This window comes from Capra hircus, chromosome 29 (genome assembly GCF_001704415.2).
Source record: "Capra hircus breed San Clemente chromosome 29, ASM170441v1, whole genome shotgun sequence".
Lineage (NCBI taxonomy): Eukaryota > Metazoa > Chordata > Mammalia > Artiodactyla > Bovidae > Capra > Capra hircus.
In genome coordinates, this window is record NC_030836.1 from 46,414,010 (window position 1) to 46,480,908 (window position 66,899).

Genomic DNA, 66,899 nt, shown 5'->3' on the forward strand with positions numbered 1-66,899 from the left:
TAAGTCATGTCCGGCTCTTTGTGACCCCATGGACTGCAGCAGGCCAGGCTTCCCTTTCCTTCAATATCTCCAGGAGCTTCCTTCAATATCTCAAACTCATGTCCATTGAGTCAATGATGCCATCCAACCATCTCATTCTCTGTCACCCGCTTCTCCTTCTGCTCTCAATCTTTCCCAGCATCAGGGCCTTTTCCCGTGAGTCAGCTCTTCACATCGGGTGGCCAAAGCTTCAGCTTCAGCGTATTTTGAAGCTTCAGCTTCAGCATCAGTCCTTCTAGTGAATATTCAAGGTTGATTTCCTTTAGGATTAACTAGTTTGATCTCCTTGAAGTCCAAGGGACTCTCAAGAGTCTTCTCCAGCACCACAGTTGGGAAGCATCAATTCTTCAATACTCAGCCTTCTTTATGGTCCAATTCTCACATTCATACATGACTACTGGAAAGACCATAGCTTTGACTATAAGGACCTTGTCAGCAAAATGATGTCTCTGCTTTTAAATACACTGTCAAGGTTTGTCATAGCTTTTCTTCCAAGCAGCAAGTATCTTAAATTTCATGGCTGCAGTCACTATCCACAGTGATTTTGGAGCCCAGGAAAGTAAAATCTGCCACTGTTTCCATTGTTTCCCCATCTATTTGCCATGAAGTGATCGGACTGGATGCCATGATCTTCGTTTTTTGAATGTTGAGCTTTAAACCAGCTTTCTCACTCTTTTCTTTCACCTTCATCAAGAGGCTCTTTAGTTCCTCCTCACTTTCTGCCATTAGAGTGGTGTCATCTGTGTATCTGAGGTTGTTGACATTTCTGCTGGCAATCCTGATTCCAGCTTGAGCTTCATCTGGCCCAGCATCTCTCATGATGTGCTCTGCATATAAGTTACATAAGCAGGGGGACAATATAGAGCCTTGCTGTATATTGTAGTAGTGCTTGTAGTGGTGCGCTGGTGCTCTTGAATATATTCACAGGAATTCCCTAGCGGCCTAGCGGTTAGGATTCTAGGTTTTTGTTGCCACGGCCTGGGTTCAAATCCAGTTTGGAGAACTGAGATCCTGAAAGCCATGTGGCAAAAAAGCAAAAACACAACAACAAAAAACTATGTTCACATTGCTGTATAACCAATCTCCAGGATCTTTTCATCTTGCAAAACTAAACCATACCATTAAACAAGTCCTTATTCCTTCCCTCCCCCCACTCAACTACCATTTAACTTTGTCTCCGTGAATCTGACTAGGCACCTCATATAAATGGAATAATGTATTAATAATATTTGTCTTTTTGTGAATGGCACTCATTTAGCACACTGAGGCATTTTTATATATTCTGCTGCTGCTGCTGTCACTTCAGTCATGTCCGACTCTGTGTGACCCCACAGACGGCAGCCCACTCGGCTCCTCCATTTGCCATTGCCTTCTCCAATGCATGAAAGTTATATATACTTGTGGATTCATTTAGGATTTTTCATATCTATGTATGTGTGGATGCATGCATAGTCATGTCAGACTCTTTGCCACCCCAAGAACTGTAGCCCTCCAGACTCCTCTGTCCATGGCATTTCCCAGGCAAGAATACTGGAGACGGTTGTAATTTCCTACTCCTGGGGAGCTTCCCGACCCAGGGATCAAATCTGACTCACTTGTGTCTCCTGTATTGGCAGGCAGATTCTTTACCCCTGCACCAACTGGGAATCCTTCATAACTATATTTATTAGTAAAATTGATGTAGACTTGTCTTGCCTTACGGTTTAAGTATCTTTTTCAGAATCAAGATTAAACTAGTCTCATAAAATATGTTGGTTGACTTTCCCTCTTTTTCCATTTTCTGGAACAATCTGTGTAAGAGTACAGACAACTCGTTGCTTCAGAATTTGGCAGAACTTGCCTGTAAAACTTCCCGTGTGAGTAAAAAACGAAAGCTAAAAACAAAACGTTTCCCTTTTGCTGCAGAGGTTCCACCTCTCTCAGGGGACTTCTCGGGGGAAATGAACCAACATAAATATCTGAAGCCCTCAGCACGTGGGGCAAAGGGGACAGACAGTAATTCTTCCCAGTTATGAAGATGGAGTGCGGACAGTGCACAGGCCTGAAGACATCCCTTTATTCAGTTACCTAAACCTTGGGCTGCAAGGAGATCCAACCAGTGCACCCTAAAGGAAATCAGTACTGAATAGCCTTTGGAAGGACTGATGCTGAAGCTGAAACCCCAACACTTTGGCTACCTGATGCAAAGAGCTGACACATTGGCAAAGACCCTGATGTGGGAAAGATTGAAGGCTAGAGGAGAAGAGGATGACAGAGGATGAGATGGTTGGATGGCATCACTGACTCCATGACATGTTTGAGTCAATTCTTGGAGTTCGTGATGGACAGGCAAGCCTGACGCGGTGCAGTCCATGGGGGTCGCAGAGTCGGACATGACTGAGCCAGTGAACTGAACTGAACTGAACTGAACCCTCCACAGTGGGAGAAGACGCTTAGAACTATTCTTCACAACTAGTTTCCAGAGGCGGAGAGAAATGTTTTAGCCCCTGAAGTGCCTCATTTCTATCATTCCTGTATTCCTGAATATTCGCTGGGCATCTACTGGGCTGTCAGTCTCTTGGGGAGCTTAGAGTTTCCACGGGAATACAGAAACCCTCCTTCCCCTCCTTCTTACACTCAGATTGACTGATTAATGAGAAAAATTCAGGATGGAAAACTCACGAGTATTGCGCTAGGCAAGCTAAAAGAAAAAACAAAAAGGGATACACACAAATAGTAGTTTTAGGAGGTGGCCTTACGGATGCCGACCTTCCCTCCCCCCACTTCTGTAGTGCTATCGTGCTACTTTTACAACTTTAAATAGCATGGCACACGGCCACTTGGGAGGGCCCAAACCAAATCGGTTCAAGGACACAGTTCCTAGGGACGCCCCCGGCCCCGCCCCGGCCCACCCCACCTCTCTGGTCCCGCCCCTGGCCAGTCTCAGGCCCCGCCCCTGGCCTGACCCGCGCGCTCAGCCGCGGAGCAGAGAACCAATCACAGCCCGTTTCTATGTTCGGGCTCTTTTCGGCGTCTGCCCTTAGCCAAAATGGCGCCAGCTCGGAAGTTGCCGAAGTTCTAGAAGTTGCCGAAGCAGGTCCGGAAGCTGCCGAGCGAGTCCGGAAGTTGCCGAAAGAGAGCAGCGGGGAAGGAGGATGGCGGATATCATCGCAAGACTCCGGGAAGACGGGATCCAAAAGCGTGTGATACAGGAGGGCCGAGGAGCGCTCCCTGACTTTCAGGATGGAACCAAGGTTCGTGTCGACCCGCTTCCCCTTAATCCGTCGGTGGCGCGGTGCGCATGCGAGGCGGGAGGAGGCCTTAGGCGATAGATTGCGCATGCCCAGACAGCAGTGGTCGGTGCCCCTACTGCTCACATGCCGAGCTCGACGCTGATTGGCCTGGATTTAAGTAGAGGGTGAATTCGGATGCGTGAGCTCCGCCCCCTGCCTTGGCCGAGTGGCTACATAGGTCAGGGAGGCCGTCAGTCATCAGTAAACAGTTTGCGGGAGGTGAGGGGGTTGACCCCATTGCTTGCCCAGACCCAGCGCTGGAGAGGACCCCAGATGAGAAAGCTGGGCTCTGGGAGGAGCCCCTGGATTGCAAGGTTCAAGGTCTTCTATGGATGGTAGGGCCTTGTGAAAACGTAGACCAGCTCCCATTGCTTAGATGGGAAAACTGAGGCCCTGGGACGCACAAACCCAGAGAACAGGTCAGGAGGTCGGGTCTACCACACGAGAACCCTTTTGACAGCTTTCCTACTGCTCTTCGTGGCATTGGGTCGGGACAGATAAGGGCTAAGAAATAAAGAGCCTCCCATCTTCCTCCTTTGCACATCCAGGCCCCTAGCTCCAGCCTCTTCCACCCCTCCCCACCCTAATAATGTACGTCTCCAGGCTTACCTCCTGCGCATGCAGTTCCTTCTTCTGGAGGGCCTTTTCCAGTTGCCACTTGTTTGTAGAGTAAGGGCTTCCTGGGGGCAGCCCCTGTGCCCAGCAGAGCAGTCACACAGGACGTGCATATTGAGCAAATGAGTAAAGATCCTGGCCCTGAAAATGAAGCGACTAGAACAGCAGAACATGTGAGACATGCTGGGGACACCCAAAGTAAGAGCTACTGTGCTGACAAGAGCTGTGCAGAGATGGCGAGGGTGAAGCTCCTAGCCTGGCTCGCAGGAGGGCCCTGAGGCAGGGCTGTGTACCCCTAGTGACCAGTGATACATAAGAGGGATGCTTCTGGAGATGAGGGAAGGGATGTGGATGGAGTTCCCCACGGGCTGGGGCGGGGGTAGGGGGTGGTGGTGGCCTTGAAGGTTTTGGCAAGGGAGATCTTGGATGGAACAGACACCAGTTGGAGAAAACACCAAAAATAGTAATGATCTGTGAACAATGACACTGAAAGAATAGGGACAAATAAATGAAACCAAACTAAACAATCACCGGCATTGATTGAGGGTTCACAAGAGCATGGTGCTCAATGCTTCACAGGTTTATTTGCTTTCATTCTCATGTGGTAAGGTGAGTACTGTTGCTAACTCCATTTTACTGATGCGGAAACAAGAGTTCAGAGGGCTGGCTAGGGGTGGGAAAGAATGTGGGTTCCTCTAACCATATCCTGTGGAGGGTTCAGTCTCGAGGCTTCTCTTCACTCACCCTGAGATGATCTCATCCAGGCTTGTGTCTTTTAAGAAACTCTCCACGCATGCCTGGACCACTCCCAAATGTCTGTGTCTAGCCTTCCCTCCCCCTTAAAGTTGATATCCAGTTCCCTACTCACCGTTTCCACCTGGACGTCTCATTGGCAACTTAACCTGCTCCCCTCGACCCTCTCATCTCAGGGTAGGGCCCCTCCAGCCTTTTGGTTGCTCAGGCCAAAAACCTCCCAGTCTCCATGCCTCTTCTCATACACCACCACCCCCCCCCAAGAAGATCCTCAAGATACACTCAGGATCTGACCATTTCTACCACTCCCACCGTGGTCCAGGCCACCTTCGTCTCTCCCCTGGGTTATTCCAGTAACGTCTTAACTCGCCTCCTGCTTCTGTCTTCCCGGCTCTCCCACCTGTCTCATCCCTGCAGCAGCAGAACCAGCATCAGATAATGTCCCTCCTCTGCTTGGAGCCAACCGGTGGCTTCCATTTGAGAGTGAAAAAACAAAGTCCTCACCACGGGCTTTAGGCTCTGTGGGGTCCCTCCCTGCTGCCCTGATGACCCCGTGAGGTACCACGCCATCCCCTGGTTCAGTCTGCTGCTGCTGCTGTACTGGCCTGCCGCTTTGTGAACACACCACGCACTGCCCCTCTGCAAGGCCTTTGCACCTGCTGTTCTTTGGCCAAGAAATTTCCCACCCCTTCCTACCTCAGCATCTGTCTGGCTTGTTTCTCCTTCAAGTCTTTGCTTTCTCTCTCTCTCTGTGTTTTTGGAGGGGGGCAGGGCCACACAGTGCTGCTTGCATGATCCTAGTTCCCTGACCAGGGATTGAACCTGAGTCCCAGTAGTGAAACTGTCAGCTCCTAACCACTGAACTGCCAGGGAGTTCCTTCAGTGACTCCGGCTCCCTGGACTCGCTGTGCCTTACCCTGCTGCGTTTAGATGTCTGATCCATAGCACTTCGCTCCACCTCACAGAGCGTGTTTTGTTTGAGGCCCATCTCTTTCCTGTAGAAGTTCCCTGTGAGCTCCACGGGGGCAGGGGCTTTTGTCTGTTTTGTCAACTGCCAGGCCTAGCACAGAGCTCAGGCATGTAGTTGTTGTTCAGTGGCTAAGTCATGTCCGACTCGTTGCGACCCCATGGACTGCAGCACGCCTGGCTTCCCTGTCCTTTACCATCTCCTGGAGCTTGTGCAAACTCATGTCCATTGAATCGGTGATGCCATCCAACCATCTCGTCCTCTGTCAATATTTGTTGAAAGAATGACTAAAGCTAGACCCCTTGGGCTCTTGTCCCAGCCCATCCACCCACTCGTCATGTGACTTGGACCCCTTCCCTCCTGGGGGTGCAGTAAAGGTCAGGTGGTGACCCCTGGGTGAGCCCTGTCCCTGTGCCACCTGCAGGCTGTGAGCTGGCCTTGTCCTTGTGGTTGTGGGAAGGCCGTGCCCTTGTCTGATCCCATTTGCGGCCCGCAGGCCACGTTCCATTACCGCACTCTGCGCAGTGACGAGGAGGGTGCCGTGCTGGACGACAGCCGGGTGCGCGGCAAGCCCATGGAGCTCATCATTGGCAAGAAGTTCAAGCTGCCCGTGTGGGAGACCATCGTGCGCACCATGCGGGAGGGCGAGATCGCCCAGTTCTGCTGCGATGTCAAGGTACCCCATGGCCCACGCCTGCCTGCATCTGTCTGGCCACACCCGATTCCCCATCCTCTGCCCTGGCCAGGCCACCACCGACTCCCTCCAGGGCACTGCACCGCCAGGACACTGGCCTCCTGGCCCCTAGTCTGCCTTTTCCTCTCCTTTAGCCAGACTGCAGCCAGGAACTGGCTCTCAAGTGCAATAACCGCTACAGCTCCTTGCTTCAATCCCCTCTGCTCCTGGTCACTGTCGAGCTGAAGCACAAGCCATAGATGCTCACGTGGCCCCTGCAGGGTCTCCCTCCCACTCACCTCCCTGTGTTCCTATCTCCTCCTTAGCCAACATCCTGCTTCCTACTTCAAACTAATTCCTGGGTCACCACCCCCATGAAGCCTTCCCTAGCTACTGGTGCTGGACTTGAACCCCTCCTCTGGGTTCTCCACCTCTCATACTCTGCATGGCCAGGATATGGTCCTTTGTCTGCATTTAGGCTACTTCAGGGCAGGGATTAGGCCTGTTAACCTTGAAAGTGCCTAGTGTGGGCCAGCCCAGAGCCAGGACTCAGAACATATCTGCTGACTGGATGAACATTAGCTGAGCAGTCAGCCCCGAGTGACAGGGTCAGTGAGAAGAGCTGGTTAGGCATGAGGATGGTCTGGCTTCCGCCATCCCAGCAAGTGTCCCTAGTGAAAGGTCAAAAGCTAGGTCCCTGGGGTTCCCTGGTGATCAGTGGTTAATACTCTGCACTTCCAATGCAGGGGGCATGGGTTGGATCCCCGGTCGGGGAACTATGATCCTACATGTCACGTGGCCAAAAAGTAAAAAAAATTAAAGTAGGCCAACAGTAAAAAAAAATAAAAATAAAAAAGCTAGGTCTCCAATGCCTGAGGGTCCCCCGTGAGGATTTTGAAGTTGCTGCCCTAATCCCAACTCAGAGATGGGCCCCGAAAGGGGTGGGGGTGGGGCCAGAGAGAAGAGATGCTGGGAACAGAGTATGGAAGGGCCCCCGGAATGATGAGGAGCCCAGCTTGTGGGCTGCAAGCCTGGGAGGAAGACAGGTAAGAGGTAAGAATTCCCCTGGGTTTGTCAGGTCTTGGGAGACAGGTTGGCAGTGGGAGTGTGTGTTTGTGTGTTGGCGGGTGGGAAGCGTGGGCGTTTGACCTGAAAGTGATGGAAGGCTGGGAGGCCGGAGGAGTCGGGAAGGAAAAGTCCTCCTGGGCCTCAGTGCCCTTTCTCAGATGGTGATGGGGCAAGGAGCGGGGCCTCTTGAGCCCATGACCAGCCAGCACGTGCTGACAGAGCCCCCCTGCCCACTCACCCTCTGCAGCACGTGGTGCTGTACCCACTGGTGGCCAAGAGTCTACGCAACATCGCAGCCGGCAAGGACCCCCTGGAGGGCCAGCGGCACTGCTGTGGCATCGCCCAGATGCACGAGCACAACTCCCTGGGCCACGCCGACCTGGACGCCCTGCAGCAGAACCCCCAGCCTCTCATCTTTGACATCGAGATGCTGAAGGTGAGGGACCACCAGGCCAACCCCCTACTGCCCAGCTTCAGAGCGGGTGCTGGCTCTGCCCGCCTGCCCAGAGCTGGTGGCCTCCCTGACTGTTCAGGGGCTGGGGTGGGACAGGCATAAGGACACCTGGCAGTGCCCTCCCTCCTGGGGCCCCTCCCTGCTCCCTCAGGTCTCTGCCAAGACAGGGCTTTTTGCCATCTTGCTCACTGCTCTGTTTCTGGACCCCAGCACAGTGCTGGGCACGCAGGAGATGCTGCACACGTTTGCTGAATGGTCAGTGGATGAAAAAGTGACTGCTTCTGGTACCCGGTGTCCCAGGCCCAGCCAGCCCAGGGGCTGACCCCGGGCCCTGACCTGGCCTATGCCCCGGCAGGTGGAGAACCCTGGCACGTACCAGCAGGACCCGTGGGCAATGACGGATGAGGAGAAGGCAAAGGCAGTGCCAGTTATCCACCAGGAGGGCAACCGGTTATACCGTGAGGGCCACGTGAAGGAGGCCGCTGCCAAGTACTACGATGCCATCGCCTGCCTCAAGAACCTTCAGATGAAGGTGCTGCCTGGAGGCTGCAGTGGGTGAGGGGAGGGGTCAGGAGGGCCCCAGGGGGCCCAGGTTTCAGCGTCTTTTGCCCCCTCCCTGCCTCCGTGCCCCCAGGAACAGCCTGGGTCCCCCGACTGGATCCAGCTAGATCAGCAGATCACCCCACTGCTGCTCAACTACTGTCAGTGCAAGCTGGTGGCCGAAGAGTATTACGAAGTGCTGGATCACTGCTCCTCCATCCTCAATAAGTATGATGGTGAGCACTGGGTGCTGGGTCGCCAGGGCAGGGCAGCAGCCTCCTCCATCACCTCTGGGCCTTCAATATCACCCCCATTCTGAACTCCCATAGGAGCCTGACCCAGTAGCTCCCACCCAGTGGGGCCGTGGGCTGTGCTGTGCCAGTGAGATAGGAATGGGGCTTGGGGGCGGGGTTGGCATCCTCAGGGCAGGAGGGCTCCGTCCACGCCGGGCCCCTGGTGCCAGCAGTTAAGGTAGGGTGCTGGCTGGCGCCCCTTTCTCATGCCCTTGTGTGCTTGCCGCCCACTGGTACCCCCTGCAGACAATGTCAAGGCCTACTTCAAGCGCGGCAAGGCCCACGCGGCAGTGTGGAATGCCCAGGAGGCCCAGGCTGACTTCGCCAAGGTGTTGCAGCTGGACCCAGCCCTGGCGCCTGTGGTGAGCCGTGAGCTGCGGGCCCTGGAGGCACGGATCCGCCAGAAGGACGAGGAGGACAAGGCCCGCTTCCGGGGCATCTTCTCCCACTGATGGGGCCCCGCTGGCCCGGCTGCCCCGCCCGCTGCTGCCGCTGCCTACGCTGCCACCCCACCCACCCCTCCACCCCCCACTATATAATGCTTCTCTGTATATAAAGGCCTTATTTATCTGTCTCTCTCTGGGCCTGCTGAGCTGATCCACTGGGAAAGCTGGGGTCATTGCACCTCATTTCCTGGTACTTGGGTGGTTTGGGTAGGCAAACAATTGGGTTCTAATCCCAGCTCCCCGTTTGTCAGCTCTGAGACCTCTTTGGGCCTCCGTGTGCCTGACAGAGAAGCGAAGATGGTCTCTGTCACAAGGGGAGTGTTTCTTGCCGGCCAGGGCCGAGGTGCCTGGGAGCCTTCAGTCTTAAGGGGGAGATGAAGCAACTGCAAGCCAGGAGGCTTAGTGCCCGGGTGAGGTGGGCTCCCAGCGCAGCCCTCCCCATCGCCCCCCCCCCCCAACCCCCAATCTCATGGTCTCAGCTCAGGCAGGCAGTGGTTCCAGTGAGAAGCCAAGTCTGGGTCCCTGGGAACTGAAAGGCTGGCTCAGGTGGAGAGGGGGAGGAGGGTGGGGGAGGCTGGTTCTCCAGGTCCCAATCTTGGCCCTGCCCTCTGACTTGCTGCCTGACCCTGGGCACATCCCAGCTCCTCTTTGCCCTTCAGCATCTCTGCTGAACTAGAAACCGTGAGCTGGGCTGCCCTGTGATGCCATGCCGGTGGGCAGTCAGGCGGGATGCAGGCGGTGTTTATTTCCGTGGAGTTACACACGCTGGAAAAGCCTCTGGACCTTTGCTGCTCCCTCCTCCAGCCCCCAGGGCTGGGTCCCCCAGCATGAAAGGGAACTAACCCTGAGGGCAAACGGATGCAGGCGTGGGCCCAGCCTTCCACAGGCGGCCCCTGGGGCTCCACAAGCGTATGAATAAATAACCCAAGCCCAGCCACAGTTGGGGCCTCACTCTTCGCTGTCCAGCTTGAGGCTGATGCTCCGCGCCTTGCCGCGCGCCAGGGTGGTGGGTGGAGTCCCTGGGCCCTCCCGTTCCACCTGGCTGGGGCCCCTCGAGCGGAGCAGCTGGCTCTGCTTCCGGAGAAAGTCCACAGGGGCAGCCCCACCATAGCTGCTCTTGGCCAGGGCGGCCCTTGAGGGTCCCGCGGTGGCATGAGGGTGGGAGCCGGCCTCCAGCTGGCCCAGGTGGGCCACGTAGCCATCAGACAGGAACTGCGGGCAGAGGTGGGCTGGGTGAGGGGATGGCTGGTCTCAGGCTCACACACTGCCCTCACCTGCCCTTCCCAGGCTCTGGGCAGTGCTGGCTGCAGTACCAGGCTGGCACAGCCTGACCAAACCCCGCCAGGGAGCCTGCCCCTCTCTGGGCCTGTCCTGAGTTTCCTCATCTGTACAATGGGGTTTTGGAAGGAAGTAACAGCAGCTAACATTTAGCAGGCACTTGCTCTGTGCCCAGCCCAGTGCTCAGCTGACATGCAGTAAATCACCGGCTCTTCCTGACAGCCGCGGAGATCTGCGGGGGTTTATCCTTTCCATTTTACAGATAGGAAAGTGAGGCTCAGAAAGGTCAAGGCTTGTGCCCAGAACCATGCCAGCGTGGAACGAGCACCCAAGGTCTTGCTCATACTCCAGCTTGAGTTACCCATTCTGGCCTGTCCGGCAGCTTCCAGCTGCTCGTGACCTCCCCAATTCTAGGAGAAGCCCAAGTTCCCCGAAGCCGGCCAGCCTGTTCACAGCCTCCCTCCTAGGTTCTTCTTAACACGCGAGTGGTCCTCAGGGCCCAGCCTCAGGCTCCCATGCTCCAGCTGGCTCGCAGCCCCACCTTCACTCGGCCCTCACCTGACACTGCGCCTGCAGCTTCCGCACGGCGCGGCCCACGATGTAGGTCTGGCTGGGGGGCAGGCCCAGCGCCGCATACACGGCCACGTCTTTGGGGGACCCGTAGCCGGCCACGAAGTTCAGTTCCACCTGTGGCCGGAGAGGCCAATCAGCAGCCCCCCCGGGGTGGGGGAGGCGGGAGACAGAGGGTGGGGTCTGGTGGGCGATCTGCACCGAAGGGTTAGGGGCGGGGCCGCTTAGTCTCCATCACCAGGTCTGGCTGGGGGGTGGGACCAGCCGGATCTCCCTAGCTGGCTCCAAGGACTGTAGAGACCCTTGCGGGGACGTGCAGTCTGTTAGGCTAGGAGCCGGGGCCATGTAGGTGGTAACAAACGGGCCTCCTCCCGGGGCAATCGCGGGGTTCGGGGGCTCTCCCCAGCCACCACACCTCCTGCACCAGGCTCTGGAGGAACATCGCCTTCTGGCGCAGCGGGTCGTGAGTGAGGCCATCGCAGAAGGAGACGACGCCGTGGGGGAAGTTATGCTGCGACAGCCAGGCTACCACGCGGTGCTTCTGCATATCAGGACGGCCCGTCACGTACACGATCAGGTAGCCCGCGTCCTGCCAGTGCCTGCAGGGAGCAGCGGCGGTCAGCCCCGAGAGCCAGGGGTGGGGACCAGTCCTCACAGCGAGCCGGGAAAGGGAAGCGGCAGCCGCTCCTACCTGACCACGTCCACGGCGCCGGCGCGCACCTTGGGGTCGCTGCCCATGATGGACACACTGGCGGTGAAGGAGCCGTCGATACTGAAGACCACGGCCTCAGTGCCGCGGGCCACCACCGTTAGGCAGCATTCGGCGTAGGTGTGGTCGCCCCTACGGCCGGGGCGGGGGTGGGGGTGTTGCTGTGTGAGCGGCGTGGGGGCGGGGCCCACGGGAGCCCCGCCCCGCAGAGGCCGGGCCCGCCCCGCGCTCACCTTACCACCATGCGCACGGGGTAAACGCCGACGCCCAGCGCACGCTCTAGGGGCACCGGGAAGGTGAGACGGCCCGAGCTGTTGGTGACCTCGGTGCCAAAGTGGATCCACTTGCCCGACAGCGGCTGCGTCATGATGTAGATGTCCACCTAGCAGGGAGAGAGGGCCAGAGGGTCCCCCTGAGCGGAGCGGAGGAACGGGGGAGCCCTGAGCGTTGTGGAGCTGCGCGGAAGAGGGCTGAGGCGGGGGAAGGAGGACGGGGTTGGGGGCTCAACCTGGCAGGACCCGGAGCTGTCCAGGGAACAGGAGGCGGGACCGGGGAGCTCCCGCTTGCGGCCAGGTCAGCCCGAGGAGCGGGCTGGTCTACCTGGGACTGAGGCCTCTGTGTCCTAACCTTCTCTCCCGTGAGCGTGACCACATCCAAGGGTCCGTACATGAAGCGCCCGTTCAGCACCTGGGGGCGGCCCTCGCACACCACCGTGTCGCTCGCCCGGTGGTTGGAGGTGACGTTCTGGCGGGAGGAGACAGTGTGAGCCCGCGGCCAGGAGATGACAGGGAAGCGGGAAGAGCTGGTGAGGGGGACCCGCGCCCAGACGTGTGTGCGAGCTGCCTGGAGGAGGCGGGCCAGCTCGCTCCGAGAGAGGGGCGAGGCCCGAGGAGTGGGCGCTTCTGCTGACCCCGATCAGAGGTCCTGGGGGTCCTCTGTGCGGACAGTGGATCCAAGGGGCGGAGGCAATATAGACCCGGTGCCGAGGCTGAGAGGGGCGAGGCGAGCGAGCGCCAATCCGAGACCTGACTTGGCGGAGGGGGCGGGGAAGAGGGAGGGGAGGAGACTTGGTGGTACCCGGGGGCGGGGCTGAGGCAGGAGGAGGTGGGACCTGGGAGGGGCTTAGGGGAGGGGATCCCAGGGAGACTTGAGGTCGCTAGGGGCAGGGCACGCACCCGAATCTTGACTTGGGTGCGTTTGCGCTGCCACTTCTCCCTGGGGAAGGCTGGGCTGTAGATGGACGGCTCCTCGCACTCGGTCAGGTGTGGCCGCTCCTTCTCGATCACCTGCGCGGGATGGGCCCCAGCGAGGCCACATGAAGCGGGGGTGGGGGGGGGGTGTGGGGGGGTGGAGAAGGGTCCCTGGGGCTGCCTCTCCCCCAGCTCCGGCTCCTCCTTATCCTGGGCCTCTTCCACCCCCTACCCCCATCCCCACCCCGCCGCATCCCTGGGCCCACCTGTCGCAGGATGAAGGCCACCACGTCGGCCGATTCCCAGTAGCTGGCGTGGAAGAGGTGGGGCAGCGTGACGGTGGGGAAGGCGGTGAGCGCCTCCGGGCAGTACAGCGAGTAGTCAATCCGCTTGGTCCCCCACCAGCGCTCTAGGACTGCTCGACCGCGGTGGGCAGTGAGTCAGGGGTGGCCTCTCACCCCAGGCCCAACTGTCTGGCCTCTAGGGCTCTTCCCTCCCTCTCTTCCACCAGCCCTGCTCTTTGGAGTCCAGAGTTGGGTGCTGGGCCCTCTCCTTCCAGAGCAAAGGCTCTGGGGCAAGGGTGTTTCTGCGGGGCTTCAGCGGTGGAACAAGTATCTGCACCACCACTACCGCCCCCCACCCCCAGGTGGGGCAGCTGGCCAGACTTACTCTTAACCACCTCACTAGTGGTGCTGGGGGCAGTTGGCTGGGCTGGTGGCTCACCGCCCAACTCACTGCCTTTCCAGAAAGCACCACTGGCAGACGTGGGTGTTGAGGGCACCAACATCTCCAGCTCCTCCAGAAAGAGGCCTGAGTGGGTCTGCAGAGTATCGGCTGTGGGTGGAGGGCAGCCTCAGTGGTGGGCTGGGCCAGGCCATCCTCCTGTCTTCCCACTGGGGTTCCAGGACTGCTCCGCCCCACACCTCCCCCATCTCTGCTGCCAGCCTTCCCTATTCAGGTCTTGGCTGAGGCTGAACTGCCCTAACATGTGGGTGGACACGAAGGATGGGGGCATTCTCCCCTGTTAGCAGCATTCCTGCCAGAATGCCTGCCACCATCACCCCAATCCAGGCCCGCTTGTCTCATGGGGCCAGATGGGTACTCACTTGCATGCATGTGTACACAACCCACACCAGGACGTGAACTCAAGTGTCCCTGGAGACACAGTGCATCCCTAGACACAGATACAGCACCCCTTCACCCCCCGTCCCAGTGGTGAGTTGCTGCTTTCTATGTCACTGCCTCCCTTCTTTAGCCCAGTCACCACCACTGCCCCCAGCTTCTGGGCAGAGGGTCTTGGGGATCCAGACTGCCCAAGGGGCCAGGCGACGGCTCCTGGTCCTGGGAGTGGTGACCTGAGAGAGTACCAATGATGCAGGAACTGCCTCTTGGTTGGGGGAGGGGGGTCTATCTCCATCCCTCACTGTTGGGGCCCTTCTCCTCCTCTTCCCTGTATTTTGGTTGGGTGCATACCCAGCAGCAGAGACGAGCCATCTCCCAGAGGGAACTTCTGGTAGCGGGGCACCGCCAGGGGAGCGATGGCCTGGAACTTGGGGGCCAGCAGGGGCTCAAGGCGGGAGGCGCAGGGGTCGGCCGCGTGGAAGAGGTTGTAGATCTGCTCACAGGCTGGCCGCATCTGGGCCACTGGTACCCAGAAGATAAAGGAGAGAGGGGGTTCAGCTGGGCATCCTGGGAGGTAGGGGTGGTGTGGAGCAGCTCCCTGACCGGCTGGGTGACCCTGAAACAGCGCTTCCCAGACTGTACTCCCTGGGAGGTCCCCGGGGTCCCGCTTAAAAGTGAGACAGCTCTCTTGGCTAACAAGGGATCAGAGCCTTCGATTTGCTGATGCTCGGGATGAAGCGTTCCCTAGGCCTGTTGGACCCTGGGCATCTGGGCGTACGAGTTCCTCCTGGTGCATGCTGGGAAACGTGGCCTTGGCAAGTCCCTTCTTTCTGGGCCTCAGGTTCCCCTTCTCTAGCCAAGAAACTTAATTTTTTCAGTGGGGAATGGCATAAATGCTCGAATTTCCGGTGAGAGGGAGAGGTTGGAGGAGCTAAGGGGAGGGGCAGATGGAGGAGGAGGCATGCCCCGACTTGCACCCCAAGGGCTCACCCTCCAACGTGGGCATCACAGTTTTGCGCAGAGCCAGCACCAGGCCGAGCGGGGAGCCAAAGAGGAAGAAGCCGGAGACCTTGAAGTCAAGGCGGGCGGCACAGGGGGCACCGTCAGGAGCCTCAGAGGTGGCAGTGGGTGGGCAGGAGGCTGTGCTCGCCCGCCGGGGCTCCCCGGAGGAGGTGGCTGGGGGTGCTGCCTGCAGGCTGCGTGCAGAGGTGGCCGTCAGTGCTGCTGCCTCCGCAGCCCAGCACAAGCCCAGTTTGGGGTTGATGGGGTGGGAATGTCACCTGTTTTGAGAGCCCTCGGGCTCGGGACCAGCCATGTCACTGGGGGTGCGCTGGGTGGGCAGGGTAGAGGTTTCTGGGCTGGCCCGGCCCAGCCCCTCAGGCCCCTCTGCCAGGGGATCCCGCGTTGGGCCCGCCTCAGGGGAGAGCAGCTCATTGTTCTAGAAGAAGCAGGAGACAGAAACATCCTTAGGACTGGAGACAATCGATTTCTACTTATTTGGAAGTGAGGAAGGAGGAATGGGGGTTGGGCAGGGACTTAGAGCCAGCCAGCAGAGCCCCAGAGGGGATGGACAGAGGCAGCAGGGAACAGGCTGGAGAGAGGTCAGATTCCTGGGGCCGAGAACTAGAGCAGGGGAGTCTCCCCGCCCCTCCTCCGGTGGAGGCGGGTCCAGCCACACTGACCATACTTCCACGGCGGCTGCTGCTCCGGCTCCCGGTGCCCACGCTGGCACTGTGGCAGAGTGCATCAAAGCCCAGGATTCCGCCGACACCGTCTCCGATCAGCACCACCTGGGGGAGAGGGCAGCGCGGTCAGGAGGGGCTGGAGCAGGGGCAGGAGGGTGGGGGAGGCTCGGCCGCCAAGTTCCCCCCAGACAACCCCTAACCCCTGACCTGCCCGCAGAAGCCGGCACCCTCAGAGGAGCGCAGGAAGGCCGCATAGGCCTGGTTGGTGCGGGCGATGACTGTGGCCACGGCGCCCTGGTATCGGGATGATGAGGTGGCCAGCAGCGGCAAGGCGGCCAGGGGAATGTGGTCCTGGGAGCGGGACAGGCCGTCACCATCATGGCTGTAGGGGCTCAGGCTGCAGGAGGAGGGGCGGAATGGATGGGTGGGCACCTCCAGGCCCGCCCCTGTCCCCTCTAAGTCCCCCTGACCTATTGGCAAGTCCCAGCACCACAGGGGCTTTGTGGGGACCACCAGTATCCCAGAGGGCTCTGTGATGGAGCCATAGACTAGAAACAGGCCAGCTGGGCGGGTGACTGGCCTAGGTGTCTAGCTTCCTGGCCTCTTCCCTCTCCGCCCCCCCACCCCCACCCCATGGGGGCCTCTCTGGTTCCAGGAGCCTCCAGGTGGCTGTCCACACCTCGGGGACCCTGTGTGTCCACCCCCCCCCACTTCCACCCCCCAGATCAGTACTTGGAGACGAGGGCATAGGCAGCAGCGCAGATGGGTGGGCAGGGAACCAGGCGCAGCGCCACATGGCCCAGGGCCTCGGGAAAGTGGACGCGGGTGACGGCCTCGAAGGCTAGGCTCAGCGTCTGCACATCTGCCCGCTTGGAGTCGGCATCTCCCGGGCCCGAGTCTAGGATGCTGCCACTGTGCAGGACGAGGAAGAGGGCGTGGACCGCGCACGTCTCTGCCCCCAGCTCCCCGGCACTGTCTCCATCTGGGCCCTGCAGGGGGCACAGTGCGACGCCAGCGACATCAGACTGGTGGCTGGTGGGTGGCCAGGCAGAACTGAGGCACAGGGTGGCTGGCAATACTCACTTCCGAGTCCCTGGGTGCCCGGGCCCCGTCCCCTGGGTCTTTGGTGCCCTCGGTTCCAGGGTCTATGGGAGGGGGAGAGCCAGGAAGAGAGACTGAGGGCTCTGTGGGGATGCCCTCACCTGGCAGTCCAGATGCCCCCACTCGCTGTCTGCCTGGGCACTCCCCCCTGCCCCCATCTCCCTCGGACCTGCCCCTCTCACCCAACTCCCCCAGGTCATTTCACACTTCTAGACCTTTGCACAGGCCAGCCAGTCCCTGCTGTTCCCAGAGACGCCTCTCCCCACAATGCCCGTTTGCCTGGAAGATTCCTTCTAATCCTGCCCTGTCCCATGTGCCTGTTTAAGTTGAAGTGAATTAAATTACTGTGCAAAATTCAGGTTCCCAGTCACACTCACCACATTTCAAGAACTTGAGAGTCACATGTGGCTAGTGACGAGTACCTTTCCATCATCTCAGAAAGTTCTTTTGGACAGAGCTGGTCTAATCCTTCAAAATCTGGTTTAGACCTCACCTCCTGCATGAAGACTTCCCGGCCTCCAAATGAATTCCTCCATTCTTCGTTCTATGTCTGTTTACATTCCAACCATCCATCCATCCATCCATCCACCCATTATCCACTCATCATTCATCTGTGTATTTAAAGAGCACCCTTTCTGGGTTGCCATTCATCTTAGGACCCCATTACATTTAGGAATGAGTAGTTCTCTGAGTCCCCACCACTTAGGGGGTGCGGGTGGCCGGTGAAGGGATAGGGGACACTTACCTGGTGTCCCCTCAGCCTCCATGGGGGAGGCAAAGGCGTCGATGAAGTCATTGGAGTTCCACTTGGTCATCTCCTTGGGGAAGACTTCGTCACTGTCCGAGAAGCCTTCTGAAGGGACCAGGGACTGTGTCATGGGGGGGTAGGCACTGCTCAGGGCCCCCCCGCCCCCGGCAGGGCTGGGGTGCTGACCGTGGGCATCAAAAAACTCCTCCTCGGAGCTGTTCTCAGAGTCCCGGGCGATGTTCTGCATGCGCCACTCAGACAAAGTCTGGGGAGACACGCCCCCTGCAGGGCCACACGGGCCTCAGCCTGGGCGTCCAGCCAAGGGCCACACTCCCCGACACCCCACCACCGGTTCCCAGGCCCCAGCCTCACCCCCATGCTGGGACGAATAGGAGGAACGGGAGGATGAAGACCACTGCTTGCTGAAGCTGGCATCGGGCGAGGCATCGGGGCCCGGGGGAGGCTCGGGCCCATCGGGGGTGCCGGCGTGGCTGGCCCCGGCGCGGACCTCAGAGCCGGGCTTCCCCGGGGGCTGGGCCTCGGGGCCCTCGCTGCCTGTGTTGCACTTGGCCATGCGCTGTGCCAGCATGCGGGCAGTCTCCTCCTCCAGTGCCCGGATGTCAGCCATGCTCAGCTCTGTCCACTCGTCCTGCCAGCACCAGGCCTGTCGGTGGGCCCGCAGCATCACCCGGCGCAGACCTGTAGGTGCCCAGACATCAAAGCTGTGCCCTCCCCACCCCCAGTTTCCCTGCCCTGCATATCAAGCCCTTGAATTCCCTTGAATTAGGGTAATGGCTCCCTTGGGCACACCACCCACCCAGAGCCACAAAGTAGGGAAGGCTGAGTGCGGTCCAGGAGATGGCAGTGGGAAGTGGGGCATTTTTCTTTCTGTCCTACCCACAGCCTCTTTTATCCCTCCAGACACCCCAACTCTTAGCTCCGAGCTCACCCCGACACCTCAGGAAGCTGGGAGCAATGTTTGTTCTTGCTCTTTCAGCTGGCTTCCTGCTGACTTCATCAGAGGAGTCAACAATTAAGGCGTTAACAGTTAATGAAATTGTTGATGGTTAATGAAGGTGTTAATAGTTAATGGAAGTGTTGGCACTTAATGAAGCAAAAACACGATACCCATTCTGGGATATTTTCATCTTAAGCAGAGGAATAAAGTTAGAAACCTCAGTATGTAGGAAACAAAGTAATAATGATTGAATTATAAACTTCTAGAAGGAAATGCATTAGAATCTTAATAATGGTTATATGTGGGTGATTTTCATTTTCTTTTTTTGGCTGTATCACATGGTGAAAGTGAAAGTGAAAGTTAGTCACTCAGTCGTGTCCGACTTTTTGTGACCCCGTGGACTGTAGCCCATCAGGCTCCTCTGTCCATGGAATTCTCCAGGCAGGAATTCTGGAGTAGGTTGCCATTTCCTTCTTCAATGGTATGTGGGATCTTAGTTCCCTGATCAGGGATCAAACCCACGCCTCCTGCATAGGAAGTGCAGAGTCTTAACCACTGGACCTCCAGGGAGGTCCCCAATCTTCTTATTTGTGCTTTTTGGACTTTTTCCAAATTTAGGATAAAGAGCCTGTATTACTACTCTCTGAGCTAAATTTCCTCGTCTGGAATCATAATAGTCTTTACCTTGAGGGGTGTGGGGGATGTGAAAGATATCTTGTATGGGAAGTGATTAGCAGAGGATTTGGCTCTTGTGATCAATATCAGCTTTTGCTATCAGGCCCAACCTTTTCCTCATTTCCAAAAGGGACAATTAAGGAAGCAGCTCCCTGGGGAGAGGAGATTCCATGAGAGCTGTGGCGGAGTGGATCCCAGGCCCCTGAGGGCCCCCATCCTTCTTCCTTCGGGGAGCCCAGCGTCAGACCTGGGAGGTGGGGCAGGGCTAAGCCACAGGAGTATGACCTAGGGCTTGCTGGAGACCAGAGCAGGAGGATGGAACTCAGAGCTGGGGTGGGAGGGACTCTGACAGAACCCAGCTTCGGCCTGCACTCCACAGCGTGTTGCCAGTTACAGCTGGTGACCCTCCTGAGAGTCTCTAAGCCTCGCTTGACCCACAGAACATTGGCGTCTTAGAATTTTAATGGACGAGCAGCTGCATCTCTGAGTGAACTGGCATGAACCTCAGAGATCATGTTGCCAGCTTCTTGCCCTTCTGACTCTTCCCTGTACCTCAAGGCAGGCTTCCCCAACCCCAGCTAGGCTGCGATGCTCCCCTCTGCCCCAGCACCCACCCTATCAAATGGAAAGGATGGCTTTATGTTTCTGTGTCCCCGGCAGACTGGGAGCATCCCTGGCTCAAACATGTGGCCTAGTGCATGCTAAGTGGAACCTCCCAGGACAGGGTGCTCACCAACATCGTGGATGAACTGCTCGATCTTGGCCTGCATGCCCCAGTAGCGGAACTCGACCTTGCACAGCTTGTAGGCGCACATGAGGGGCCCGGTCTGGGCTGCTGTGCGCGCCCAGTCATCACCCAGCGGTCCTCGGCCTGTCTTGGCCGAGCGGTACAGCCGGGGGTCCTCTTCTGCTTTGTACTCGCCTGGGGCCACAGCATCCCGCACGATATCGATGGTATCTGGGGGGTTCCGGCAGCCCTGAGCAACAGCAGCCCCCTCCAGCCCCTGCTACTCCTCCCCCACCTTGGGATTGGGAGGGCAGCTTTTCACGCACAGAAAGCCGAGGCCAGGAACTGAGCCTGGGACTTGTCAGAGGCCACCTGTCCAGGTGGCAGGTGGCCTGAGAGGGGCTTTGGGGTCATTACTGGCTGTAGGTCTCACCCAAGATGCGCTGTCTCCGCTCAGCCCCACTCAGGTTGAAGACATTGGGCTGCTGCCCCCCATCGGGTAGGTAATAGGTCTCAATTTCAATGGAGAATTTCTCCACAAAGGGGCAGGTGTACCTGGGCAGAGGGCAGGGGTAAGGGTCACTGCTGGGCCCACCAGGGCCCTTCCCCTCCTGGCCCCTGACCTGCCCCACCCACTCACCGGGTTCGGGTGTAGGGATAAGCATTCCAGGATTCCTCCTCCACCTGAAGGGCGGCCTTGGGCAGCAGTGCCCGGAACCAGCCTGGGATGTGGGAGCCCACGTGGTATACCTTGTGCGTGTACTGTCCACTGCCACCCGGCCCATCCGTGTAGGGCCGGTTGGCCAGGATCTCCACGCCACTGCCCTCGCCACTCGACTCCTCTCGGCTCTTTTTCTGCAGCCCAGGGCAAGAGGAGGATAGGCACCTCAGTCCTAACTCCATTCCTGGGACGGGCTCCCCAGTTAGGCCTCATCCCCAGCGCACCTCTGAGGCCTGAGTCCCAGCCTTTCTAGCTCTCTGAAATTCCACCTGCTCCCCTATAGCTACTGGGGTCAGGATTATAGCCTCTGACCAGTCCCCTCTGGGGTTCTGCAAGCCGGGACTTGTTCAGTCATTCAAGTATTTGCTGTCTGCTCTATTCCAGGCACTGTCCGGGCTTATATTCATTGGGATCTGGTGATGTACAGAGTAAAGACCCCTGCCTGCCCTTGTGGAACTGTACGCTCCAGCGGAAGGAGACACAGTAGACAGAAAACAGAAAAAAAGCATCTTAGAGGGTCCTAAGTGCTGTGGTAAAAAGAAAGCATAGACTAGGGTTAGGTGGATAGAGTTGGGGGTTGCAGTATTGATAGGATGGTCAGGAAAGGCCTCACTGAAAAGATAACATGACCATGATTTAAAGATGACTTGGGGGGAAAAGGAGGGTGCGGGGCAGATATGGGGTGGGGGGGTGTGTTTCAAGCAGAGAGAGAGCCCGTGTAAGCTCCTGAGGGGGACAAGCTGCATGCCCTGCCAGCAAGGGGCCAGGGTGGGCAGGCTGGAAGAATCAGGAGAGTAAAAGGGATACCCGCCTTTCTAGGACCCCAATACCAGCTCCTGCCACACCCCTCCTAGTTGGAGAGCACTCAGATCCTGTCCTTATGTAGCTCAGGAGTTTGAACATGGCCCACCCAACCCTCTGAGGCCAGATCCCAGCCCTCTTGCCTGTTCAGATTCTGGTCCCACATTTCAGGGGACGCCTCTGAAATGGGCACCGGCCTCCTCCCGTCCCTGGGCACCTGCCTTGGCTCAAGCTTGTCATCCCAAGCCTGACTCCCTGCATGCTTCCTCTCAGCCCAGATCTCACCCTCTGGGGTCCCTGCCTGCTCCTCTGACAGCCTCCGCCCCTGAGCCTCAGCCCATCTCCCTGACCTTTGGGGGTGGCCAGGTTCCTTCACCCTCTGGGAAACCTCTCCTAGTCTTTCTCTACCCCCTGGGACCCCTCCTCACTTTCTGCCCCCCACTCTTGTCTCCTCATGCGCTTCTCTCCCTACCCCCTGAGGATTACGGATTCTAAGGAGGATTAAAGGAGATCAGATAGGGGCTGAGCGTTCAGCAGGGGCTGGGCACTCAGGGAGGCACCACCAGGCCCTTCCGTCCCTCTTCGCACGGTCCTTAATCACCCCACCCCTCCCCCACATCCGACTGGGGACGCGTTCTCTTCTGCTCTGGCCTGAGCCCTCCTAAGCCTCGGGGCTGGACTGGCAGGGGATTGAGCTGAGCCCGGCCCCTTATCCCAGGTGTGGCCTGCGCGCTCCTGCGGACACCCAACATGAAGCATGTTCCCATCCCCTCCTCGGCCTCCTACTTGCCACCGCCCTCACCTGGATCATGTAGAGCTGGGCCACCTGGTATTCGTCCAGGCTCATGGGCAGCAGGATGTGGTATTCCTTGATGAGCATCCTGAAAGCGCTCGGCCGGCCGCGCGCGGCCTCCGCGGCTCCTGGCGCAGGGCACCGCGCGGCCGTCAGTGCGGGGCGGCGGCGCGCGGCCCCGAGCCCTGCGCGCGGGCCGAGGGGCTCAGGCGCAGGGACCCCATGCCCGGGCTCGCCACAGGGCAGGCAGCGGCGAGCCCAGCTCTGCAGCCAGCGCCGCGGGGGGCCGGGAGCCGCCGAGAGGCTGAGCGCTGACCTCTTTTCCTCGCAGCCCCCGCCCCCCGCCCGCCCATCGCCATGGCAACCGCGCGCTGACGCGGGCCCCCAGGAGCCGCGGGAGGTGGCCGGCGGGCTGGCGGGCCAGCCTCGCCTCTCCGGCCGCGGCGGCGTCCTAAGCCCCTCGGAACAGCATCCTTTGGGGACCCGCCCCTGGGAACCCCGGGGCCCCTCCTTCCGGGCCGCCTTCCACCACCGGCCCCTCGGGGCCCGCCCCCTGCATCCCTTTCCCCGAGTCGGTCCGTGTCCCCACTCCTGGACGTCCACTTAGAACCTTGTCCCCCGCGTGTCTCTCCGCGGAGCAGCCCCGGGCGCCCCCCTCCCCCTGCACCCGAAACTACCTTCAAAGACTAGATAACACTTTCGCCCCGAGACCTGTCTTCCCCACCCTGGCGGGCAGCCAAGTCCCCAACTCCCCCTTCCCCGCATCGTTCCTGGACCCCCGGCACTCGTCTATGCAGCTGCCTCATCCTCCTTCTCCAGGGCTGACCACTCTTCAGGCTCAGGCTAGAAGTACCCTACGGGCCCCCGCCCGGCAAGCTGCTCCGTCCACCTGCGCCCCGACTTCGCTGCCGCCGTACCCCCACCTCGCACCCACTGAGCAAGCGAGAGGCCCCGTTGCCCCCACTTCCCTCTGCTCCCCGGCGTCCCCGTCGCCCGCCGTGCTCTCGATCGGCCCGCCCGCCAACGTCCCGGCTCACCTCTAGTCTAGGGTGGACGCCCCTCACTCGGTACGGGCGGGGGCCGACGGGCCGCGGGTCGGAGCCCCAAGCGACTCCAGCCCCGGCCGCGGATTCCAGCAGTGGCCGGACCCTCTGGAGGCGCAGCGCGGGCCCATGGCCCCGACCTTCCTCCCGGTCTGCCCGCCGGCACCCCTCCGGTCCCTCCCCGCCGCCCGCCGCGTCACTGCGGCCGCCCCGCCCCCTTCCTGGGCGCGCGGCCTACCCACCCCGGCGGGGTCCGGGCAGCCCCGCCCGCGGTGGCGGAGGGCGGCCTCAACCTTCCTTCCTTCCCCACGGCGGCGGGGGAAGAGGCCCTTCTCCAAATGCTGGCGCTGCGTAGTCCGGCCGTGTTCTTTGGGATCCCCAGACACCCTGGGATCCTTCCTCCACCCTGGCCCGGCCCTCCAGTGTGCTATGGAAATATGACAAGAGTCCCAGCCCCAACTTCCCGGGCCCTGGGAATCCGGGGCCCAGGGTGGGGGAAACGCCTTCCCGTCCCAAGTCTAGCCAGCGGCTGGTCTCTGACATCACTGGCCTAGCCGGTGGGGTTCCGGTGTCCCAGACCGCCAGGTCATTCAGAGGGCTGCAGTCACTTTCACTTCCAGTCTTGAGGCTCCTCCCGGAACAGGGCCCCAGAGCTTTCCCCACCTGTGTCTTCCGGGTTCACAGGTCTGGCCAATAGCGCCCAGACCGTGGGCAAAGGCTGCCAGGGCCTAGGGCTGGGCTCTTGGGACCGCACCCAGTTGGCTAGAGGGCACTGGGACGGTGCAAGGCGGCACCGCGCAGGGTCTCACCCGTCCCGGGGGTGGGGAAGCAGCTCGGCTCCTTTTCCTTCCTCTTAGGACTCAGAGATAGGGTGTATTCCGAGCCCCAGGGCTGATTCCAAGCTTAGGATGTTAGGGTGTTAAGGCATGCGAGGGTGGGGCTTAAGTGAACTGGCATTTCCACCCTCCAGGCACCTTTAGTCCAGAGAAAGAACCCTCTAGGTTCAGGCTGGAGACAGAGCCCTCCAGCTGTGGAAGCAGCCCAGGCTTTGTGCTGCCCCCTGGTGGCATCTTGTGAAGGAGGGCAGGGCACTCAGCTATTGGAGTTCAACTCTTTCCACAAACAGCTGGCAGGCCGAGGGCCAGGGAAGGGCAGGGTCCCACTCAAGGTCAATGGGCTGTGGAGGCAAGGCAAAGCTAGGCTTGGTGGGCCTCCCTCCCACTCACTGTACCCAACCATCTCACTCCGAGTCTCCTCTTTCCCTTTCTTCGTGGCCCGCCCAGGCTTAGCAGAGGCACCAGGCTCAGAGAAACTATGAACTGTGTGGGCTTCTCTGGTGGGCCAGTGGTTAAGATGCCATGCTTCCAGTGCAGGGGCACGGGTCCGCAGTGCACGGATAAAAATAAATAAAATAAAATAAAAAAGACTACTAGCTGAGAGAACAACTCCAAATTATATTTTATTTATATAAAAAGGGCGTATTTAGCAAAAGACACACTGAGAAAAGAGTTGTTATGGCCCAGGAGAAAAGGCAGGGAGGCCATGGGCCTTCTGAGGCCCTGCTTGGGGAGAAGGGGTCTGGGCAAAGTGGATAAAAGTCCTGGGTAAGTGCTGAGCGGTGGGGGCCACAGAAAGGAGGCAGCTCCAGTTGGATCAACACTGTTGGCAGGTCATGGGTGAGACTCACAGTGACCTCGCTGCTAACTCTTTCGGGGTTTCCAGTTAGTGCTGCCGACTGGAGTTAAGAGCCACCTCACTGGTTCCTGGAGGGGACCCACCAAAGGACACAGGACAGGAAGCCCAGGACGGGAAGTGCAACTTGGGGTGAAGGCCAGGGAGAAGCAGGTGCTCTGCAGTGGCCAGGAAAGGTCCAGAAGCTGAGGTGGAGTCGAGTCCTGTTACGTGCGGGCGTTCCGCTCTGTCTCTGCCAGGCACTCTCTGACGAGGGCCCGGGCATGGATGATGCCTGGGGTGGGCATGGGCAAGTAACATACAGGATCTCAGCGACCCTCCACAGTCCCAGGTCTGCCCTCCAGAGGAAGACCCCTCCCTCACACCCCCTTTCCCTTCAGTGAAAGGGACTATAATCTAATGAGGGACTCGATGATATCAGAGGTTTAGACATTAACCAGCAAATCTACCCCGCTGAAATACAGCATTGGATGGCATCACCAACTCAATGGACATGAGTTTGAGTAAACTCCGGGAGTTGGTGATGGACAGGGAGGCCTGGTGTGCTGCATCCATGGGGTCTCAAAGAGTTGGACACAACTGAGTGGCTGAACTGACTGACTGAAATACAAATTCCCTGTCCTTCCTTAGAAACTGACTCAATTTCAGTTCAGTTCCAACGCCTCTCTGGATAGTGATCCTGGCCCTCGTCTAGGCTTGGCTCAGGCGGCCTCCAAGTCTTTCCTTCCCTACCTTGTGAAGGGTTGCTCAGTGTTTGTCTCCTGGTCTCACTCACCTCTCTTCAGGCGCTCCATGGCGCTCTTGCTGCCAGCATAGGTGGGCCGGATCTCTTTGCCCATCTCTTCTATGACAGATAGCAGGTCGGTGTAAGTGCTCTGGGAGCCCTGGGCGCCAGGTGGTTTCATTGCCTAAGTCAAAAGAGAACAGGGCAGTGAGTTCAGGCCAACAGGGCACCTCCAGTCCTTATCCCACAGGCAATCCCTCAGCTCCACTCACCTGCACATAGCCCATGGAGGGAGGTCCAAAGTCATTAAACAGTGGTCTGAAAGGGGCAGCGGCTCCCGGCACAGAGCCCGATGGTGATGGGACACTTCCAGCTGCAAGAGGAGCGAGTAAGCGGTCAGAGCGGGTCAGGAGCGCCTCCTCCCGGCGCTCCAAGCCTCGGACTAGATTCGCCCCGATTCCCTCCAAAGGCACGCTCCATTCCAGGCCGCTAAACTTCAGGACAAGCCCCCTCCCGCTGCGCTCAGCCAACAACCCTTACGCGACCACGCCCACTTTACAGGCCAGCAAACTGAGGCTCGGCGAGGACAGGCGGCGGGCCTAGCACACTGCAGAACTCGGGCCGTCTTCTCTTCGGAGACCTTGACTGCCCGGGCAGGCAAGCAGGGATGGAGCTGGGTCCTCACCTGTCGGGACCGGGGTGCCGGGCCCAGGCGTGCTGGAGCCGGGGGTGCTGCTGGGGGCGGGGGCGATGGGCTTGTAGGACATCCCCAACTCCTGGGTGCGGCGGACGCCGGCCGGCCGCTCCTCCCGGGTTGGCTGCCTGGCCTCTGAGCCGCGTTCTGATTGGCAGGCCGGCAGCACGCCCCTAGTAAATAGAGCTCGGGCCGGAAGGGCGGGCGGGCACGAAAGATCCTTCACTCCCGATTGGCGCGGGGAGATGTCACTCGGCCCTCCTTATTGGCAGAGACCGGCCCCAACAGGCCGCAACCGCTGCTGATTGGCCTCCGCCTTCCGGACCTCGCACCTGTCTGCTTCGGATTGGGCGGTGGCCGACACCCTCCACAATTGGAGAGTTCGCGGCCCGGGGCCGGCGCGCTTTCAATCCGATTAGTCCTCAAGCCTAAGGGGCGGGGCTTCGGCAGCCTGAGAGCTGGGTCTGGTCCGCCGCGGTTCGCGCGGAGCTGGGCTTCCCCGGCGCGGGTGCCGCCCTCGCACCTCACTCACGTTGCTTTGTACGTCAGCGTCCCGCTGCCCCGTCCCGGTTCGGCTGGGCTGTGGCCGCCGCTGCCGTCACCGCCGCGGCGCGCGCGCGCGCGCCTCTCCTCCGCTCTGGGTGCCGGAGGACGCAGGGCTTTGACGTTCCCAGCCCCGCGCCCCACCCCGTGCGCTTTTACGTCACCTTTCACCGGTTCCACAACCTGTCCCCGATTCGCGCATGCGCCCTCCCCGAGGCCTCCCCGTATGTTCCCATGGCAACGGGTCCTGCACCTACGCGGGTGATGCGCCTCTCCTTTCCAATTGCCTGGACCTCGGGTCTAGGTTGGTGTAAGGTCCAAGGGAGACTTCAAGGACTCCTCAACCTGCCCCACCCCCCCGTCTCAACCCCACCAAATCCCCATGCCAGTGACTCATAATGACAATCGCAGGAACAGCTCACCGTGAACACTTAAACTGTCCTCTTGCCCTCAATTTTTCCCAGCATCAGGGTCTTTTCCAATGAGTCAGTTCTTCAAATCAGGTGGCCAAAGTATTGGAGTTTCAGCTTCAGCATCAGTCCTGCCAATGAATATTCAGGACTGGTTGGATTTCCTTGCAGTCCAAGGGACTCATAGGGTTGTGGGGGTTAAATGAATATTCATAAAGTGTCTACTGTTTCATTTTCCTTTTTCCTATCCATATCTCCATTCAGATCCCTCCCCTCAAATCTCATTCCTCACAACCCTGGATCTTAGACTCTCCTCCAAACATTAACCTTTTTCCTGAGACTCCTCCTGCTCAAAATCTGGTCCCCCCCCACCCCCCACCACCCTGCCAGCTCTGTAGATTTTTTTCATGCCCAGGACATTGTTTATTCATTCAACAAACATTTTCTCCATCTCAGGCCTTGTGCTGGACACTGATGGAAATGAACTAGTCATGGTTTCTGTCCTCAAGGAGATCCTAGTCTCAAAGAGAGACAGACAGGGAAGTAAAGCCACACAATAGAGTAAAACAGTGTGGATTCCTGGGACAAGGAATTCCAGAGGGACAATTCCTCTGGAATTCAGAGTAAGGGTCCAGCCTTGTGACATCACAGAAGGCTTCCAGTAGAGGGGGCTTTCAATAGGTGAGTCAACAAAGAAACAGATGCTTTTATACAATGGACTCTTATTCAGGAATAAAAGGAAATTATCTACCCACAAAAAGACACAGACATATTGCTAGGTGAAAGAAGTCAGTCTGAAAAAAGACACATGCAGTATGATTCCAATGATATGGCATTCTGGAAAAGGAAGACTTATACAGAAGGTAAACAAAGTAATGGTTGCCAGGAGTCGGTGAGGGGTAAAAATGAATAGGTAAAGCATAATCTGGAAATTGGAAATGAGTGGAGCCCATAAGAACAAAAACAAAAAGCACTCCACCCTAGCTGATGATGTGGTTTCCCATGGGAGTATGGGCTAACAATTCTCGATGTTGGAATGAGAAGTTACAGGTAAGTAAGGAGGAGGAGGAGGATGCTAGAATGATCCATGTGGTAATGGACTAGAGTTGGAGATACCAACAGGAACTCATGTTTAGCTTGATATAAATACAGTTGGTTATATGCAGAAATACTTAAAATTTTTTATATCCACGTTAGTGTACATATATATATCCTCATTCTATTAGCTTAGAGTGCCTAGAAGCAACTTAACATCCAGATCTTGGTCTCAAATACCATTCTCCAATAAAATGAAGCAGAGTTCCTTGGAGAAATGGCTGACTCTACGACTGGGACCGGAAATATGCAAGATAATTCTGGAACCGCTAGTAGTGCTAGAAAGTAAGAAAATGCTAAAACAAAACTCAAAACTCCCAAACTCAAGCCCCTACAGTGATGGGGGCATGTCAGAGGGGCACAGGAGCCAAATGAAAGAGCTCTCAATGGCCAAAGATAGAGCACTTTGAGCAAGAAAATCAATAAAATAGTCCTGGATTATAACTTGTATAAAATAAATATGAATCCATATTGATATAGAAAAGAGTGAGCAAATAAATAAATGGAGAAAAGACAAATGGACCTTTAATAGGACTGATATAATAGGAGAAAGAAAATGAAATGAGTAATTTTACAGCACAGAAACCTGACAGAAATGCTACATTCAGCCAAATGATCAATGTCAAAATCAATAATGATGTCATGTTGATAATATAAATAGTATATGTCGGGATGAGAACGCCATTCTTTTTTAAATATTTATTTGGCTGTGCTGTCTTAGTTGCAGCATGTGGAACCTAGTTCCCTGACCAGGGCAATTGAATCCCAGCCCCCTGCACTGGGAGCCGAGAGTCTTAGCCACTGTACCACCAGGGAAGTCCCAAGAACCCCATTCTAACTGTGGTAAAAACAAACAAATCCCAATTTAGGGACATTCTATAAAATACCTGACTGGTATTCCTTAAAACTGACAAGATAATTAAAAAAGAAAATTCTGTAAAACCATTACAACCAAGAGAACCCTAAAAAGACATGATTTCTAATGTAAATGGTGTCCTGGAAGGCACTCTGCAACAGAACAAGGGAAGAAGAGATGAAATCTGCATAAAATATGGTTTTTAATAATAAGGCGTCACTATTAGTTCTTTTGGAGAAGGCAATGGCAACCTACTCCAGTATGCTTGCCTGGAAAATCCCAGGGATGGCGGAGCCTGGTAGACTGCAGTCCATGGGGTCGCGAAGAGTCAGACATGACTGAGCGACTTCACCTTCATGCGTTGGAGAAGGAAATGGCAACCCACTCCAGTGTTCTTGCCTGGAGAATCCCAGCCATGGCGGAGCCTGGTGGGCTGCCGTCTATGGGGTCGCACAGAGGCGGACACGACTGACGCGACTTAGCAGCAGCAGCAGCAATAGTTCTTTGGGCTTCTCTGTTGGCTCAGACTGTAAAGAATCTACCTGTAATGTGGGAGATACAGGTTCAATCCCTGGGTTGGGAAGATCCCCTGGAGAAGGAAATAGCTACCCACCTCAGTATCCTGGCCTGGAGAATTCCACGGGCTGCACAGTCAGAGGAGTCTCAAAGAGTCGAACGCAACTGAGCAACTTTCCCTTTCACAGGTGTTCTTGCCTTGAGAATTGCATGGACGGAGGAGCCTGGTGGGCTGTGTAGTCCATGGGCTCGCAAAGAATCAGACACGCCTGAGTGACTTTCACTTCACTTCATTAGTTCATGAGCAGTGTCAGAGGTACCATTCTAATGTAAGATGTTACTAGAGTGTCGTGGTTCATTCTGTGTGTCGATCTGACTGGGTCATGGGGTGCCCAAGCCAAAGGTCCAACATTATTTTGGAGGGTCTTGAGGGAGCGTCTGGATGAGATGCATTGCATCTGAGTACTAAGTAAAGCGAATGCGTCTTCCCAGTGTGGGCTGAGTGAGATCTGAATGGAACAAAAAGGCTGAGTGAGGGGGGAGTTTTGCCTGCCTGACCTTTGAGCAGGGTCACCAGGCTTCTTTCGCTCTCAGACTGAAACTTCCAACATCAACTTTTCTGGTTTTTGGGCCTTTGGGCTCGGACTGGAACTATATCACCAGGTCTCCATATCACTAGCTTGCTGACTACAGATCTGAGGATGGCTCAGTGCCCATAACTGCCTGAGCCGATTCCTTAATAATAAATACCTTTTTCACTGCCACATCTCCTATTGCTTCTGTTTCTCTGGAGAGCCTTGACTAATACACGCGAGAAACCGGATGTGAGGTATTCAGGAGCTCCCTGTCCTGTCTTCAGTATAATTCTGTAAACCGGGAACTATTCTTAAATAAGTGGATTAATATCTTTATTGGGATGATGGTTACCTGGCTGCATATGCATGCAAAAACTCACTGAACTGTACATTCATCCATGTTACTGCATATACATTATACTCCAACTATTTAAAGTGAAACTGAGACTTCTCTGGTGGCTCAGAGGTTAAGAATCCGCCTTCCAGTTCAAGGGACATAGGCTTGATCCCTGGTCGGGAACAAGGATCCCACACACTGCAGGGCAACTAAGCCTGAGCACTGCGTTCCTGAACCTGCAAGCTCTAGAGCCCGTGCTCTGCAATGAGAGATGCCCCCACATGCTGCTGCAAAGACCCAGTGCAGCCGACATTAAAAATAAATAAATATATAAAGTGGACTTAACGTAAAAGTCTCAACTGACAGCTTCTCTTGGAAAACCAGGAGAACCTGTAGCTCTAGCCTATTCCAACTGGCAGCAGTCAGTGGAGCTGGAGGGCAGGTGCCCCCTTCAGACGGAGGACGGGTTCTTGGCTCCACATAGTTGTCGTCTGCGTATTGGTCCTTCTAGCCCTGATCCCTGCTTCAGCTGTGTCTGCTTGGAACTTCTGGGCTAACAGCCTTTTTGGGGTGGGAGGGCGCGTGGTGGATTTGGGGGAGCTGTGGGCACTGCTGATGCCAGCAGATACAAGGCAGCCAATTAAAACCTCCCCACCAACCGTCCCCTCTCCCCAGTTCCAACCATAGCACCTACCAAGCTGCGGCCGGTGGGAGGCTGACCTTGACCAGGGTCTGCTCTTGCCCTGGCCCATGCCCATCATTCTCCCCAGCCCCTGCAGAGGGGACAGATTTCTTTTCGGGCAGCAATGCCATCTGTGCTTGCCGGTGGAGGGTAGGGGGAGGGAGGGAGGACCATGGCTCCCAGACAAGCTGCAACTCCCCCCTCATCCCCAAGCCTGCCAGACTGGCAGGAGAGATCATCTAATTGGGGATTAAGGATTAATTGTGATCTGCCAGGCAAGTGGTGCTGAGGCTGCTGCAGCCAGCCCTGGCACCTCGGTGTCCAAGATCCAGACTGAGCAAGACGCTGGTGGCAGCCTGCCTGCTCTGTCTCAAGGCCATCTTGCTGGCACAATCACTGAAAGCTCCTCCCCTTTCTGGGCCTAAAGGTCAAATTCATCCTTCCTCCCAGCAGGTGGGAATGGCGCCTAGTCATACAAGGCTAGAAGAGGCCTCAGCCTGTCCGGGGTCGACTCCGACCTGAAGGCACCCTTTCTGGTTGGCACTGTGACTCTATAGTCCCCAGGCCTGGCTGAAGTCTCCCTGATGCTTCTTCCTAACGTGCGTGACTGTGCGCCAGTTCCTCATCCTCATGGAGCCTTCCAGTGCCAGGCACAGGGACTGGATCAGCCCAGGGGGCAATGGGGGACCCAGTGGCCAGTTTCTGGATAGAAGTGTGACAAAACACAAACGGCATTTTAGAAAGAAAAATCCGGCAGCACGTGCTGCACGGCCGGGAGCAGGGAGAGGGCAGTGGAGCTGGGAGGACTCCCGCACACTGCTGAGACCTGGCCTCCCGGGTCCCTCAATATGGAAAATGGGGTTATGAAAACCACGGCAGGGCTGGACTGAGGAGCTGTGTTATTTGGTTTCCCTGGGAGGCAAACACCAAGATGAAGTTCGGAATGTGAAAAAGAGGAAGTGTGATGAAGAAGGACTGGGCAGAGAGTCGCTGATTCGGGGCTGACCTGACCACACCTCGGCTAACCTAGAGGGGAGCTCGGAACAGAGCCCATCTGTGTGCTCGGTCAGTGGCTGCAGGCTCCAGGGAAGAGTGAGGCATGTGCCCAAAGGCTGAGATATATCCTGAAGGGGCCTGTCAGCTCCCTCACCCCCTGCAGCCCACCAGCAAGCTCTTTCTTGCAGGGAGCTCTGAGCTGCGCCCCTCTAAGAGGAAATGGGAAGGAGCTTGGGAGAAGCCCTTAGGCACGTGGTCTTCGGTTGTAACCTTGGATCCAGCAAGAGCCCTTCACAGGGTGAGGGGCCACCATGCACCCAGCTCTGGGAGAAGCAGGTTGGGTTTACTCATCTGGGAACATTTCCCAGTACTTGTTCTGGGCTGGCTGCAGGATCCAGGGAGGGCCCCTTACCCACCTAAAGTTCACAATCGAGAGGACTTCACTTTGGGGGCCAAATATATGGAGGATGAACAAGTGAGCAGTGGAAGCTGTGTCCCTAGCTCGAAGATGCTTTATTGTCAGAGAAACAGAGCTGGGCAAGGGGGCTTGGTGGAGGAGTGGGGCGGGGGTGTTGCAGGCAAGGGCTGTGCTCACAGGCCAGGGAGGGAGGAGAGGGGGAGGGGTCCCAGCTGGAGGTGAGGGGCTCCAAGAACACACTGGCAGCCAGTGGCTCTGGTCCCAAGTCCTGTCTGCTGCTTCCAGCTTCTGTGCAGGCTCAGCGAGACATCATTCGCACAAACTCTGCCAGGACAAAGCCAACATTTCAGTCTGCTCTCTGGACCTCGACCCCCCAGAGTGAGGCGAAGATACTGACTTCGAGGTGGGAGGGAGTGTGGTCAAGGGCAGGGCCTACGATGGAGTCCCCTGGATTCAGTGGAGAATAGGCCAGGAAGAGGGGCTTTGTTTTATGGGAGGGAAAAAATCTTGTAACTGAACCTACTTTCCTCTTTGCTTTGGCTGCTATGAAGCTCGGGAACACTTTTGGGCCTACCTTGGAGAATTTCTACACACTGACTTTCCTTGTGTGTGTTTAGTCGCTCAGTTGTGTCTGACTCGTTGTGACCCTATGAACTGTAACCCGCCAGACTCCTCTGTCCATGGAATTCTCCAAGCAAGAATACTGTAGTGGGTAGCCATTGCCTTCTCCAGGGGATCTTCCTGACCCAGGGATTGAACCCTGGTCTCCTGCATTGCACGCAGACTCTTTACCGTTTGAGCCACCGGGGAAGCCCTGACTTTCCGTGAAAGGGAAAGTCGCTCAGTTGCGTTCTGCTCTTATGGACCCCATGGACTATACTGTCCATGGAATTCTCTAGGCCAGAATACTGGAGTGGGTAGCCTTTCCCTTCTCCAGGGGATCTTCCCAACCCAGGGATCGAACCCAGGTCTCCTGCATTGTAGGCGGATTCTTTACCAGCTGAGCCACGACGCAAGCCCAAGAATACTGGAGTGGGTAATCTTTCCCTTCTCCAGCAGATCTTCCCGACCCCAGGAATTAAACTGGGGTCTCCTGCATTGCAGGTGGATTCTTTACCAGCTGAGCTATGAGGGAAGACTTTACTTTCCTTGGCTTCCTTTTATTATTTAATCCTTGTTTTCCCTCTGATGGGAAGGGGTAGGCTTCCTGGATCTAGATGCTGGCTCCATCCACTTCTTTTGCTAAGCACCCTCGCTTCCCTGAGAACCGATTTTTTCCTCCTTATGGGGTTAAGCCTGGCTTCCTCCCAGGTTCTCCTGATGGTTAGTCGGGAGAGGAGGTAGGTGTGCTTAGCACAGAGCCTGGCACACACACACAGCGCTTGAGGCTCTTCCTCTGTGAAAACTCGCGCAGGGTCCGCGGGGCTGAGCGTGGGGGAACGGTGGGCGGTACCTTCGAAGTCCACCAGGCCGTCCCCGTTGAGGTCAATGTCGCGGAGGATCTCGTCCACCTCCCGCTGGCTGAGCCGCTCTCCCAGCAGGGCCTTCAGGGCCGCCCGGAGCTCACCCAAGCTAATGCAGCCGTCCCCGTTGGTGTCGAACTGCGGCGACACCGGGTCACGGACCGAGTCATGGACCGAGTCATTCATTCGCGCGGCCCCTCCCTCGCCGCCGACACGCAGGCCCCGCCCGCGCCGTCCCCGGGGACCCCACCTCCCGGAAGGCGTTCCGCAGCTCCCGGACGCCGATCATGTCCGCGGTCTCCGCCAGCAGCTTGGGGCCCATCAGCTCCACAAAGTCGTCAAAGTCCACCTTCCCGCCACCTGGGGGCCACGCCCATAGAGACCCGGAACCATCAGAGACCCCTGCCCAGCCCTGGCCTCCTCCGCCCTCTCTTCCTGGCCTGTGTCCCTCTCCCCGCCCCACTGAATGGGCCTTTCCCTCCTTCTGTGTCTCCTAGGCTGTGTCTCCTGCCGGCTTCCCTTCATTTTCCTGAAGAGCTCAGTTGGGCTCAAGTTCCTGGCTCCAGTGACCTGGCTGTGCGACCTTAGGCAAGTCACCGGGAGACTGTGGCTGTGTGCTAAGTCGCTTCAGTTGTGTCCAGCTCTTTGTGACCCCATGGACTACAGCCCGGGTCCTCTGTCCATGGGATTTCCCAGACAAGAGTACTGGAGTGGGGTTGCTATATTCTCCAGAGGATCTTCCCAACCTAGGGTTTGAACCCCGGTCTCTTAAGTCTGCTCCATTGGTAGGCAGTTTCTTTACCACTAGTGGAGACTGTTGCCTCATCTAAAAAGTGGGCATGGTAGCCCCTTGACCCACCCACCTCACGGGGGATGGTGAGATTCTCTGGAGGCAGAGAGCTTGCAGTGAGAATGACCAAAGTCCCAGGTTCTGGGAGCCAACCTGTGTAGACACCTCGGTTCCCTGGGCTGCCCGGCTGCCCTGACCGTGGTCATGGCCTCTGGAGAACTGGGGGTGGGACAGGTCTCAGGCACATACTGATTTGCTGGGAGATCTCGATGAGCTCCATCTCGGTGGGCATGTAGCCCAGCGTCCGCATGCAGGCCCCCAGCTCCCTGTAGCCGATGTAGCCGTCTCGGTCTCGGTCAAACTCCTGGAAGGCGGCCTGCAGCTCTGCCAGGCAGGGCGGGGTCAGTCCTTTCCGCACGTCCCCTGGGACCCCAGCCTGCATTAGACCTTCCCACCTTGGTCCTGTCGTGTCCATGCTTTCTAAACAGTTGTTTCTCTTTGCTACCCCAGGGCCTTTGCATGTGCTGTTCCTTTCATTCCCTCTGCAAATATTTAAGGGACATCTGCTCTGTGCCCAGCACTGCTCTAGGTACTGGGGATGTGGCAGTGAAGAACGAAAAAGATAAGGGAGAGAAAGAGAGAGGGAGGGGAAGAAGGAGAGAGAGGGAGAAAGAAAAGAAGGAAGGGAGGAAGGAGAGAAAGAAAGGAGAGCGTGAAGGAGGTGAGAAAGAAAGAGAGGGGGAAAAACAATCCTTGACCTCATGGAGCTCACATTCTGGAACATCCTTGGTCTTTATGCCACCTATTCAAAGAGGTCTTCCCTCTCAATTCAGTCCTCTGGCTCCTTTGATCACTTCCTTGAGAGCGCATAGCACCATTTGTACTGGCAGTTGACCTGTTGACATCTCTCTCCAGAGGACGCAGGCCAGATCTATCTGGTTGGCCACGTTTCCCAGTACTCAGAACTGGGCCAGGCCCACAGTGGGCACCCAGGAAGTGTTTGCTGGATGAATAAAAGGGGACCACGTCCTGCCTGGCAAAGAGAACCAGGAAACTGACAGCTGGGGGTTCTCTCAACCCCGCCCTGCTCAGTCTGGTCCCCGTCTTCCCGCTCGGATCCCCTCCAGCCCGCTTGCTCCCAGTCCTTCCTGGAGACTGCTCAGACCCCCACCCAGTGCCCCCCACCCTGGAAACTCTAGCTCTTTCCCCAACCCTTTACCTTCAATCTCCTCTGGCCGCAGCTCCCGGTCCTGAGGGAAGACAGAAGGGTTACGAATTCCCTGCACAACCCCCCAGGTACCTGCACCTCCTCTTGTTCTCTTGGGGCCCCCACTCAGCCCCACAACATACAGGCACTCCTCTTCTCCCACCATTCATGCTGATGGGCCGGGCATCTGTCCCCTGTGCCCCGCTCCTGGAGCTCCATTAGCCAGAGGTGGAGCTGGGGTTGGGCAGACCCTCCGGCTTGGCCATGGGGGCATCAGTGTCACCGTGTCGCTCTTGTTCTCTCTATTCCTCTTTGGGGGCCCTGTCCCTTCCCTGCCCGTCCCCTTGGTGGCTTCTGTCTCCGCCGTTTCTCTAAGTCACTCCCTGCCCCCCTCTTCTCTCTTTCCTGGCCTGTTTCCCCAGGTCCCCCTCATTTTGATCTTCTGTCTGTCTCTCCACGCCTCTCTGTCCCCCACGTCCCTAGGTCTGTGAGCCTTTGCTCTGACATCCCCACTCAGTCCTCTCCCCCCCGCTCAAGGAGAGGCAAACGTGGGGGCAAGGGTAGGGACCGGAGGCAGGCAGGTGGTGGCCGTACATACGAGCTGGGTGGCGGCGATGCTGGGCCGCAGAAAGATGCAGGCGGGCCCCACCACGCTGCTGAGCACGGAGTAGCCCTGGACGCCCGGCCAAGGGGCCCCCGGCTCCTCGGGACTGGGGCTGGGGCTGGGGCTGGGGCCTAGGCCACGGCGGGACCCCCCTGGGGGGGAGCCAGGCCACTGCCAGCGGTCCTGCAGCAGAGCCAGCCATGAGCAGGGGCAGTGACCCCTCTCCACCCTCACTTGCCAGCCTCTCCCGTCATTAGAACCCAGCACAGGACAGTGGAACCTCACCATCAACGCTCTCGACTAGAAGGGTCCGCTCCCTTACTGTTCAGGGGGGCAAACTGAGGCCCGGAAAAGGGGCAAGGCACAGGGCCATGGTCACTCCAGAGGGCAAGGGCAGCAGCAGGAAGGGGGCAATTGGATGGGCAGTTGGGGGGCCTGACGAGCTTGGCAGCAGAAGGCCCAGAGGTCTGCAGGAACCAAGACTACGATGGGTCAGAGTTTGGGGTCTGCCAGGGAAGATCTTGGTCAACAGTGGTGGGCACCAACCCCTTCATCCCCCTGCTGTGCCCACCTGTGACCCCAGTCAGGCCCTGCCCACCCCATCAGACCCTTTCAGGGTCCAGCCCAGCCTCCCGGCCTTGGCTTCTCCCCCTTAACCCTCCTACCTTAGGCGCCCGGTGCCGGGGCCGCTTGGCACAGTTTCCCATGGGCCCTTGAACCATGCCAGGCCTGGAGTCCCAGGGGCAGCCCAAGGCTGGGCCTCAGAGGATGCTGTGGGCTCCCACCGGCTCCCAGTGAGAGTCTGAGATCACTGCAGGGGATTTTCCGAGGGTTTTGTGGGGAAGATCGCTGGCGGGTGGGCAGGCGGGGAGCCCGGGGCACAGGGGCTTGGGTCCTAATCTGGGATTATCTCTGAGCATCTCTGCTGGTGAGGGTGGCCACTTGGGGCGCAAGGCCCACCCCCGCCCGGAAGGCACAGCTTCCCCATGCTTACTCCTGAGGGTCTTGCAGACACGCCCTCTCCAACATTCTCTCCCCCCGGCCCAATCTGGAGAGATTTAATGTCTTCAGAAGCAGGGCCTAGACCTGGGAGGAGGAAGCCAGGTGCCTTAATTGCCAGGGTGGGCTGGGTCATCTCTCCAGGGAAGGGCAGACCCAGGAAGCACCTGCCCCTCCCTGCTGGACCCCTGCTGTCACCTCAGAGCATCCGCCCAGCCTGCCTGCTCTCGGCACCCCTGCCTGGACCTGCCCCGGCCCCACTATTTAAGTAAGGACCCAAGGACAGCTGACTCTGGGCTCTGCTGGCTGGAAACAGGGCTCAGTGATGGCAGAGGTTGGGGGGGATGCCAGCCTCCCTCTGGGCAGCTGAGTGGCTGCTGGCCCCTCCATCAGAGTGCGTGTCTGAGCTCCCCTTCCTGGGCTCAGCCCTGGGTTTGTCCTGTGGGGCCCCAGCTAAGGCGTGGGGTCCCCGCTGTTCCCTCACGGTGCCCTCAGCTGAGGATGACCCCACACCCCGGCCCCCTTTACCTGCCCGTAGGCGGCCTGCACCTGAGCCTCCAGTTCCCGGAGGAGCGCCCGCCGCTTGGTGGCTGCTGGGCTGGCAGGGGCCCGGCTAGGCCCTGGCGTGACTTCAGAGGGGGTGGGGTCCCCCATGGGGAGGCTGCCATCTGCTGGGCCCCGGGGAAGAGCCATGGAGACGAGTGCTTGGCACCTCCTGCCGTCTGAGGGGTACTTTCCCAGGGCCTGCGGGAGGGTGGCCTTGTGGGCAGCTGTGGGGGTGGTCCCCGCAGGGTCCCTGCTATTCTTCCTGTTTCCGGCTCCAGGGGCTGGTGCGCCCAGGCCCTCCAAAGAGCCCCATCTTTCCTAGCCCCCTGGGCCCCTCACACAGCCCCTCCCTGGAACCCTGCCTCGCCACCCACTGCGCTCAGGCTGCCACAGACCGTGCCCAGGGCTCCTCGCATCCCAGCGGCCTCTCTGCCCATCTCCCCATATGCCCCGCTGCCTCTGAGTCTGTGTTGCTCTCTGCCCCTCCCTGGCCCCTCTGCTCCAGGGGGTCTCTTTGTGTCTGTCTGACGTGCTGTTCTCGCTCCGCCCCCTGCCCCCTGCTGATATCTGCCCAGCTGTGTCCCTGTGGGTCCCTCTGCCCGCTCATGCCCATCTCTTTGTCAGTTTCCTCCCTCTGTTGGGTGAGACTCTTTCCCACATCGGTCTGTCCCTCTTTCTGTCTGTGCATTCTTGCTCTTCCTGTTCTCCGTAGGATGCCCTCTCTCAGGATGGCTCCTGGACTCTGGAAAGACCATCCCCCTAAGCCCCATCCCAGATCTGCCCCCTTTCCCCGACCCAGAGCCCTGGGGTATCTCTGCACTTGTCCACCACCTCACTTCCGCCCACACCGCCCACCTAACCTGTGCCGACCTCCAACTTCCTGCTTCTCGGGGAGAAGGGTGGGGGTGGGCCAGGCAGCCTGCAGCGGCCTCTTGTGCGCCCCTCCCCCCAGGTTCTTCCCCCCAGCCCGCTTACCACCCAGCTGCAGGCTCTTCACCTCCCAGAATGAGGTCAGTTGTCCTGCCCCAGCCCTGCTCCGGGCACCTCATGATTTATTCACCTGCCTCCCGCACCAGCCTTTGTCCAAGGGAACCAGATCCCACCAAGCACCTGCCACCTGAGCTGGTGGCGCTGGCCTCTCTTGCCACAGCATGGCCATCCATTCATGTCTTTCTTTTGCAAACACCAAAGGTCTGCTGGGACCCAGCCCCGGGCCAACACGACAGAGCCCGTCTGCTCTGAGGGACCTGCTTTCAGGCACATCTAATTCAGAAAAGGGCCAAGAGACAGTCTCCAAGTGCTTTGGGGCAGGGACCTAGGCATCAGGAAGTCTTCATGGGGGAGATGGGCGGATAGGCAGCATTCTAGGCATTGCCCACTGATGTTTACCTGGGTGAGTCCCAGGGTCCCTAGCAGGGACCAGCTGTGAACATAGGGTGTTCCAAGGCGCTAGAATCCAGCAGGGTCTGTGGGTGGAGGCCCTCAGGAGGGAGGAAGGGCTTGTAACCCCTGCAAAGGCCGCAAGAGGTAGGAGAAAACTCCCAGGAGACTCGATTTCACCAAATGTTTGTGGACCCCCTAATGTGCGCCTTCCTGGGACTTCCCACCTGGTTTGCACCTTCAGCAAACCCAGAGCCGCTGTGGAGGGGTGAGCGCAGGGAAGGGCCTGACCCGCTGTCAGAGGAGGAACGTGGGGACCTTGATGCGATAGGGGCTGGGGAAGTGACCTGTGAGTCGAGACCAGAGGGATGTTGACAGTGACCGCATGAAGAGGGGTGGGTGGACTTGCAGGCAGAGGGAACAGCCTCCACAAAGCCCTGAGTGAATCTGAGCAAAGGCCAGGGTTGAGAGGCCAGTGGATGCTGGCCAGTGGTCAAGGGTGGCTCACTGTGACCATTCATGTTGACCATTTGAAGGCTCAGCTTCAGCACCCTTCAGTCCCTCTGCACTCTGGGTCACAGTTCCTCCCAGAGGCTAGGTGTGCACAGCATCCCCAGCGGGACTGCAAACATCCCTTAGAGAATTCTCCTGTTCTCTGCATGGTCTTAGAATGGACCTGCAGGCCTGGGGTCTCCCCTGCATTTGCTGTGTGACCCTACACAAGGTATTTCACCTCTCTGAGTCTTACTTTCCTTACGGAAAGTGGGTAAGAAAGTTTCCTTATCTGGAAAATAGGGGTTGACCTAGTATTTGCCTCATGGTGCCTTTGTGAAAATTAAATGATAAAAGACCAATCAGGTTCCTGGCATGTTGGAAGGGCTCAAAAAACTGTGGATGTCACATGAGATGAAAGAATCCATATCCAAATAACCTCCTAAGAAGATGGGGAAGTGTTGAGAAATGTGTCCCAAAGTATAAGCCAAAGAAGTGGGGACTATCACTGGTCAGTGTATGTGGGCTGGAAGCATTTTCTTCTTTTTTTTTTTTTTTTGGAAGCATTTTCAATGAAGAAGCAAAGCCTTCATGTCTGGCTCCAGGGTCCAAGATGAACAGGTGGATCAGTGGTGGACAAATGAATGGATGGATGGTTTGGTAGATAAGTGAGTGGTTGGATTGGTTGCCAGATGATTTGATGGGTTTGAATGGTTGGTGGTGGGAAGGATGAATAATTGAGAAGCTGGATGGATAAACAGACATGGATGGAAGGATGAATGAATGGACGGGGATGTATAGTTGAGTAGACAGATGGGAAGTTGGATGAATGAATGGATGGACAGTTGGGTGACTGCATGGAAGGATGGGTAGATGATTTGATCAGCTAATGGTTTCACAGACAGATGGTTGGTTGGATGGATAGATGGGTGAATGAAAAGATGGAGGGACAGGCAAGTAGAGGATGGTTGTACAGGTAAATGAGTAGTGGCTGGGTAAATGAGATGGTGGGTAAATGGACAGGTAGATGTTTTGATGGACTACTGGTCTAATGTTTGGTTGTTGAATGGCTGAATAACTGGGTGAAACTGAAAGTCGCTCAGTTGTGTCTGACTCTGTGACCCCGTGGACTATACAGTCCATGGAATTCTCCAGGCCAGAATACTGGAGTGGGATCCTTTCCCTTCTCCAGGGGATCTTCCCAACCCAGGGTTCGAACCCAGGTCTCCCGCATTGTGGGTGGATTCTCTACCAGCTGGGCCACAAGGGAAGCCCAAGAAATACTGGAGTGGGTGGCCTATCCCTTCTCCAGAGGATCTTCCTGATCCAGGAATCAAACCAGGGTTTTCTGCATTGCAGGTGGATTCTTTAGCAACTGAATAACTGGGTAGATGGGTATATAGATGGACAGACAGATAAGTGGAGGCAGAGAGATGGCTGGGTGGATGGACTTGCCGTTGAAGGTCTTAGATTCTTTAGTCAAAGAGTTCACTAGGGTAAAGACCATATTTCACTTGTTTCAGTGTCTTCCCTTATGTCCAGTCCAATCATTGCTGAGACACACTAATCAATGTGTGAATAAAGACCTGTGCTTGGGGACTTCCCTGGTGGTCCAATGGTTCAGACTCTGCACTACCAATGCAAGAGGTGTGAGTTTGATCCCTGGTTGGGGAACTGAGGTCCCACATGCTCCACAGCACAGCCAGAAAAAAAAAAAAAAAGAATCTCTTAAAAAAAAATAAGACTTGTGTCTATCTCCTCCTACTCTGAGTTGAGTTGTGATTCCCCTAAAGGCAAAGATGATGGTTCCTTCTCTACCCTGTTCCCCACAAGCCAAACCCAGGCATGGCCGGTGGTAAGATATCACTTAAGACAAACACACACTCACTAGGATAGCTACAGTGAAACAGACAGACAATTACAATCATTGGTGGGAATGTGGAGAAGTTGGAACCTTCATAGGCTGCTGCTGGGCTTATACAATGGTGCAGCCACTTTGGAAGAGAGTTTGGCAGTTCCTCAAAATGAGTTACCACATGACTCAGCGATTTCACACTTAGGTATATACCCAAGGGAATTGATAAGTTCACACAAAAACTTGTGTGTAGCACTGTTACAACTTTCATAAAGTGAAAGTTGCTCAGATGTGTCTGACTCTTTGTGACCCCTGGAATTCTCCAGGCCAGAATACTGGAGTGGATAGCCTTTCCCTTCTCCAGGGGATCTTCCCAACCCAGGGATCAAACCCAGGTCTCCCGCATTGCAGGCGGATTCTTTACCAGCTGAGCCACCAGGGAAGCCCAAGAATACTGGAGTAGGTAGCCTATACCTTTTCCAGCAGATCGTCCCACCCAGGAATCAAACCAGGGTCTCCAGTATTGCAGGCAGATTCTTTACCAACTGAGCTATCAGGGAAGGTGTTACTCATAACAGTAAAAAAATGAAGCAACCCACATGTCCATTAATACATAAATGGGTAAACAAAATGTGTATGTTCAGACAATGGAATATTATTTGGCCATAGATAGAAATGTCCTGAACCATCCTGCAACATAGATGAAGCTTGAAGACATTATACTAAGAGAAAGCAGCCAGACATGAAAGGCCACATTGTGTATGATTCCATTTATATGAAATATCCTGAAGAGGCAAATCCATAGTGACAAAATAGATTGTGTGCGTGCGTGTTAGTCGTTTAGTCGTGTCTGACTCTTTGCGACTGTAGCCCACCATGATCCTCCATCCATGGGATTCTCCAGGCAGGGATGGCAGGAGGGGGAATGAGGTGTGATGGCTAATGGGTCCAGGGTTTCTTTTTGGAGTGATGAAAATGCTCTGGAATTAGTGGTGATGATCACACAACACTGAATATACCAAACCCCACAGAACATACACTTTGCAAGGGTGAATTTTGTGTACCAATAAAGCTCTTACATATACTTTAAACCCCACCAAAGACAGGAGCTGACATATACATGGACTGGAGGTGGGGGATGGACACAGGAAGCTGCCGGCCCCATGCAACTGGAAAAGCTGTGCTCTGGGCCTCAGAGGAAGAGGCCCCAGGGTGGCCACAAAGCTAGACCACAGGCTGGGCTGGGGGAGCCAGAGGACTGTGGGTAAAAGCAGTCAACAGAACACTGCAGCATGGTGCTAAGGCCTGCCCAGTGGGCCCGTCATGACGGCTAGGGTGTGAGCTAGCAGGAGGCCTGCTGGCTGGCAGGGTGTCTCCAAGCTCCCAGGTGTGTGATGCTTGTGCACAGAAGGAGCACAGGTGTGCCAGGCCAGAGCGGGTAACTGAGTCTTTCTGAGCCTTGGTGTCCTCTTCTGCGTAATGGGAACATGACCCCGTTCCTCCCAGGCTGCGGTGGAAATAACATAAAACCATTTATGCAAAAGCTCTTTGTAAGCTACTAAGTGCTGGGCAGATGTTCCTGCAGCTGTGAGTCAGGGATAGATCCCAGCTCTGGGGCCACCTCCCCCACCCACTCCCAGACCCAGGCAGCTGTGGGCTCCATGAGGCTCAGGGATGCTCCTAATCGGGCTTGCCTGGGGTTTTCCCATGCTTGGGCTGGGAACTTCTGCACCTGGGGAAGGACAGCCTCCTCTTTCGGGTGGCTCTGTTGGGAAAACCAGGCTCAGTCAGGCGCCAGTTCCTAAGGAGGACCCCACCCACCGCCACCCCCAGCACCAGGAAGGGGCAGCCAGGAGAACCGGGCTCCGGGTGCAGATGGGCCCGTAGGGAGGCTGGTACAGGCCCCGCCTGGAAAGACACAGCCCTCCCAGGCCCAGAAAGTCTTGCTCACTCCAGTTCATTTGTCTTTCCATTCACCTGTATCCCTTCAGCCTGTATTTGAAGAGTACAGAACACTTTGTTGTTGTTTAGTCGTTGATTCGTGTCTGACTCTGCAACTCCATGGACTGTAGCCCACCAGGCTCCTCTGTCCATGGGATTTCCTAGGCAAGGATACTGGAGTGGGTTGCCATTTCCTTCTCCCGGAGATCTTCCTGACCCTGGGATTGAATTCATGTCTCCTGCATTGGCAGGCGGATTCTTTATCACTAAGCCACCGGCGAAGCCTCTTACAGAGCCCTTGCTGCTGCTGCTGCTAAGCCGTTACAGTCATGTCCAACTCTGTAAGACCCCAGAGATGGCAGCCCACCAGGCTCCACCGCCACTGGGATTCTCCAGGCAAGAACACTGGACTGGGTTGCCATTTCCTTCTCCAATGCATGAAAGTGAAAAGTGAAAGTGAAGTCGCTCAGTCGTGTCTGACTCTTAGCGACCCCATGGACTGCAGCCCACCAGGCTCCTCCATCCATGGGATTTGCCAGGCAAGAGCACTGGAGTGGGTTGCCATTGCCTACTCCAACAGAGTCCTTAGATGTAGTCAAATAACAAGGCCCTGCAGAAGACACTGAGGGTTGAAAGTGATGCCCTGAATCCAACCCGACGTATTCACTAGCCCTCTGACCTTGGGAACATCACTGTGTGCTTCAGTTTCCTCCTTGGTAAAATGGGATCTGAACAGGACCAAGTCTTAGGGCTGTAATAGGCGTAAATTTCTCAGCGGCAGCCCTCAGTCCCTGAGGACTTTTGCTATTATTATAAAGGAGAGAGGCTGCGGAAATGGGTGTTTATTGAAATAGCATTCATTCAAGCAAAAAGCATTTATGGAGCACCTACTGTGTGCAGGTGCTGGGGCGCTCAGTCCTGGCCCTCTGGGGGCCCTGAGGATGCTGTGTTCAGGTGCGGTGAGGAGGCGGGTAGTGGCGGCCGGGTGCTGAGTGTGGGAGCCTCTTGTAAAACCACTGCGCAGCAGGCAAGGTGCACGGCTGCGGAGAGCCGGTGGGCCCCTCCGCCCGGCTTCACCACACCCACACCTCGCCCCAACCCAGATCCGCTCGGTGACTCGGCGGATTCCCGGGGTGGGGCGCCGGGGTGGAGCAGGACCTTAAATATACGGCCTCCGGGTCCTCCCCACTTCCTGCCACACTAGAACTCCGCCGCCTCCAGTGAGTAGGGTCTGGACCGGGTGGGGGAAGGGGCCGGGCGGGCCACCCCCCTCCCCGGGCGGCCTGACCCCCGGGCGGCCTGACCCCCGGGCTGCCAGCCCCTGGGGGTCCTTCCTCCCGCATCGTCCGGTCTGTCTGCCTCCCCTAGTGCCGCCCTACACCATCGTCTACTTCCCGACCCGAGGTGCGGCCGCTGCTCCTTTAGGAGGGCGAAGGGCCCCTGGCAGGACGCGCAGTCTGGACAGAGCCCGAGGCGGAGGCGGGACCCCGGGCAGCCGGGCGGGGTCGCGGACTGGGGTCCCGCCGCGGCGTCGTTTGTGGGGGCGGGGGGCCCGCGGGCGGTGCGCTCTATTCCTCCCTCTCGGGTCCCTCCCTGGGACGAAGTGGGCTGGGCCTCCAACCCTGTCCCCCTGGCCCAGACGCTGTGGGGGCCGGGGGCTCCACTCTTTATCCGCTGCATATCTACTCAGCGGGCTCAGAATCTAGTCTGTGTCCTGTCTCCACATCCAGCTCCCACCCACTCCTGACTTCCCCAGGGGGCTACTGCGAGGCTGGGGTCTCTGCCCACCCCCACTGCCCCATCCTCCCCTCCCCCAGGGCGCTGCGAGGCCCTGCGCATGCTGCTGGCCGACCAGGACCAGAGCTGGAAGGAGGAGGTGGTCACCAAGGAGAGCTGGCTGCAGGGCCCACTCAAGGCCTCCTGCGTGAGTGACGGCGCCCAGACAGGTGGGGCAACCCTTGAGGAGGGGGCAGCTGAGCTCAGTGTCCCTCACCGAGCCGTGCCCCACCCGTCCCAGCTGTACGGGCAGCTCCCCAAGTTCCAGGACGGAGACCTCACCCTTTACCAGTCCAATGCCATCCTGCGACACCTGGGCCGCTCCTTTGGTGAGTCCTGAGGCTGAAGGCAGCCCAGTCCAGGAAAGCTCCTTAAGGGTCCCCCCCAGATGTCCTGGGAACTGGTCCTACGGCTGGGCCCGGGCCAGATGGCCCTAGAGGAAGGGGCAGGGCCTGGGTTAGGAGGGCTCTAGGTTTCAGAGCTGGGGCCTCCAGTCCCCCTGGGGCAGGGACCACATGGCTTGGGCCGGCAGCCCTCCTGGGTTCATTGCTTCCTGCGTGACAGCTCAGAGGTGGTCACTGGCCACCACATGGTACATGCTGCTGTAGTCTAGAGTCACTGTGGGTGTGACCAGGAGCTTCAAGGCCGGTCTCCTCCTGCCCTAGCCTCACCTGATCTGCAAAGCCTGGTGCACACAATGAGCAGGCCTGTGGCCTTGTTTCACGGGTGGCAGGAATGTGGCTTGGGGAGGTGACTGCCTCTTTTTCAGCCAGCTTGGGGGGTGGGGGGTGGGTACAAGAGGATGCGGGAAGGGGATCCCACATCAGGGAGGTCAGGGAAGGGGAGTGGGAACAGGCAGTCCCAGGCCTACCCTGACTTCTTCGAGAGCCAGGGTGAGAGGACGGAGGCCTCTAGTGTAGCCTGCCTCTCATTGTCCCGCCCCATGCAGTCCTGCACTCAGAGGGACATGCCAGTCTGCAGAGCCGAGTTCTGGCCAGGCCCCACAAGCAGGCACCCCTCAGGCCTGGGGAGGCGCGATCAGAGCCTGGCTGGACCTTGCAGGGGGACAGCTTAGAGGAGGAACTAAGGGTGGCTTGGGCTGGGAGTTCCCAAGTCCCAGGGACCAGGGTCTGGTCTCAAAGACGAGCGCCTGGGCTCCTGCTGGGTACTTTCCTTGGGCTCGTGGAGACGGGAGTGGCAGAATTGGGCAGAGCAGACTCCTCAGCGCAGGGGACCTGGGTGCTCAGACCTGAGGCCTTCAGGTTTGTGGGGAGAGGGGAGCACTGAGCGGGCTGGACCCCAGGCCGGACAGAACCTGACCCTCCGCCCGGCCGCTGACGCAGGGCTCTACGGCACAGACGAGCGGGAGGCGGCACTGGTGGACATGGTGAACGACGGCCTGGAAGACCTCCGCAGGCGCTGCAGCCACCTCATCCACCACAAGCGCGTGAGCCGCCAGGGCCGGCGCTCAGGGCTGGGGCGGGGAGGCTGCCCGGGGCCAGGCCCACCGCAGACCGCCGCGGGCATCACTTCCTTTCACAGGAGGAGGACAAAGCCCAATATGTTCGGGAGCTGCCGGCACACCTGAAGCCTTTCGAGACCCTGCTGTCCCAGAATCAGGGGGGCCAGGCCTTCATCGTGGGCAACCAGGTGAGCACTGGGTCCAGCCATCGGAGGTCCATTTCTCAGATGGGCAAACTGAGGCCCAGAGCAAGGCCGTGACTGGCTCCCTGGAGCAGCCAGTGTTCTGCCCCCACAGCCACACCCCCTCTCTCCTGATCCCACTCAGGCCCTCCCACCCCCTGCCCTGCAGATCTCCTTCGCCGACTACAACCTGCTGGACCTGCTGCTCAATCATCAGGTTCTGGTCCCCGGCTGCCTGGACCCCTTCCCCCTGCTCTCAGCCTACGTGGCCCGCCTCAGCGCCCGGCCCAAGCTCAAGGCCTTCCTGGCCTCCCCGGAGCATGTGAACCGTCCCATCTTTGGAAGCCGCAAAATATGAGCCCAGCCTCCCCCGGGAGAGGGGCTGCTCTTGAGACGAATAAACACGGTGAGAGGAAAGCTGTGCTGTGGTCACTGAGGGACCAGGTGGCCCCTGGGGATCCCCAGCCCTTCTCAGACTGTCTCAAAGAGGATGAGGGCTGGGCTGGGCCTTGAAAAAGCTTCAGGCCGTCAGAGCTGCCAAGACACAAAGAGGAGTTCCAAGTCCAGAGAGGAAGGTGAGATTCCACACCTCCAAGATCCACCCTGGAGGGCCACCTGCAGGAGGGGGTTGACCTCCCCAGGGCTGTGGCAACCTGGGAACCATCTCCAGCTGAGAAAAGGGCCGCCGTGTAGGGAATATGCAGTTCCTGACAGCTGTGTGATGGGTCTCTGCATGCTCCGGTGCTGTGCACACGTGCCACTTGGAGTGACACACACACTCGAGTGTTTCACACGTGTGTCCATGTTGCCCGTTCTTGTGTTTCACCCACTGTCACCCCCAGGCAGTGTGGCAGGTGGCCAGCAGGGCCCAGGTCTATGGCTGAAGACAGTCCTGGGAGTTCTGGGCACGCCGTGCTGCTTGGGGACCTGGGAGGGGGTTAGTCAAGGTCCTCCAGCTCCTGGGGCCTCTGTCAGCACCCCCTCCCACCGTGGGAGCGCCCCACCACCTGCCCAGGCCCAGCCCAACTCTCCTTCCTGCAAGACTGTGACCGCTCAGCCTGTCCCGGGCCTCCTGCTGCTCCTGGGACAGTGTGGAGGCAGATAATTCCAGAAGGCCTGCATTCCCAACACAGCTCTCATGGCTCCTCGCTGCTCTCCAGGCAGAGTCCTCAGAATGATGAGCCTGCCTGGCCTTCCTACATCTGACTTCTCTGGTTTCCAGAACATTCCCCACCTCCAGCCACCTGGTTCACCCTTAGAGCTGCTCTCTGCTCTCCAGACAGCCCACCTCTCCTGCCCCTCCCTGCCTTCGTCCCGCTGATGACCCACTTCCCCGCCTCCACCTCCCCTCCCCCACTTTCCCCACCACCCCCCACAGTTACACCCCTCAGCCCTCTCCCAGGTTCCCTGGGCACTTCTGCCTCTCCGCTCTGTGGGGTCTGGCCTGCCCAGCTGTCACCCTTCCAGCCCTCCCCCTGTGAGGTCAGAGACCGGATCAAGTTCATTTCCGTCTACCCCGGCCCCAAGGGAGGTGCTGCTGACTCACCTTTGTTGTTGCTCATTTGTGTCCCCATGGACTGCAGCACGCCAGGCTTCCCTGACCTTCACCATCTCCCAGTTTGCTCAAACTCATGTCCATTGAGCCGGTGATGCCATCCAACCGTCTCATCCTCTCTCGTCCCCTCCTCCTTCCACCCTCAATCTTTCCCCCCACCAGGATCTTTTCCAGTGAGTCGGTTCTTTTCATTAGGTGGCCAGAGTATTGGAGTTTCAGCTTCAGCATCAATCCTTCCAGTGAATATTCAGGCTTGATTTCCTTTAGGATGGACTGATTTGATCTCCTTGCTGTTTGAGGGACTCTGAAGAGTCTTCTCCAGCACCACAACTCGAAAACATCAATACCTGTGGTGGTGGTGGTTTAGTCACTAAGTCTTGTCCAATTCTTTGCGACCCCATGGACTAGCCCACCAGGCTTCTCTATCCATGGGATTCTCCAGGCAAGAATACTGGAGTGGGTCTCCATTTCCTTTTCCAGAGGATCTTTTGAAACCAGGGAGCAAACTCAGGTTTCTTGCATTGCAGGCAGATTCTTTACCATCTGAGCCACCAGGGAAGCCCGTAACCTCCTTTAAGACCTGCCACAAGTCAGGATTCGAACCTGGGCTCTCTGGTCCCAGAACCTGTGCTTGTAACAACTCTCTCAGCTTGAACCACTATTTTTTATATCCTGGTCCAGGGTGACTGCAGTTACCAGGTACCCTGCGAGCTGGTAACTCTGTTGACCCCTTCCCCCCCTCAATTATATGGAGACAGGAACCCTAACAGGTTGGGCTTCCAGCCTTTCGGGGTTGGGATGGAAGTGAAACTGGTTCTAGTTGAAAGGCTGAATCAGGAACTTCCCTGGTGGCACAGTGGACAAGAATCCATCTACGAATGAAGGGGACATGGGATTGATCCCTGGTCCAGGAAGACTCCATGTTCTGAGGAGTAGCTATGCCTCTCTGCCATAACTACTGATGCCCACACACCCAGAGCCCATGCTCTGCAACAAGAGAAGCCACCACAGTGAGAAGCCTGTGCACCGCAGTGAAGAGTAGACCCCCCCTCGACAACTGGAGAAAGCCCGGGTGCAGCAACAAAGACCCAGTGCAACCAAAAATAAATAAATAAAGAGTTGCAGGGGAAAAAAAATGGGGGGAGGGACTGGAACGTTTAAAGCCTGTTGATTGGATTTGCTCTCCAGCTGGGGAGGAGGGACAAGCAATTACGGACTCAAAACGCCGGTCCTTGTGGGCGCTCCCAGTCCTCAACCAGCTGCAACTGGGTCAGAAGAGGTGGAATAAAGGGGTTGATCCCAGTTTCTATGAGGGTTTGCCCTTTGGTGGCAGCTCTGAGACTTGATACTCTCCCTCCCTGGGTATTAGCCCAGGGAGGTTGGGGGTGAGGGGTTCAGGGAGACACCGCTGACCTCAGAGGTAGAAGCCCAGCCTGCTATGGGGCCTTGAGTCCAGGTCTCAGCCTATGGGCCCTGCTCTGCCGCCACTCCAGAAGCTGTGGGAACATCAGCTGAGTCCTTCCCAGGCTCACCTCTGGCCTGCAGCACCTTCTCCCAGCTCTGTCAAGGTCTCGGATGCCTCTAGCTTGGGCTCCATTCCCCGCCTCCAGCCCACTCCCCCGAGCCCACTTGGTGAGGCACCTGAAGACTCTTCCCAGCCCTGGAGGTTAGAACCCCTGGCTGCCTTTCCCCAGGTGTATACCCTCTCTGGGCCTGTTTCCTTTTCTGACATCACAAAAGGCCACAGTGTTTACCAAACACCTTCTGTGTGCCAGACACTTGGTGGGTCTTAAAACTTCCATTTTACAGATGAGAAAACTGAGGTCAGAGCTGGAATTTGCACCCAGGCAGACTGATGGCCTAGCCTACATTCTTTCCCAAAGAGCCCCAGAAAATGCTCTCAAATGTGCTCTGCACGAATCTAGCCATCAACGGAATGGTTATTTGCAATGTTAACGTTAGTGAAATGTTAAATATCCTGATTGCAATCAAGAGGGAGCCACAGGAATTTTAGAAGCCAGAGTACAGGTCATGTTCAACCTCTGGCCTGCTTTGCAGTTTGCTTTCAAGGCCGAGAGGCTGGAAACCAACTCTGCAACATGTGGAAATGAAACCAGGGTGAGCACGAACAACTGGGAGGATCCTCTCATGACCCTATGGAGACGTTTACCCCCAAGAACTGTTTGTCCAGGAAGTGCTTTTGGCAGCAAAACCTGAACTCCGAATCTTCCTCTTGGAAGACTTTACACTGGGGTGGGGGTGGGGAGCCTATACATCTCCAGATGGGATTTTCCACAAAGTCAGGAAAATAGCCCAGGATCCTGCGAGCTCTGTTTACTATCCCTCCAACTTGCTTGCCTGAGCCTTGATCTTAAGAGAAGCATCTAGGGGAGAAAATAAACGAAGGCTTTTAGTTCACCCATTGGCTGATCCCCAGCTGGGTTCTGGCTCAAAAGTGTGTCAACCTTGAGAAAATGGTGGTTTCTCAAAGATTTGAGCTCAGTAGGTTTAAGTCTCCAGCTAGACCTACTGATCAGGCCACATCTGGGGAAAGTTGGTGGCTCAGTGGTCAAGAACCCACCTGCCAATGCAGGAGACATGGGTTCCATCCCTGGGTCAGGAAAATCCCCTGGAGGAGGAAATAGGAACCCGCTCCAGTATTCTTGCCTGGAAAATCCCATGGACAGAGGAGCCTGATGGGCTACAGTCCGTGGGATCGCAAAGAGTCGGACATGACCTAGTGAGTAAACAAGAGTGAGAGTGGAAAGTTACCATTTTGAGAGTTTGAAGCAGTGGCTTTTTCCTCTTATACCAAAAATAAGGCAACTGGGAATTGGGCTCATAAATCAGGCTCTGGGAGACTGAGACACACAGCTGGCTTGGTCGCTCAGCTCTAACCTGGTAACGTCTGTGGGCTTCTCTTCCTCTGACTGCCAGCCCTCATCGTCTCCTGCTGGTACCAGGCTCTGCCCTCCAGACACGTGTGACCCAAACCCAAGCCCTAGCCCTGGGCACAGTGTGGTCCAAGGGCTGAGCCCTGGCAGGAAGCTGGGCGCATCAGAGTCCTCCCCTGACCCAGGCCGGGCAGTGCTGGCCGGGCAGTGCTGGCCAGGCACCAGGAGCTTCCTCTGCAACCAGAGCTTTCTTTTCTTCACAAAAGTCTGTGAGGGGACTTCCCTGGTGGTCCAGGGGTTAAGAATCTGCCTTCCAATGCAGGCAAAACGGGTTCAATCCTTGATCAGGGAACTAAGATTCCACATGCCACTGGGCAACTAAGCCTGTGCACCACATCTTAGCCTGCCCACCACAGTGAAGATCCAGTACAGCCCCTGAACAAAAAGAGTCGGTAAGGGTGTGACTTCAGAGCAGACTGTGGGGTTGGTTATAGCTGAGAGAGATGAGCCCGTGTGTGTGTGTGTGTGTGTGTGTGTGTGAGAGAGAGAGAGAGAGAGAGAGAGAGAGAGAGAGAGAGAGTTTTTCAGCCATGATTCCAGTCCCCCAGTGGCCATGTCCTTCCTCTGATTTGTTCATGTGACCTCATACATGCTTCCTTTTTGGAGCTGAGCTTCTGTGATTTCAGCTGAAAGAGACTGTGACAGTTTTCAAATATGTCCACAGACCCATTTTCCCCGTCAGAATTTGGAATCAGTCTCCTACGCCTTGGGTGTGGCTGGACTTAGTGGCTTGTTTCCAGCTCACAGGTGTGGGAGAGATGGTGCAGATCGTCTGGGACTAGGTCGTGGAAGCTTTCTGGCCTGCTCCTGGCTCCCTCTCTCAGTTGCCAGCCAACCAGGAAGACACTCAAGCAGCCCTGGGGAGAGGTTCAGGTGATAAGGAGCGGAGGCTTCCTGCCAAGGCAGCATGAAGTCACCACCCACCTGAGCAGGCGGTCTGGAGGGCCTCCTCCAGCCCCAGTCAAGCCTTCGGATCGCTGCAGCTGCAATGCTGACTGAAGCCTCCTGAGAGACTGTGGTAACCGCGTGGTTTAGTTTCTGGGTTGGTTTTGTTTTGTTTTTGTTTTTTTGGCTTTGCTGGGTCTTAGATGCAGCATTTGGGATCCAGGTCCCTGACCAGGGATCAAACCGTGGCCCCTTGCATTGGGAGAGTGGCGTGTTAGCCACTGGACCACCAGGGAGTCTGATTTTCTGTATTCTGATGCTCTAACTCCTAGGGCCTGACTGACCCTGCAGGGTAAACGAATTCTCATTGGAAAAGACCCTGATGCTGGGAAAGATTGAAGGCAAAAGAAGAGGACAGCAGAGGGTGAGATGGTTAGATAGTATCACTGACTCAGTGGACATGAATTTGACTAAACTCTGGATGACAGTGGAGGACAGAGGAGCCCAATGTACTGCAGTCCACCACTTGGTGACTGAACAACAACAAAGGGGATGGTTAACAACTGGCCTGACGGTGTGCCTTTCAGATGCAAACCAACCAATTCAGAGCCCATGTCCCACCTTCCTCAATGGGCTCTTATACTCTGGCCTTACACCTGCCATAGTCATCCCAGGGCCAGGTACTAGACAACCAGAGATGGCCCCTATGCTCTAGAGCCCACTGCAATGATACAAACTCACCAATCCTTGGCCTGCTTACCCTGCCTTGTGTGTTTCTTTGCACGGAAACCACAATAGAGGCTCTGCCCGAAGTTTCTCATCTCCCTCTGCCTCCTGACCACCCCTGGTGCATCCTCAGGTGGACGCCTCCCACTCCTACCCCAGAATGGCATGCCCTGTTCTCTTGGGATCTGTGAGAAACTATTTCTTCGATGGCAGATGCCTCTTGGTCTGTTGGCCTTGCCAGACCTAAATAATAATAAAGCCTATATTTAAAACAGTGACTCTGGGCAACAACCACTAAGTCAAGCCACTCCCAAATTTCTGAGCCAAAGAAGGATATAATAAATGTTTATTATTTTAAGTGAGTAAACATTGGGGTCATTTGGTAGACAGCAGTAGATAACTAATACAGGGTCGGAACCAGGCCAGCAGCATCTGGTCCCAGCATGGGATGGACATGGAGCAACTTTCCAGGTTCACGAAGCAAGGCAGGTGCCCTGAGGTTTCATGAGCCACTTTCCAGAGAGGAACTTTTCTAGTGCCTTTGGTTGAGGTTTGGTGTCTTCTCTGACACCACTGGGCACAAGTGCTGGTTAGTGCTCGGGATAAAGGTGCATTCTTCAAACAGGAATCTTTCCTTTAATGATCTCAGTTCCTGATTGCAAACCCAGCACAGCCCAACACCCTAGTGCATATTCCAACAATTAGTTTTTCCATGCAGGTCATTCACATTGAAGAGCAGCTAATGAGCTTGACTTCAGGTCCCATCCCTTCCCCTCATTTGTTCTGTGATCTTGATCGCCATACCCAAACAAGGCAATACATCTAAAACAGCTCTGGACTTTCCAGGTGCTCCAGTGGTTAAGAATCTGCCTGCCAATGCCGGGGACACAGGTTCAATCCCTGGTCAGGGAAGATCCCATATGATGTGAGGCAACTGAGCCCATGTACTACAACTACTGAGCCACACACCTTGAGCCTGTGCTCCACAGCAAGAGAAGCCACTGCAACAAGAAGCCCATACCCTGCAATGAACAGCAGCCCCTGCTCACTGCAACTAGAGAAAGCCCATGCAGCAAAGACCCAGTGCAGCCAAAAATAAGCAAAGCAATCATTAAAAATTTTATCTGTGTCTCCCCTACTGCTTCTGTTTCTGGATAGAACGCTGACTAATACACTAAACAGAAGAATAGGATACTTCCCTCATGGTCAAATGGCTAAGACTCCACACTCCCAATGCAGGGGCCCAGGTTCGATCCCTGGTTAGGCAACTAGATCCCACACTCTGCAGATGAGACCTGGAGCAGTCAAATAGATAAAAAATAAGCATTTAAAAATAAATTAATATAATTAAATTTAAAATTAAAAAAAGACTCACCTATTGAGGGCTGTCTCTGAAAAGATCAATTTTCTATCTGTTGTGATTAGAACAATCCATTTGGTTTTTATTCTTTTTCAAAAATTTTTATTTATTTTTAATTGAAGGATAATTGCTTTACATTATTGTATTGGAGTCTGCCATACATGAACATGATGGCTTTTATTCTTGAATAACATGTTGATTTTAAAAATTGAATAATAGAAAACTGATTTAAAAAACTTTACTTGGAGAGGAAATCTCAAAGTAGTAATATTTCTTTATTTTATTCTAGATGCAAGTGCTAGTGCTCAATGTTGCTAGTGCTAGTGCTCTAGTGCTCAAATGTTGACTTGGCTGAAACTGTCGAACTTCAGGTTTTGCTAGAGGTCAACATATTACCAGTTGTTTTCTTTCCCCTCTTGCTCAATTGCATATTTGCGCAAAACGTATGGTGAAAGAAGAGATGCCACCTTCCCAAGATGTTGAGATAGCCCTGAAGGTAAGGGTGATGAAAATATCTGCAGAACTGGCTTCTTACAAAAATTGTGTTCAGCCATTTATTAAACATTTATTATGGGCCAGGCATTGAGCTAAAGGTTTTCTTTATTAAAAAAAAAAATTTGAGGGGGGGTCTTCATTGCTACATGAGGGCTGCCCTCTACTTGTGGTGCACACTTGTCACTGAGATGGCTTCTCTTGCTCAGGGCATGGGCTCTAGAGCACAAGCTCAGAGTTGCCCTGAGCCACATGGAGTCTATTTTATACATAGTAATTTGTATCTGCCAGTCCCAAACTCATAATTTACTTCTCCCACCCTTTTCCCCTTTGCTGCTAAGTCGCTTCAGTCGTGTCCGACTCTGTGCGACCCCAGAGACAGCAGCCCACCAGGCTCCCCCATCCCTGGGATGCTCCAGGCAAGAACACTGGAGTGGGTTGCCATTTCCTTCTCCAATGCATGAAAGTGAAAAGTGAAAGTGAAGTCACTCAGTCGTGTCCGACTCCTATCGACCCCATGGACTGCAGCCCACCAGGCTCTTCCGTCCATGGGATTTTCCAGGCAAGAGTGCTGGAGTGGGATGCCATTGCCTTCTCCGTTTTCCCCTTTGGTAACCACAAATTTGTTTTCTATGTTTGTAAGTCTGTTTCTGCTTTATAAATAAGTTCCTTTGTATCATTTTTTTTAGATCCCACATATAAACAGTATCACATGATGTCTGTCTTTCTCTGTCTGACTGGGTCACTTAGTGTGATACTCTCCAGGTCCATCCCTGTTGCTGCAGATGGCATTCTTTCATTTTCCCACTTTTCCCTGGTGGCTCAGACGGTAAAGAATCCGCCTGCAGTGTGGGAGACTGGGTTCGATCCCTGGGTTGGGAAGATCCCTTGGAGAAGGGAATGGCTACCCACTCCAGTATTCTGGCCTGGAGAATTCCATGGACTGTATAATCCAAAGGGTCCCAAAGGGTCAGACACGACTGAGCAACTTTCATTTTCACAATTTTTGGTAGGTGTGCTTAAGCATGTGCATGTGGGTGCCAAATTGCTTCAGTTGTATCCGACTTTTTGCAGCCCTATGAACTGTAAGCCCGTCAGGCTTCTCTGTCCATGGGGTTCTCCCAGCAAGAATACTAGAGGGGGTGGCCATTCTTTTCTCCAGGGGATCTTCCCGACCCAGGGATCAAACCTGTGTCCTCTGCGTTGTGAGGAGGATTCTTAACCACTGAGCCACCTGGGAAGCCTCCAGACTAACACAGATATCCTTCAGTGGGTGAGTGGTTAAACATACCAAGGAATACGACTCAGGAATAAAAGGAATGAACTGAGACATCCGTAGTGGTCCAGCGGCTAAGACTCCACACTCCCCATGCAGGAATCGGGGGTGGGTTTCGATCCCTGGACGGGGAGCTAGATCCCACATGCTGCAACTAAGAAAAAAAAAAAAGAGAGACTCCTCGTGCCGAAACTAAAAGACCGAAGATCACAGGTGGGGCAACTAAGACCCAGTGCAGTCAAATTAATTAATTAATTGATTTTCAAAAAGAGGAATGAACTACTGATACACAGGGCAACCGGAATCCAGAGAAGTGTGCTTAGTGGGGGGAAAAAAGCTGATTCCAAAAGCTTACATACTGTTTGATTCCATTTATATAACATTCTTGTCATGACTAAATTATAGAAATGGAGGACAGATTGTGGTTGCCAGAGATTAAGGACAGGCAAGGGGATTGGAAATGTTGTGGTGTTGGGGCGGGGCTGGGGGCGTGGGGGTTGGTGTGGTTATCAAAGATGATGTAAGAGATTGTGTGGTGAGGAACTGTTCAGGGTCCTGACTGTGGTGGTGGATGCGTGAACATACACAGGTGATAAAATTGCATAGAACTAGACACACACACTCACATAGGAGTCCAGCTGAAACCAGGGCGATCTGCACAAGATGGTTAGATTGTATCAATGTTAACATCCTGGGTGTGATGGTAGCACTCCAGTTTTGCAAGATGTTATCTCAAAAGGAAAAGTTTACCTCAAAAATAGTAAATAGATATAAAGGTTCTAATTAAAAGACACAGGATGTCAGGATGACAAAAGAACATTAAATTATATTCTATGTATAAGAACACATTTCAAGCGTAGGATACAGAGGGGTTGAAAGTGAAAGGATGAAAAAGGCATGCTGTCCAAGTACCACCTGAAAGAAAGTGTAGCCACACCAATAACAAGAAAACAGCGCTTGGAAGCCAAAAGTCAATACGTCGTGAATAAAAAACTTAAACAAATATATAGAGGGGATTTTGTTAATGAGAAAAGCCTCAATATTTATCCAGAAGTAAAAAAATCCTGTTGGTATGTATCTAATATCATGGCCTCAAACTTTATAAAGCAAAACATGATGAAATTGCAATGAGACATACACAAAGCTGAAGTCATTGCATGTGTGTGTGTTTGCCATTCTTGTTTCATTTATATTTTCTTTCAGTCTGTGTTCAGGTATTTTAACATGCTTCTCTTAGTAACTGATAGATCGGGCAGAGAAAAACTTCAAAATAATATGGAAAAGCCAAACAACCACAGAATACACTTTTGTTATTTCTTTGGCTGCGTTGGCTCTTAATTGTGGCATGGAGGATCTTTCCTTGCAGCACATGGACTCTCTAGTTATGGCGAGCTGGCTCAGTAGTTGAGGAGCATGGGCTTAGTTCTACTGCATTGGGGATCTTAGTTCCCCGACTAGGGATCGAACCTGTGTCCTCTGCGTTTCGAGGAGGATTCTTAGCCACTGGACCAGGGAAGCCCCAGAATACACTTTCTTTTCAATACGCGTGTCACATACACCAAAATTGATTCCGTAGAAATGTCAGCGCATTCCAGTGGGTTGAAACTGTAGAGTCCGTAGCCTGTGCACAGTGCAAGCGAGCTAAAAGCCAATTTCCAAAAAGGCAACTTAGATGTTTGTGATTAAAGGACTATTTCAGGAGCTGAGTCCTCGTGCCAGTGAACCACAAGTACCACAAAGAATCGTTGCTTCATAGAAAGCAAACCAATATGCAAAATGGTAAAAGAAAAATTTACCTCAACTTTTTTTTAGAAAATTCGTTAATTTATTTATTTAATTTTAATTTAATTTGGGTCTTCATTGCTGTGAAGGCTTTTCTCTAGTTGAGGCGAGTGGGGGCTACTCTCTAGCTGCGAAGTGCGGGCTTCTCATTGCCGTGCCTTCTCTTGTTGTGAGGCATAGGCTATAGGGTGTGAGGGAGCAACAGTTATGTCTCGCAGGCTCCAGATCACAGGCTCAGCAGCTGTGGTGCGTGGGCTGAACTGCCCCCTGGCATGTGGAATCTGCCCAGATCATGGATCAAACCTGTGTCTCCTGCATGGGCAGGAAGATTCTTTATCACTGAGCCACTAGGGAAGCCCAAATGTGTATTTTGTTTTTTAATTTTAGGGGTAAATTTTGCTGTTGTTGAGGTATTACACATCCATAAATACACTATTATGCCTCCATTGCACATACTGTAAAGTGCATTTCTCTTTAAGTGGATTTTGTGAGTTTTCATATTCTTGCAGACCTCTGCAGTTACCACCAGATCAAGAGAGAGAGAATGTTTCTAATACCTCAACCCCATAAAGCCCCCTCAAAGTTAGTGCCCTCCTCCAAACCACACATCCTTCTGGCTCCTAACGCCATGAACTAGTTCTGCGTGTTTCTGAATTCATATAGATGGAGTCGTGCACCAGGCATTATTTTGTGTGGCTTCTTTGGCTTAATGTAATGTCTGTGGGTTTCATCCTTGTGGTGTGTGGCGGCATTCCACTGGGTGTGTTTGTCACTTAGCTGTGCCCAACTCTGGGATCCCATGGACTGTAGCCCTCTTGGCTCCTCTGTCCATGGAATTCTCCAGACAAGAATACTAGAGTGGGTTGCCATTTCTTTCTCCAGGGGATCTTCCTGACCAAGGGATCGAACCCAGGTCTCCTGCCTTGCAGGCAGATTCTTTACCGTCCAAGCCACCAGGGAAGCCCTCCCTTGGGTGACCATATCATAATTGATTGGTTGACATTTGGGTTGAATGTCTGGTTTGGGGCTATTATGAGTTAAGGATCAGCTTATTTGATTGTGGAAGCTTGGTAAATCCAAAATCTGAAGGGTAGGCTGGCATCGTCTACTGATTTAAATGTCAATCTCATCTAAAAAAAAACAAAAAACAAAAACCTTCAGAGAAACATCTAGAATAGTATTTGACCAAACATCTGGGAACTGTGGCTTATTCAAGTTAACACATAAAATTAACCATCACAAATATGTACCCAGGAGTGGAGCTTTAGTAGAGAACATGATTTTTCCAAGTAGTTGAATCATTTTAACACTCCCACCAAGAAAGCATGAAAGTTCCAGTTGCTCTGTATCCTTGCTAACACTTGGAATTGTCAGTGCTTCCAATTTTTCTAATGGATGTATGTGAAGTGAAGTGAAGTCACTCAGTCGTGTCCGACTCTTTGTGACCCCATGGACTGCAGCCTACCAGGCTCCTCCACCCATGGGATTTTCTAGGCAAGAGTACTGGAGTGGGTTGCCATTTCCTTCTCCAGGGGATCTTCCCGACCCAGGGATCAAACCTGGGTCTCCCGCATTATAGCCAGACGCTTTACCATCTGAGCACCAGGGAAGTACCAGTGGATGTATAGTGGTAAGCTAATGGCATTGTGGTTTCAGTTTTGATTTCCTTGATGACTAATGATGTCACACACCTTTTCTTATGCTTGAGGGTTGTGTAATATTGCCACACAGAATATTTCCAAACAGCAAACTCTTTATCCCGCCTTAAATTTTACTGAAGAATAGTTAATTTACAATGTTGTGTTAATTTCTGCTCTACAGCAAAGTGACTCAGTTGTGCACATTTATGCATTTTTTTCATTTTCTTTTCCATTTGGTTTATCACAGGATATTGTTTGTAGTATTTTATGCTATTCAGTAGGACCTTGTTGTTTATCCATCCTATGTATACAACAAGTAGCTTTATTTTCTTTATTTGTTTTGTTGTGGCATGTGAGATCTGGTAGCCTGACCAGGGATGTAACCCGGGCCCCCTGTGTCGGGAGTGCGGGGTCTTAACCATTTCCCTGGACCATCAGGGAAATCACAAACACTTTATTTTTTTAAAGATGAGAGTTGGACTCTGAAATATGGGCACAAGTGGCTAGTAATCTGCTCCCCTTTCAAGCCAAAGGTTTTAAATATTTAGTCATCACATATTAAATATTAAGTTTGGCCATATAGAATATGCTTTAAGAAAAGAGATTGTTTACAGAAACATATTCACTTTCGGGGGCTGGAAAAAACCTTCCTAGCCATTGCCTACCTTTCTGCTTCTTTGTTATTACTCTCTACTCTGTTGTGTCTGATTCTTTGCAGCCTCGTGGACTGTAGCCCACTGGGTTCCTCTGTCCCTGGGATTTCCCAGGCAAGAATACCGGAGTGGATTGCATTCCCTTCTCAAGGGGATCGAACCCACGTTTCCTGCATTGCAGGTGGATTCTTTACCACTGAACCACCTGGGAATTCTTGCTTCCAGTTGTGTATTAATTGGATATAAGTTCAGCTGAGGTTACAAAGCTTTCAAATAACAGAAGCTGAAACAAGTTAGTTTTTTTCTTGTTCAGCTAACAGTCCAGAGTCATCTGAATGGGGCTGGTATCCACTCCCCGTGGTGATGGAGACCCAGGCTCCTTCCAGCTGACTCTGTTACACGGTTGGCCCATCTCTGAGTTCTAGCCAGGGGAAGGGGGTCTCTGGACCACACCTCCTGGGGTGGCACCTTCTGGGGTTTACCATGCAGTTGGCAAACTTGCTGCCAATACCCAGCATGACCCCATGCAGCATTTGGTTTGGAAGTTCTGACTTTCAATTGACAATGATTCCTAGTGAACAGGCCTTGCAAAAATCCTCAGCAAAGAGAGGCAATGTTATCAAGAAGTCTTTTTTCTCCATTTTCAGCACTTCGTGGAGGGGGGGCGGGAGGGCGGCGCGGCACAGATCAATTCATATTCAACCAGTTATTTTAAGGAATCAAGGTTGGGGGTGGGTAAGCTGCCTACTGTATATACGGGCCCCCTGGGAAGCTCCCCGTGGGCTCCGCCCAGGCCCCTGTCTGACTAGGGTAACACATCCCCGGTTTGACAGCAGCTATTCTCTCACATTCTACCAAGCATCTCCTGAAGCTCACAAACGTGCCACCACCACAGGGCTGGAGGGCTCACTCCTAAACTCTCTCCTCCACTTGTGTTAGAACAATTTGGACTGCAAGCCACAGACACCTCACTCAAAGCAAAGTGAACGGATTGACCCAGCCCGCGGGGCGAGGACGGTGCTTCTGACTTGAGGCTCACCGGTTCAGCTCCAGCCCATCCCAGTCTCCCTGGCCCCTCACCTGCCCCAAGCCATGTCCTGGTCTTGGACTCTGCCGTCTGGGGAGTCCCAGCCTGAGACAGAAGGAGCTTGTTATGGTAAGTTTTTTGGGAGTATTTCCAACCTTGGGAAGGGGAGTGGCTGATACATTTAGTCCCATGGGTGTTTATTGACAGGATCTGTCAATGCACGGGGAGGAGGGGCTCAGGCAGGTTCCGTGGACTCAGGGACTCTGTCTCACCCCCTGCTGAGTTCTCAGTGCCTTGACCAGTTCCTGATATTCAGCAGATTTTCAAGGAAAAGCTGTGGAGGGCGTGAGCGGGTGGGTGGCCCCGCTCCTTTTGGGCAGCATCTTCTGGCCCTGCCTCTCTGTGCCAAGTTTCTGCCTGGGTTGCACCTCCCTCCTGGTTGCTGCACTCCCTGGTTGTGCCTCAGGAGGGTGCCAGAACCTTGGCATCTAGAGAGGAAGGGTGCTCCCCACAGCTCAGGACCCACACCTGACGGTCCCTGGCTGGGTGTCTCAGGACATGTGTCAGGAGGAAAAACCTTACCAGCTTCTCCCGCATGAGGCAGGAACTCATCAGCCCCTGGCAGGTATGGGGATGGCTCTAGGGTGGGGTGTGCTCCCTGGAGCCAGTCTCAGGGAGCAGAGATCCTGAGAGCAGAAAAGGCATTTATCCCAGGATAGATGGGGAGGACCAGAGGTTTGGATCCTGAGTTGGCCCAGTGGGTTCTGACCACCTTCTCTCTGCTAACTGGGGAGGTGGGAGAGAAGAATCTGGGGCTCTATTTGGAGTGCAGACAGTGGGCAGGGACCAGGCTGGGTATGAATGATACCTCTGTATGCCAGTGTCATCTCATTTAATCCCCACAGCTTGTCTCCACTTTGCACGTGAGGAAAGGGAGGCAGAAAAATTCTAAGGAGTGAGGCCAAGGTCCCTGAAAGTGTGGGGGAGCTATAATGCAAACCACTTGGCCCCAAGAGTGCACTCTTGCCCTTGAAGCCCAAGAGGGGGAACTACAACCCAAGTGCCACCAGGGCAGGGGACTTGTCTTCTTGACTGCTCAGTTTGTGGAGGCCTATGCTTTCAAACTATGGTATTGGAGAAGACTCTTAAGAGTCCCTTGGGCAGCGGAAATCAACTCTGGATATTCATTGGAAGGACTGATGCTGATGCTGAAGCTCCAATATTTTGGTCATCTGATGTGAAGAGCCAACTCTGGAAAAGATCCTGATGCTGGGAAAGAGGGGAGAAGCATAAGGGGGCGACAGAGGATGAGATGGTTGGATGGCATCACCGACTCAATGGACATGAATCTAAGCAAACTCTGGGAGACAGTGAAGGACAGGGAAGCCTGGCGTGCTGCAGTTTATGGGGTTGCAAAGTCACAACTTAGAGACTGAACAACAACTCCTCAGTTCTGGACCCTAACTGTGTCTTCCCAGGGTTTTAGTAAAGCAGGCGGGGTGCAGGCTGGTCCCTGAGAGCCGTGCAATGGTGAGGTGTGGTCTGTCTGGTGGCAGGGCTATTATTTTTAAATTAACAAAAATTTTTTTTTGAATTTATTTTGGGCTGTACTGGTCTTTGTTGCCACACATTGGCTTTCTCTAGTTGTGGCGAACACGCTTCTCATTAGATTATGGTGGCTCCTCTTGCCTCAGAGCGCGGGCACACAGGCTTTAGTTGCCCCCAGGCATGTAGGATCTTCCTGGACCAGGAAGTCAACCCGTGCCCCCTGCATTGGCAGGCCGATTCTTAACCCCTGGACCACCAGAGAAGTCCCTGTACTATTATTGTTTTATTTATTTGTTAGCTGCACCACTTGGCATGCAGGATCTTAGTTCCCCCACCGGGGATCGAACCTGTGCCCTCTGCAGTGGAAGCACAGACTGCTAACCACTGGCCTTCCGGGGCTGTCCCAGGACTGTTGCTGCTACTTTCTCAAGGCCTGTGCGGGGGGCGCCGTGCCTGCGGCCTTCACCTGTCCTCGAGCGCAGTGGACGCCCGCATCCTGGCGCTAAGAGGACACACACCCTGGAAGAGCCTTGCTGTCACCAGCTGGCCCTGCTCCAGCACGGCCGGAGATGGAAGCCCTTCTGGGGTTTCCGGTTGTTCCGGGAGGTTTGAGGGGATTACTCTGAATGCTAAACCACTACATGAGCTCACCTGGTTATCAGGTTGTGCTGGGACACCACGAATGATGCGAGCAGGACCCCGGAGCCCCAGGAATCCAGCCCCAGTCCCTCTCAGCCCTCTGGGGAGCGGTGGGGTGAAGTCGTCTTCCCTTTGTGCCCCTGGCTTGGCCTCTGAGGCCTGACCGAGCCCGAGCCCTTGGTCGCTCTTCCCATGGCAGGTCGGCGGGCATAGAGCGGCATTGGATCAGCCCAGGGCCGTGGGCTTTCCCTGGCATCAGCCTGCTCTTGAGGACCGGCTCTCCCATGGGAGGTGGAGCTCCCAAGATGGGCTGTTGTCAGCCTCTTTCAGTGAGGCCCACGGCTGGGCCCCCAGAGGCCAGGCACTCACGGTGACCAGCCCATGTTTGGCCGGGCCCCTCAGCAGGCTGCTGAACCCACCACGGGAGGGGCCCAGAGCGATTTGAGGGGGAGCCTCCCCATTCTGGGCCTCCTCCTCCCAGGGCCTGGCTCACAGAGGTGTCAGCCCCGGCTGCTGGGTGCTGTTGGGTTTGGGGGAGCAGAGAGGGGCTCCAGGTCCCTGGTCTACTTTCTTGCTCCACACTCTGATTTGGCTGCAGTGAAACGTCACACGGATTCCTAAGAAAGGCATGGAAGCTAGATTTTTCGAGGCCTTCATATCTAAAATGTCTATCTTTCCATTTGACCCATCATTTGGCTGAGTGGACATTTGTGGTTGGAAATCATCCGCACCTCAACCTGGAGGTCCTCTCACCTCTACCCTGGGTTGTTGAGGTAAGGAGGAGGCGGTGGGGGGGATGTTGGGGGGGCGGGGGCTAGGGATTTAAGGCCTGTCTGATTTCACTCTTCTGTGAGCAGTGCTTTTTTTCCTCCAGGGAAGTGTTTAGATTTTTTCACTCTGGACATTCTGAAACTCCTCAGCCATGCCTGTAGATGTCAGTTTTTTTTTCCGCGCCCCTTCATTCCCCTGGATTCCTAAGGTTTTTCAGTCCGGAGATGCATGTCCATTAGCTCACAAAACCCTCTGCTACCACCTGTGCAATAATGTCATTTTCTCTGCTTTGTTAGTTGGATGGCAAAACTCTTGGTTTTATTTTTCCTGTCGCTAGTCTTTCTTTTACCTGCTGAATAGTAACAACAAAAAAAATAATAAAACATCTCTTTATACTGCAACCCTTTGGTTAGATTTTTGTGTTGGCAATCATTTTGAACTTCTAAGAATTCTCTCTTGTATGTTTCAGTTTTCCTCTCCAGGGAGATGCTGCACTTGCCTGCTGAGGAGAATTCCCTTCTGAACCAAGGGGCAGGACCAGCTCCCCAGCCCTGGGCACACTGGTGGCAAACAGCCCTAGGCAGTCTGTCCTCTTTGGAACTGCTTTGGAAGACATTTGAGTTCACGCCTCCTTCCCAGCCCACATCCAGTGACTGGTTGATTTATTTTTTACTGGAAGTTCTGCTTATTTGTTTATTTGGCTGTGCTGAATCTTTTTTCAAAAACTAATTTGATTTATTTGTTTTGGGCTGCGCTGGGTCTTCCTTGCTGCCCGGGCTCTCTAGCTGCGGCGGGTGTGGGCTACTCTCGAGTTGCGGAGCCTGGGCTTCTCATCGCCGTGGCTTCTCTTCCTGCAGAGCACAGCCTCCAGGGTGTGCGGGCTCAGTCGTGGTGGCTCCCCAGCTCCAGGGCACAAGCTCAATAGCTGTGGTCCACGGGCCTAGTCGCTCCTTGGCATGTGGGACCTTCCTGGGTCAGGGACTGAACCCATGTCTCCTGATCTGGCAGGCAGGCAGCTTCTTCAGCACGGAGCTGCCAGGGAAGCCCCGGTGCTGAGTCCTAGTTGCGGCGCTCAGGAGCTTCGGTCTCTGTTGCAGCGAGGGGTATCTTTAGTTGAGGCATGTGCGATCTAGTTCCCTGACCAGGAATTGAAACCCCAACTCCCTGCATTGGGAGTGCAAGTTTTGGCCACTGGACCCACCAAGGAAGTTCCCAGTGACTGGTTGACAAAGGAGTAAAAACACTCAACCTTTGTCTGAACTCAGGACAATCTTCCAGAACCATCCAGCTTCCACACTTCCCATGGGGTTGGCTGAGACCTTCATGGATACCCCACTTCAGCTCAGTTCATCCCTCCACCCAATCCTGTTTCCTTCCTTTCTCTCCCCTGGGTGTTGACCCTAAGAACTCTCCCTATAAACCTTCCGCAGGCTGAGCTCTGCTTCCTGGGGAGCCCATACAGCAGCTGGTAACAGAAGTGACCCAGAAAGCAGACACTCAATGGGAGTTTGGAGCAGGGTCACTCGTCACCCAGCTGGCTGTGACGACAGGCCACGCTGGTGGCAGAGAGAGCTCCTGGCCCAGGTAACAGAATGACTGCCATACTTTAACTGGGGGTGGGAGGAAGCAGTGGAAAGGAGTGTACCAGCTGTGGAGATAGATCAGGCATATGAGAAGCAGGAGGGCAGGTGTACCTGCAAGGATGGTGGAATCAGATGTCCACTGCTAAGCTTGATTGATGCTTTGGAAAAAAAGACAGTGAAAGGCTGAGCACACTGAATTGGGATGAAAAGCTAAGGGGTGTGAAGGAAGAGAGGTAGGCTTCCACCTCCCTGCAGAGCTGGAGGGCAGAGTGCCAGGCCAGGAACTTAATCTGGAGAGCAGCTGAGCTCTAAAGAAGGTACAGTTTCCATCGAGGCATATCTGCTATGCCCAGGTCAGGAGACTCTGCCATACGGCAGGGCGACATCTGGGCTGACCCCCCTACCCCATGCAAATTCTTGAATCCCCAGCTTCCGCTGAACCTTCAAGCCAGAAGTGGCCCACCACTCTCGGTTAAGGGCTAATGCTCACCCCCACCCCTGTCCCACTTGCTTGAAGAAGATGCAAGCAAGA

At 55.4% G+C, this 66,899-nt stretch overlaps 5 protein-coding genes across 12 annotated transcripts; 2 read left to right on the forward strand and 3 right to left on the reverse strand.

Moving 5' to 3' along the window:
• AIP (aryl hydrocarbon receptor interacting protein) lies at positions 3,038-9,251 on the forward strand. The gene is made up of 6 exons (XM_005699947.3): positions 3,038-3,272; positions 6,143-6,322; positions 7,635-7,823; positions 8,197-8,373; positions 8,476-8,617; positions 8,921-9,251. Exons 1-6 carry the CDS (start codon positions 3,174-3,176, stop codon positions 9,124-9,126), a joined length of 993 nt encoding a protein of 330 aa, XP_005700004.1. The 5' UTR covers positions 3,038-3,173; the 3' UTR covers positions 9,127-9,251.
• PITPNM1 (phosphatidylinositol transfer protein membrane associated 1) lies at positions 9,844-23,439 on the reverse strand. 3 transcript variants are annotated; one of them, XM_018043039.1, is made up of 24 exons: positions 23,236-23,438; positions 22,208-22,326; positions 20,524-20,738; positions 20,317-20,438; positions 19,890-20,114; positions 17,896-18,222; positions 17,710-17,805; positions 17,521-17,628; positions 16,758-16,819; positions 16,407-16,663; positions 15,882-16,071; positions 15,672-15,779; positions 15,270-15,427; positions 14,980-15,185; positions 14,341-14,511; positions 13,537-13,701; positions 13,134-13,282; positions 12,853-12,963; positions 12,305-12,421; positions 11,911-12,059; positions 11,660-11,809; positions 11,384-11,567; positions 10,957-11,085; positions 9,844-10,332 (listed from the first exon to the last, which is right to left on the reverse strand). In XM_018043039.1, the coding sequence occupies exons 2-24, from the start codon at positions 22,283-22,285 to the stop codon at positions 10,069-10,071; spliced, it is 3,741 nt and encodes a 1,246-aa protein (XP_017898528.1). In that variant the 5' UTR covers positions 22,286-22,326; positions 23,236-23,438; the 3' UTR covers positions 9,844-10,068. The 3 variants fall into 3 exon arrangements, with proteins under 3 accessions (XP_017898528.1, XP_017898529.1, XP_017898530.1); XM_018043040.1 differs by lacking the exon at positions 13,537-13,701 and having other exon boundaries at positions 23,236-23,439; XM_018043041.1 differs by lacking the exons at positions 19,890-20,114; positions 20,317-20,438; positions 20,524-20,738; positions 22,208-22,326; positions 23,236-23,438 and adding an exon at positions 18,473-18,817.
• Positions 24,676-27,009, reverse strand: CDK2AP2 (cyclin dependent kinase 2 associated protein 2). Of its 3 annotated transcripts, none has more exons than XM_018043042.1 (4): positions 26,343-27,009; positions 25,930-26,030; positions 25,709-25,841; positions 24,676-25,207 (listed from the first exon to the last, which is right to left on the reverse strand). In XM_018043042.1, exons 1-4 carry the CDS (start codon positions 26,422-26,424, stop codon positions 25,140-25,142), a joined length of 384 nt encoding a protein of 127 aa, XP_017898531.1. In that variant the 5' UTR covers positions 26,425-27,009; the 3' UTR covers positions 24,676-25,139. The 3 variants fall into 3 exon arrangements, with proteins under 3 accessions (XP_017898531.1, XP_017898535.1, XP_017898534.1); XM_018043046.1 differs by having other exon boundaries at positions 26,198-26,571; XM_018043045.1 differs by having other exon boundaries at positions 26,217-26,400.
• Positions 32,857-37,629, reverse strand: CABP2 (calcium binding protein 2). Of its 3 annotated transcripts, XM_018043047.1 has the most exons (7): positions 37,509-37,617; positions 36,838-37,026; positions 36,252-36,282; positions 35,282-35,416; positions 34,493-34,602; positions 34,233-34,380; positions 32,889-33,103 (listed from the first exon to the last, which is right to left on the reverse strand). In XM_018043047.1, the coding sequence occupies exons 1-7, from the start codon at positions 37,563-37,565 to the stop codon at positions 33,078-33,080; spliced, it is 696 nt and encodes a 231-aa protein (XP_017898536.1). In that variant the 5' UTR covers positions 37,566-37,617; the 3' UTR covers positions 32,889-33,077. The 3 variants fall into 3 exon arrangements, with proteins under 3 accessions (XP_005700008.1, XP_005700009.1, XP_017898536.1); XM_005699951.1 differs by lacking the exon at positions 36,838-37,026 and having other exon boundaries at positions 32,857-33,103; positions 37,509-37,629; XM_005699952.3 differs by lacking the exon at positions 36,838-37,026 and having other exon boundaries at positions 32,878-33,103; positions 35,276-35,416; positions 37,509-37,550.
• Positions 45,178-47,893, forward strand: LOC102184041 (glutathione S-transferase P). 2 transcript variants are annotated; one of them, XM_018043049.1, is made up of 7 exons: positions 45,180-45,276; positions 45,425-45,460; positions 45,874-45,980; positions 46,074-46,161; positions 47,176-47,279; positions 47,375-47,482; positions 47,646-47,893. In XM_018043049.1, coding segments are annotated over exons 1-7 (633 nt in total). In that variant the 5' UTR covers positions 45,180-45,275; the 3' UTR covers positions 47,835-47,893. The 2 variants fall into 2 exon arrangements, with proteins under 2 accessions (XP_017898537.1, XP_017898538.1); XM_018043048.1 differs by having other exon boundaries at positions 45,178-45,276; positions 45,874-46,161.

Bases quoted from the DNA above. Each gene is read 5' to 3' on its own strand.
- AIP (XM_005699947.3), top strand. From the start codon at position 3,174: ATGGCGGATATCATCGCAAGACTCCGGGAAGACGGGATCCAAAAGCGT. The intron at 7,824-8,196 runs GTGAGGGACCAC...ATGCCCCGGCAG, and splicing joins TTGACATCGAGATGCTGAAG to GTGGAGAACCCTGGCACGTA. The intron at 8,618-8,920 runs GTGAGCACTGGG...TACCCCCTGCAG, and splicing joins CATCCTCAATAAGTATGATG to ACAATGTCAAGGCCTACTTC.
- PITPNM1 (XM_018043039.1), bottom strand. From the start codon at position 22,285: ATGCTCATCAAGGAATACCACATCCTGCTGCCCATGAGCCTGGACGAA. The intron at 16,664-16,757 runs GTGAGTATTGCC...TGCCCCCTGCAG, and splicing joins GGGCACCCAGGGACTCGGAA to GGCCCAGATGGAGACAGTGC. The intron at 10,333-10,956 runs GTGAGGGCCGAG...CTCTGCCCGCAG, and splicing joins AGCTGCAGGCGCAGTGTCAG to TTCCTGTCTGATGGCTACGT.
- CDK2AP2 (XM_018043042.1), bottom strand. From the start codon at position 26,424: ATGTCCTACAAGCCCATCGCCCCCGCCCCCAGCAGCACCCCCGGCTCC. The intron at 25,842-25,929 runs GTGAGTGGAGCT...CTTTTGACTTAG, and splicing joins CCTCCATGGGCTATGTGCAG to GCAATGAAACCACCTGGCGC. The intron at 25,208-25,708 runs GTGAGTGAGACC...TGCCCACCCCAG, and splicing joins CATGGAGCGCCTGAAGAGAG to GCATCATCCATGCCCGGGCC.
- CABP2 (XM_018043047.1), bottom strand. From the start codon at position 37,565: ATGGTTCAAGGGCCCATGGGAAACTGTGCCAAGCGGCCCCGGCACCGG. The intron at 37,027-37,508 runs GTAGGAGGGTTA...GCTCTGCTGCAG, and splicing joins CCCGGCACCGGGCGCCTAAG to GACCGCTGGCAGTGGCCTGG. The intron at 33,104-34,232 runs GTACCGCCCACC...TTGTCCTGGCAG, and splicing joins CGGCCTGGTGGACTTCGAAG to AGTTTGTGCGAATGATGTCT.
- LOC102184041 (XM_018043048.1), top strand. The intron at 47,280-47,374 runs GTGAGCCGCCAG...TTCCTTTCACAG, and splicing joins ACCTCATCCACCACAAGCGC to GAGGAGGACAAAGCCCAATA. The intron at 47,483-47,645 runs GTGAGCACTGGG...CCTGCCCTGCAG, and splicing joins CCTTCATCGTGGGCAACCAG to ATCTCCTTCGCCGACTACAA.